This window comes from Acomys russatus, chromosome 26 (genome assembly GCF_903995435.1).
Source record: "Acomys russatus chromosome 26, mAcoRus1.1, whole genome shotgun sequence".
Classification (NCBI taxonomy): domain Eukaryota; kingdom Metazoa; phylum Chordata; class Mammalia; order Rodentia; family Muridae; genus Acomys; species Acomys russatus.
Window position 1 is genome coordinate 11,811,597 of NC_067162.1, and position 70,309 is coordinate 11,881,905.

General features: G+C 48.1%; 2 protein-coding genes and 1 pseudogene across 5 annotated transcripts in view; 2 read left to right on the forward strand and 1 right to left on the reverse strand.

Moving 5' to 3' along the window:
- Positions 1 to 3,324: 3,324 nt before the first annotated feature.
- Positions 3,325 to 5,062, forward strand: LOC127209657 (EH domain-containing protein 1-like; annotated as a pseudogene).
- An 8,551-nt stretch (positions 5,063 to 13,613) lies between these two features.
- On the forward strand, positions 13,614 to 49,951 carry Gpt2 (glutamic--pyruvic transaminase 2). 3 transcript variants are annotated; one of them, XM_051168701.1, is made up of 12 exons: positions 13,614 to 13,732; positions 13,972 to 14,215; positions 25,218 to 25,307; positions 27,413 to 27,521; positions 31,929 to 32,059; positions 34,625 to 34,868; positions 39,660 to 39,739; positions 41,476 to 41,612; positions 42,847 to 43,021; positions 44,974 to 45,129; positions 46,499 to 46,611; positions 49,752 to 49,951. In XM_051168701.1, the coding sequence occupies exons 2-12, from the start codon at positions 13,994 to 13,996 to the stop codon at positions 49,840 to 49,842; spliced, it is 1,548 nt and encodes a 515-aa protein (XP_051024658.1). In that variant the 5' UTR covers positions 13,614 to 13,732; positions 13,972 to 13,993; the 3' UTR covers positions 49,843 to 49,951. The 3 variants fall into 3 exon arrangements, with proteins under 3 accessions (XP_051024658.1, XP_051024659.1, XP_051024657.1); XM_051168702.1 differs by adding an exon at positions 47,857 to 47,923 and having other exon boundaries at positions 13,643 to 14,215; XM_051168700.1 differs by having other exon boundaries at positions 13,644 to 14,215.
- Positions 49,952 to 66,474: 16,523 nt separating this feature from the next.
- Positions 66,475 to 70,309, reverse strand: part of Dnaja2 (DnaJ heat shock protein family (Hsp40) member A2) — a 21,063-nt gene continuing 17,228 nt past the window's right edge. For both annotated transcript variants that reach the window (XM_051168578.1, XM_051168579.1), the window contains exons 7-9: positions 68,401 to 68,545; positions 68,150 to 68,277; positions 66,475 to 67,255 (exon numbers count right to left, since the gene is read on the reverse strand). In XM_051168578.1, coding sequence (XP_051024535.1) covers positions 67,064 to 67,255; positions 68,150 to 68,277; positions 68,401 to 68,545 — 465 coding nt within the window. In that variant the 3' untranslated portion in view covers positions 66,475 to 67,063. The remainder of the gene's footprint in view (positions 67,256 to 68,149; positions 68,278 to 68,400; positions 68,546 to 70,309) is intronic.

Here is a 70,309-nt window from a genome sequence, read left to right on the forward strand (position 1 = left end):
ATTTCACAGAGAGGGATTTTACACTCACTTCATGTCAGCAAGATGTCTCTTTCACTCTCATCTAGCCTGTGTCTGGAATACCAAGAGGAGTACTTTTCCTTTTCCATTTTTTTTTGGGCTTTTTTGTTTGTTTGTTTGTTTGTTGTTTGGTTTGATTTGGTTGGTTTGGTTTGGTTTTTTGAGACAAGGTTTCTCTGTATAGCCTTGACTGTCCTGGACTCACTTTGTAGACCAGGCTGGACTCGAACTCATAGAGATCCACTTGTCTCTCCTTTTCCAGTTTTTTACCTTAGTCTTGTGCACAGGAGTTGTCTGGTCACTATGGCACTGAGGGACTATGAGTTAGATTCCCTGACATGCAGATGGCTAGGGAGAGGAGGGGTCATGACTAAGTAATAAAGATGGTGAACTTCCAAGATGGCCGGCTTCTTCTTCATCATCCTCCTGGCCTGGGACAAAAGGTTAAAACAAAGGCCTTGTGGGATTTTGCTCATCCCAGTATGGCCCATGCTTGTTGACAGACTGGCCCAGGCAGTCCAAGGCCTTATCTAGGCATTTTTACACATTACACAAGCTAGCCAATTGGCCATCCTGTCTTTCTTGGAACTCACCAACCCCAAAGACCCTTCAAAGACTTAAGAAAAACCCATAAACAAACAACCTAGCCCTTAAAGAGAAACTGGGCTTCAGTTCCCGAATCCCCACTTTGCTTTGCAGAGGTTCTGCCCACTCCCCATTCCTCATTGTGGATGTAATGTAATCAGCTGCCTCACTCTTCTGCCACCATGATTCCCCTATCATGATGGACTGTGCTCTCAAACTCGACAAATCAAGCCCTTCCCGCCCCCCCCTGCCCCCCCCCCCCCCCCCCCCCCCCCGCTTAGGTTGTCTTTGCCATGCGTTTTCAAATAACTAATATGGATAGTGAGTCTGGCTAGGCTTTGTGCTTTCCTGAAACAGACATGTTAATCGATGGCCACAATTCCACTGTAATCCTTTCTCCAACAATGGTACACTCAAGGAGCCTGAGGAAAAAAATGTCAGAATCAAGGAGATTCAGGAATGCTTCCCAGCTTTCAAAGTGTTGCCTCACTTTAGAAAAACAAGAACCCGCAGGGTATGGCGGCACATGCCTGTAATCCAAGCACTCAGGGAGGCAGAAGCAAGTGGATCTCTGTGAGTTCAAGGCCAGCCTGGCCTACAGAGTGAGTCCAGGACAGCCAAGGCTACACAGAGAAACCCTGTCTTAGAGAAAAAGAAAAAAAAAAAAAAAAAAACAAAAAAAAAAAAAAAAAAAAAAAAAAAAAAAAAAAAAAAAAGAAAGAAAGAAAGAAAAAACAAGACCCAAGATGGGAAGGAAAAGGGTAGACCTGATAGCTCAAAAGATAATAGTACTTGCTTTTGAGCATAATGATCTGATTTCAATTTTCAGTACCCTATGGTGGGAGGAGACAAGTCCCAGAGGTTGTCTTCTGACCTCAGCATGTATACAGTAAACACACACACACACACACACACAGACAGCACCAGCAAATAAAAGTAAAGAAACATGTAAAAAAAAAAAAAAAAACCTCTTAAAAAAAAAAAAGATGTCCTTCAGAGCATGTTGAAAGACAAGGAAATGTTACAAAACCTGGCATATCAGTAGAGGGTGTACTGGATGGCCTCAGTCTCAGGATAATGACTCTTCAGAACAGGGAGTAACTGTACAGATATTAAGATATTCAGGTAAGCAAATGCATTTAAAGAGAAGGGAACAGAAGGGAGATAATTCAAAAAGATCTCTTTAAAAGGAGCTTGGAGAAAGCCTCTGTTTTTTTTAGTTATAACAAGTTCTGCAGAAATGAAGATACTCGACAGACATTTGTGTCTCTCAGTTTGACTGTGGACCATAATGAAATGTGACTTTCCCCAGCAATCTAACCAGGGAGAGGGAAAATGTGACAGCCAGCAAGAAAAATCCCACGAAAGGGATTTCACATAGTTCTAACAGCACACCAGTCTCCCCGACAGGATGAAACTCAAGCCTGGGCAACCATGCGTCAGTGGGCAGAGCCAGACCAACACCAGGACTGCTTAGATATGCATATCCTTGGCTCTTTGTTTAAACTTTAAAATCAGCTGGTGTGGTGGTGCGTGCCTGTAATCCCAGCACTCAGGGAGGCAGAGGCATGAGGCAGACTGATCTCTGTGAGTTCGAGGCCAGCCTGGTCTACAAAGTGAGTCCAGGACAGTCAAGGCTACACAGAGAAACCCTGTTGCAAAAAACCCAACCAAAACAACAACAACAACAAAAAAGCCAACCTTTAAAATCATGTCAGGACCCCAACGACAGATTTAAGGGGCTTGCTGGTCTTCCAATTGTGACTGAGTGGAAAGAATCTCCTTTTCCTGCTTCTCGCTATCAGTTAGCCTATTTGAGTTGGCTTGTTGAGGCCAGGTGGCCAAACTTGGCTTGTGGCTCAGGCTATGACCTTCAAATTTGTTAACAGTGCTTGATTATACACCAAGTCCTCAGTAACTGTGTGATTGCCTGTGTTGCTTACAACAAAGCCCAACTCTAGCCAGGGGGACCACGCTTTAGGAATCCAGGCAGATTCCTAACGACATGCAAAAGAGGACTAGGGGATGGATGGCTGAGTTAGGAAACTGTTTTGCCATGCAAGCAGGAGAACCCAACTTTGCTCTCTCCAGAATCCATATTAAAAGAGCCAGGGGGAATGGAGAAATGTCTCAGTGGTTAAGAATACAGGTGGCTAATCCAGGTGACCCAAGGTTCAGTTCCCAGCACCCACAGGACAGCTCACAAGCATCAGTAAGTAACTCTGGTACCAGGGACCCAGGAGCCTCTTCTGGCCTCTGAAGGCACCAAGCAGGCAATGGTGCACAGACACACTTGGAGGTAAAAGACCCAAACACACACAATAAATATATTGGTTAAAAAAAAAAAAAAAAGCTGGGTGTGGTAGCATGCATTTGTAATGTCAACACTGAGAAGGTGGAGACAGGAGGAACTCTGGGGCTTGCTGGCCAACTAGCCTAACCTAATCTTCAAGTCACAGATTGCTGTTAAGTAATATTTAAAATTAAAACAAGATAGGCAAGTCTTAAGAGACAACACCCAAGGTTGACTTCTTGCTTACATGCGTGCTTGCATGTGCACTCGCATACGCACGTGCGCGCACACATGCCACCTCCCACAGAACACACAAAAGGAAAAGGAGGAGGAAAAGGAGGAGGAGGAGGAACAGGAGGAGGAGAAGGAGGAGGAGGAGGAGGAAGAGGAGGAGGAGGAGGAGGAAGAGTTGGGCATGCCCTTGTCCCTCTCAGTCGCTGCTCCCTCCCACAGCAGCCAGCTGGGTCTCTGGCAGCATGTTCATTGAGCTGAGTGAGCAAAGATGGCCATCCCAAGAAGCTGGAGCTCTTCCAGACAGCAGGTAAGGGGCTGCAGCCGATGTCCACGCAGAAGCTGTTGGCCCTGGAGGAACCCTAACGCTGCCATAAGCCCATGGTACTCCTGGTGGGCCAGTACAGCACCGGCAAGGCCTCCTTCATGTGCCACCTGATCGAGCAGACTTCCTGGGGATGCACACTGGGCTGGAGCCCATTACTGACTCCTTCATCGCGGTCATGCAGCGCCACACATAGGGCTTGGGCAACGCTCTCATTGAGGACCCACGACACCCCTTCCGCAAGCTCAATGCCTTCGGCAACACCTTCCTCAACAGATTCATGTGTGCACAGTTGCCCAACCAGGTCCTGGACAGCATCAGCAGCATTGACGCTCCCAGGGTCCTGTCCAGAGAGAAGCAGCACATCAGCCGAGGTTATTATGACTTTGCGGCTGTCTTCGAGTGGTTTGCTGAGCATGTGGACCACATCACCCTGCTCTTCCACACCCACAGGCTGGGCATCTCAGATGAGTTCTCAGAAGTCAAGGCCCTCAGAAATCACCAGGGCAAGATCCGTGAGGTGCTGAACGAAGCTGACCAAATTGAAATGCAGCCCCTGAAGCGAGCGTGTAGCGCTCTCGTGAGGTCTCTGGGGAAGGTCATCAACACCCCCCAACCCCCGCTGAGGTAGTCCGTGTCTACATTGACTCCTCTTGGTCACACCGACATCTCATCCCTAACAACTGGAAGCTCTTCAAGGCAGAGGAGGAAGACTTCTTCCAAGATATCCAGTCTCTACCTGGAAATGCCGCCCTTAGGAAGCTCAGTGACCTGATCAAGCAGGCCCGTGCTTAAGCCATCAGCTCCCTCAAGAAGGAGACGCCCACAGTCTCTAGGAAAGAGAGCAAGAAGAGCTGGTGAGCAACTGGGGAGAGATCTACCAGAAACTTGAGTGGGAGCACCAGATCTCCGCCAGTGACCATCCAAGCCTGCGCAGGATGCAGGAACTCCTGCAGATCCACCACGTCAGCAAGTTCCAGGCCTTGAAACCCAAGCTGCTGGATGCAGTGGGTGACATGCTGGTCAATGACGTAGCCCGGCTGATGGGAATGGTGCGCCAGGAGGAGTCCCCGATGCCCTCACAGGCCGTGACGGATGGTGCTTTTTTTGATGGCACCATGAATGGATCCATTGGGCATGGCTACGGCGAGGGGGCTGGTGAGGGGGCTGGCGAGGGCATTGATGGTGTTGAGTGGGTGGTTGGCAAGGACAAGCCCACTTATGATAAGATCTTCTACACACTGTCTCCTGCCAATGGCGATAACGCAAAGAAGGAGACGGCGAAGTCCAAGCTGCCCAACACAGTGCTGGAGAAGATCTGGAAGCCGCCTGATGTGGACAAAGATGGCCTATTGGATGAGGAGGCGTTTGCCCTGGCCAATCACCTTACCAAGGGCCACGAGCTGCCCGCTGACCTTCCTACTCATCCCACTGTCCAAACAGAGGCAAGAGTAACAGCCATACCTGATATGCGCCCCCCCCCACAACCCCCAGGGCTGCTGGCACTTTCTACCTGCCAGCTCCTTGTCTGCCCAGGTGGGCCAGGGCCTGGAGGAGCAGAGACTGAGGGAGGGAAAGGATCACCCTTTTTCAAGGTCCATAAAGACTGAAGGATGTTTCCTCGGCTCTTGAAGAGGAAAACCACCATCTTTCTTTTAAAATTGTTCCAGAGTTCAGAGGGGAGTCGTGGGTGATACTTGGATGTGAGCAGTGGGTTTTTGTGCACAAGAACCCATATATATTGTTGTTTTATTACCTTTTTTTTTTGAACCATGATATTTTTAATATATAATGTTAGGGGGAAAGAAAAGATTTGGTCATGGTGACATCTGCCTTCAGTCCCAGCACTTGGGAGACAGAGGCAGGCCTCTGTGAGTTTGAGGCCAGCCTGGCCTACAAAGTGAGTCCAGGTCAACCAGGTCTGTTACCCAGAGCAACTGTGTCTCGAAAGTTTAAAAAAAAAAAAGAAAGAAAAAAATATTTGTGTTACCTTCATATGATAAAAAACGTGCCTAACAACACACCAGGACACAGGCACAGAGAATTCAGCATTTCAGTTTTGAAATGACAGCCAGGAACACAATCGTCTTTTGTGTCTTAGGCCTAATTACCATGTTTGAGGCCTGGGCTTTAAAATGTCCCATTCAGAAAGACAATTCAACACTTCATTATAGCAAACGTTCAGTCGCAGCCCACGGTTTCCATCCAGCTGTGCGTTGTATTAGTGAAACAGCTGTGCAGAGCGGCCAACCGTTTATTAATCAGCGCATCGTATCATAGAACACAGACTGGGAAAAAAACTGCCAACTTAGAGCCCTGAGCTCTAGAGCGGTGTTTGTGAATCAAACGCCATCTTGGATGGCTCATTAAAGTGCCGCCCCCTTCATCAGCTGTCCTTGAAACTCTTAAACCAACTTCAAACCAAACCAAACTTGACCCTGCCATTGGGAGGACTTGGAAGCTGCTGACTGGGTTTGGGAGAACAGAAGAGATGATGGAACAGGCCGTTTTCCAGTCAGTCTAGGCCAGGCTCTTCCGGAATCTGCTTGGCTCCCCGAAGCCCTGCCTCCCTTGCTGGAGCTGGTCTTTGTTTTAAGCAACACGTCTTTATCCAAGCATTCACGCATGTCCCGGGGACTTGCTGTGTAATCATTACCCTATCAGCACTGTTACCAAATTGGAGGGTCACGATAATGTCAAGGACTTATCTAGACCTTGTCCCATGCCAGTTGATGTTCCAAGCACATTAAATCAATTTTGTGTCACAAGGTTCTCGGGAGGGGGAGGCTGATAGCTCCCCATCTACACAGAGAAATTTGATAATTTGTCAAGGTCACCCGCTCTTAATGGGGAAGGCCAGTGTTGGAACCAAGTGCTCTTCGCCATGGTCCACGCTCTCCCCATGTGAGAGGCTGCCTCTCGAGAAAGGATGCCATTGTCCCTCTCAAAGCATCCCCGGATAAATGTGCCTGGTTATCCTACCTACCTTTTTATCCAGGAGTTCCTGAAGGAGCTTCATTTCTCCAGGGCTACCTGCAGCAATGTAGCCCAGGCTAGACCTGGGCCAGTCAGCGCACCAGCTGTACCCTGCCTGACCCCTGTAGCTGTCTCAGGCTGGAATTCTAACCCATTGAGTTAGGAAGGAGCCATTTCTTAGGCTTCCAAGAAGAAGAAACCCTGTGTTCTTTCCTCCAGGTTTTCAGCCTTTGAGAAGCACCCGCTTTACTTAGCCCTTTGTTGCTGAGGTAGTACTATCTGGGGGATTAAAAAAAAAATAAACACAGAGAAAGCAGAATGGAGAACATAAGTTCTGTACTAGGCCCTACGTCACTCAGCTTCAGGGGTGAAGGGACCCTGCCCAAAGCAATTCCTTCTTTTGATTTGATTTATTATTATTAATTTATTTTATTTTATTTTTTGTGTTTGTTTGTTTTTTGACATGGGTAACACTGTGTAGCCCTAGCTAGCCTGAAACTCACTTCGTAGGCCAAGCTGGCTTTGAACCCAAAGAGACCCACCTGTCCCTGTGTCATCTTCACTGGGAGCCAGGGATGTGTTGCCACTGCCACGACCCTCATCCTGCTAAATGAGATAGAGTGATGTCCCAGCAGTTAAGAGCATGGGCTGCAGCCGGGCGGTGGTGGCGCACGCCTTTAATCCCAGCACTTGGGAGGCAGAGGCAGGTAAATCTCTGTGAGTTCAAGGTCAACCTGGTCTACAAAGCGAGTCCAAAACAGTCAAGGTTACACAGAGAAACCCTGTCTCGAAGGGGGGGGGAGCATGGGCTGCTCTTTTAGATGATTTAGGTTTTATTCCCAGCACTCATTCGGTGGTTCATAACTACCTATAACTCCAGCTCCAGAGGACCCAATGACTTTTAGGAGTATCAGGCACATATGTGTGCACATACATACAGTTTACTTACCTGTAGTCATAAAATTAAAAATAAATAAAATTTATTTATTCATTTAACAATTTAACATCATTGACTTTCTCAATTTTTTCCCCAGAGCCAAGTCTACTGGATAAGCCCACAAAGTCAAGGTTTTGTATGGGGGATGTACCTCCACACAGTTTGAGTCTGTTAGCCAACATACAGTGGGCTCTTTTTTTTTTCCCTCCTGGTTTTGGTTTTTTTGAGACAAGGATTCTCTGTGTAGCTCTAACTGTCCTGGAATTCACTCCGTAGACCAAGCTGGCCTTAAACTCACAAAGATCCACTGCCTTCTGCCTCTTGAGTGCTGGGTTTAAAGGTGTGCACCACCATGCCTGGCCTGCACTTGGATTTTTTTTTTTTTTTTTGGTTTTGTTCTGAGTTTGCTTTGGTCTCTTACTGTATCAGTGATCAAACCCAGGGTCTCATTTATATTAGGCACGTGACCTACCACTGAGCTGACAAGCCCAACTCTGTTTTCCTTTTATTTTCAGAAAGGATCTCTTCTGGATGCTCAGACTGACCTGAATCCTGGTAGCCTCCCCTGTACCTGGGATTATAAGCATGTGCCACCCCACCTGGCCAATGCATACTTTTTAATTCTCTGTGTGTGCCAGGAATGGGGATCCAAAATCTCAACCATTTCAAGTTTTACACTTTCATCCAGATGGAGGACAGCAAAAGCATAGAAAAACCCTTCCAAACTTCATTTTCACCACCATAGCTCTCTCCTGTCTGTCAATGCTGTGGCAGCAGGGCAATAGTTAGGGACCAGAATCAGTCCAGGCATCAAAACAGCCAAGCTAATGGGGAGATGATTTAGAAGCATGCAAGAGCACGTACTGTTCTGGCCGAGGATGCAGATTGGTACCTGGCACCCGTACCGAGCATTTCACAGTTATCTGTAACTGCAGCTCCTGGGGATCTGAGCCCACTCAGCATCCATGCGAGGCAGGTGTCGCTTGGTGACCTGTGAAGAAACAGGCTCACTGTACTGGAAGTCAGTCTGGTTGGAGTGGCTAGGTTGCTTCTGGCACTCTTAGAACAGCGAGTAGCTCAGAAATCAGATGGGCATTCGAGAACGTCCTCACAGAGGCTAGCTGGGCTACAGCTGGGCACGTCAGAGGCACGAGGTTAATACAGCTACACAGATGATAATATTTGTTAATTAATTAATTTATTCTTGGGCGTAGCCCCCCTCCACTGATGGTAAGTTACAGACTTCTTTGATCTATGTCTTCCTACTGAGGCTCATCCAGTTTGGTTCTGCGTTCTATTATCGTGAACCTTAGTGCGTACAGAATTCCAGTTAAAGGGAATTTGGGTGGTGGAAGCTAGTGGTCTGCTAAGTTAAATAGACTAGGAAAGAGTTTTATCTGTTCATCACAGGATGCTAGGTCTGACACAAAGGTGAGCAAGGGATGGCTACTTAGGGGGTTAAATTTGACCCAAGATAAATTATAATAAGGCCCTGGACTCGCAACATTCCCACCTCTCCACATAGCTGCAGTTCAAATCCACCCACTTTCACAGACTCCGTTTCTTCTCGTTCACTCCCCATAATAGCCGCGCTAATTTATATTCCCAGGAAAGGATGGTGTATTAAAGTTCCCCTAGCCGGGCGTGGTGGCGCACGCCTTTAATCCCAGCACTTGGGAGGCAGAGGCAGGCGGATCGCTGTGAGTTCGAGGCCAGCCTGGTCTACAAAGTGAGTCCAGGACAGCCAGGGCTACACAGAGAAACCCTGTCTGAAAAAAAAAAAAAAACCCAAAAAACAAACAAGCAAACAACAATAGTGCTGCCCTCTCCTCACCTGTTCTCATGTGCATGTATCTGTGCAGGTGTATGGGTACACGTGCATGCACATGTGTTTGGAAAGCCAGGAGTCTTCTTGTCTTCTTTGGTCACTCTTGACCTAATTCATTAACAAGAGGTCTCTCAGTTGATCCAAAAGCTTGGTGGTAATACGGTTAGCCCCCTTTTCAAATCACAATTTTTTTTTTGTCCCTCAGTTTCTTGGATATATCTGGATATTAGTTTCTTATCAGATTTGAACTCTTCATGTTGCTTATTGTGAGGAGGGAGAGATTTACTTATTTCTAAATTACTGCCATACATATGCATGCTCATGATGTGTGTGGGGGGCTTGTGTGCCTCAGGGGACATGTTGGGGCCAGAGGAGAACGTTAAATAGAGTCACTTCTCTCCTTCCATCTTAGCATGGGCTGCCAGACTTGCATGGCAGGCACCTTTGCCTCCTGAGCTACCTTATTGCTCTTTTCTTCTTTGTTTGTTTGTTTGTGGCAAGATTCCAAATAGCCCAGGCCGGCCTCAAACTTACTGTGTTGCTGACCCTCCTCCCCTTTTTGAAACAGGATCTCATTAAGTCGCTCTGGCTGACTTGGGCTCACTGTGTCAGTCTGGAGACAAGGCTGGCCTCTGTCTCACAAACATCTGCAGACTCAAGCCTGAACTTTTCTTCTTGGTTTGCTTTCTTTATTTCTTGGGGGGTGGGATGGGTGGGTAGGGGTTTGAGAGGTTTAAAAATATACTTCCTAGGCAGGCAGTGGTGGTTTGTACTTGGGAGTGCCTCCTAGCACTTGGGAGGCAGAGGCAGGTGGATCTCTGTGAGTTCAAGGCCAGCCTGGTCTAAAAAGTGAGTTCAGGACAACCAGGGTAACACAGAGAAATCCTGATTTTAAAAAAATGCTTCCTGCTTCATAAAGCTTTGCCCCAAAGATCGCACTATCTGTACTGCTGGTTTTTTTTTTTTTACCATTCTCCAAAGCTCACAGGCCACGTGATCTGGTTCGCTCACTCAGGCATCTTTGCTCTCACAGAAATGCCATCCCTTCCTCCCCAGCAGTTAGCGCATGTTTGGGTGTGTGATGAGCACAGTGGCATCTGTTTTGTCACCAAACTGTTCTACGCAGGGACAGTCTGTTTATCCTATTGATGTCAGCGATCCTAACACATCATAGAGCTCCAGTAAGACCTTGCTGAATTAAAGGATGAAGAAAAGCGCCAGGTCTTGTAACTCTATAACCAATCGCGTGGGGGGACCGCATTGGTTGCACACTGGGACCGTTCCTCTTGCCTACAGGAAGGGCACTCATGATCTTGACAGTCAAGTCTTATCTTCGATATTTAGGATCTTGTTCCTACTAGCCCCCAGCTGGTGTGGAGAGCAAAACAGAAGCAAAGTTCATGGAACTGCCACCCCCCTGTTACAAGTGCCGTGAAGAAACTTCTTGGAGCTTAGTGGGTGCTGATCAACAGTTCCAATTTCCAAATTCAGAGAGTTACACAAGACTGATCGCTGAGTCCCAACAAATCACAGGGACAGAGGTGCATAGGAAATGGGGGGGGGGGCAGGACTACTGTATCTGTTTTTTTTTTTTTTACTTAGATTTATTTATTATGTATACAGTATGATCAGATCTAATTATAGATGGCTGTCAGCCACCATGTAGTTGCTGGGAATTGAACTCAGGACCTCTGGAGAAGAGCAGTCAGTGCTCCTAACTGCTGAGCCATCTCTCCAGCCCCTGTACCTGGGTTTTGAGTTTCTATTCCATGCTCTTCTGGGTGACTGAACAAGATGACTAACCTGAGGCTCCATGAAGTAGAAACAATACCGCTTGCCCTTTTGCGTTTTGCACACAGTTGAGGGTGCTTCCCAAGCGGTGTTTTGTTTGTCGGTTGGTCAGTGCCCTCCCCACAACACCCCAGAAGTGAACTCTGGCCCTCAAGAATGGTTGACAGGCCACCTACCACTGACTCATACCCCCCAGGCATGGGAGCTTTGTTATGCAATCTCAGTGACACTGGACATGGTAGGGACATGAACTACGTGTGTTTTGCAATGAGGATGTGGGAGCCAGTGTAATTGCGTAGTATTCTGGGTCTTCCTTTCTTTCTTTTTCTCAGTTGTACAAATGGCCTTGTGTTTACTTCTAAAAAGCCTCCTCCCAGATCTCTTATTTCTACTGATTAGGGTAGAGTTAGCTGGGATGACAGACAGCATACTGACTCAAAGGACAGTGAGGGGGTGAACCGATAGTTAAGGGTGCTTTAGCGCTAGAGGGGTGCCTTTGTGCGGCTTACTGGGCAGGGTGAGTGAACCGAGCATTGAGAAGCAATGGAGTACTCAGAGGTCCTATGCCACTGGGACGATCTTTGACCTGGAGACTAAATGCTGGACATGGAGACAAAAGCTGGGAAGGAGACCTTGTTCATAGACGTGCTAGTTGATTAAAGCCCAAACATGGGGCCGGAGAGATGTTCAGTGGTTAGGGGACACTGATTTCGCCTGTAGAGGACTCAGGTTTGGTTCCCCGCGCTGATGTGGCCACTCACAAGTGTCTCTAACTCCAATTTCAGGGGGATCTGACGCCCTCTTCTGGCCTCCATGGGCACTGCACCCACATGGAGCACAGACAACACACACAACACGTAAGATAAAAAGGGAAGCCCAGACAAACTCTTTTCTTTCTTGTCTTCCGTGTGGCCTGGCTCACCGCTGTGCTCTCAGCTTCTCCCCTTAATAAACTACTTATTTACTTATAACAGAAGAAATATGACGACGAAGGAGGAAGAGGAGCAGCAGCAGCAGCCTCCTATACCGCCCAAATAACTTCTTTGCAGGGACTTGAGGAGACAGGCCAGTTTACTAAGGTAGGAACACTCAGAGCTATCTTTGGATTCTGTTCTCCCCAGCACAGTCCTTTCTTTCTTTCTTTTTAGATTTATTCATTTATTATTTATACAGTAAGTTGCTGCACGTGTGCCAGCAGGCCAGAAGAGGGCGCCAGATCCCATTATAGATGGCTGTGAGTCACCTGGTGGTTGCTGGGAATTGAACTCAGGATCTTTGCAAGGGCAGCCAGTGCTCTTAACCTCTGAGCCATCTCTCCAGCCCCCACATTCCTCTTTCGTGAGTAAGCAATGTGTTTAACGTAAGCGTACGGTAGTCCCATGAGGGGAGATTAACAGGAGTGATCCATGTTCTAGCAAACTCCTCCACAACTTTCTCCGAGCTTGCACGTGGTTAAGTACTGTTACCCTCATTTCACACATGGGGACAGCGGCACGCTTAAAGTCAGATGACTCAGAAATGGCTGTGTACAATTATCCTCAGACCCCGATGTCCTGCTAATGTCTCCCCTACACTGTGTTTATCCAGTGTCTCCTCTCCCCAACTTTTACAAGTTTGTTGGAGCTGTGCAAGTCCTGAGCTGTTCTGCCTGAAAACTCTCAGAATTACAAAATTCGCAAGGCAGCGAAGGAATAGAGAGGCCATTTGATCCAATTTATTTTGCAATAAAGGAGTCTGAGGCACAGAGAAGGACTCTGTGACGTCTTCTTTGTCGATGTTTGTGGCTGAGCCTGGGTAGCTTCCGTTCCTACTTCTGCACCAATCACACACCCAACCTAGCCTTGTCCCAAGCTTGCTCGGCACGTGCAAAGTGCACGTGTGGATGCTTTTGGCCAAAGTACTTGACACCATGTCCTGTACATTCATGGTTCACAAATATTTACTAAGTGTCTATGTGTTAGAAACCTTGTGGAAACAACAGAGGGTTGGGGGAGGGGAATTTACTCTGGTCCTTCTCAGCCTGCGAGAAGTAACTAAACGAGGTAATTTTAGATGCTGGGAAGGCAGAAAGAAAATAAAATGGGAATAATAGAGGTGAGGTGGGAAATCAGAGTGGTATCACAAAACCTTAGCACTCGGTGTGTGGGCCTTTCCGGGAAAACACCTACAGCTTTTTGCTGACAAGAACACTGACTGAGAAAGAAGACAGGGTGGCACATCAAGTCGCAGTGGCCCTACTCCCTAACCAGGTGCCCTGAGCGGCCAATAGAACCATATGGCCTGGATGATGAAACTCAAGGCAACGAGTGCATCACCACGCGCGCGGTCCACGTCCCTATAGGTGTCGCCGCGAGACGAGGGTGAAGGAAGGCGGGGTCTGCGTCTAATGAGAAGCAGCAAGCAGCAAATGACTAAATTCCAAAAGCCTCAGGGAAGGACAGCAGCTGCCATAAAGTCGGTATTCTCTGTCCCATAAGAGCCCGCCCAAATGACCGCTCCCCGCCCCTTGCCCAACCCAGTCGCGTCTGCGCCAGGCCCCAGAGGACTTGTAGTTTATCCGGCTGTCACAGCAGCGTTGGTACAGCCACGACAACTACAAGACCCAGAAGCCAGCGCGCAGGTCCGAGGCGGAGTCGGCGGCAGTGGGTGTGCGAATGCAGGGAGCCAGGCGGTGCGGGTGCCAGGCACCAGGATGCGGTGGCCGGCCACCGGGCTTGGGAATAGCCCAAGCGCACCTTAACCAGCGCGGTACGGGCGGCCCAGCGGCGACAGGGACATTGCATACGCACATTAGGCGCAGCCCGGGCAACCCAGCGGTGCAGCGTCTTGGTGCTGCAGTGGCGCGGTGCGGGGTCCCGGTAACCAGGGGGTGGGAATCCAGCCCCGGAGCTAGGCTGGCGCTGCTGGCCGAGAGCCTTGGGCTCTTGGGGGACTGGTGCCCACCCGGGGCTGTACGCGATGTCTTGTTCTCGTTCTTTCTGGGCCAGGGTTAGCCTCGGCAGGTTGGCGATGCAGCGGGCGGCGGTGCTTGTGCGGCGGGGCCCCTGGGGCCGTAGCCACAGCAGCGCTGCAGCCGAAGCCTCGGCGGCGCTCAAGGTGCGACCGGAGCGCAGCCCTCGAGACCGCATCCTCACCCTGGAGTCCATGAACCCCCAAGTGAAGGCGGTGGAGTACGCTGTGCGTGGACCCATCGTGCTCAAGGCGGGCGAGATCGAGATGGAGCTGCAGCGGGTGAGCGCGGGGCCTGCGGGGCGCTCGGCCAGGGGGCGCTCATGGCGGGAAGAACCGTGGCAAGCCACTCGGGGGTCCTCCATCCAGCATGACCTCCATCTTCGGTTTCCAGTTTCTTCATTGTGCCATTTTTGGCTAGAACGAGAGAACGCCCCCTCTCTCGCCGGTCACCCACCAGTGCCCCGCATCTGGCACAAAGTGAGGCCTTCGACGGTTCACTTGTTGAATTGTACCCAATTATTGAGCGGCCTATGCTGCCAGGCACTGCATGTTCAGTAAGTTCCTTGTGGATCCCTTGGAAGGAGGAAAACAAGCGAATATAGAAGTGAGAGAGTTTCAATGAATAAGTGCTTTGAAGAAAGTAAGATGAAGAGGCTGGGGGTGGTGAGGGGGGAAACCCTGTTAAGCAGGAGCGAAGGGAGGAAGAAAGGGCATGCGGCTGGTTTGTTCCCGAACCCCTGTTTCTGGCTGAGGCCTATTGGGTCTTTGCCAGCCACAGTTGCTTGACAAGGCTGGGACTCTGGAGAAGGGATGGGCAGAATTCCTTCTTTCGTACCTCGAGAACCTTTGACTGCTATCATCAGAAAGTTGGGTCCTTACTGCCGCGACCCTGGGACTTAGCTTGATGATGCAGGGATGTTGGCTTGAATTCATAGCTGTTGTAAAAATTACTGGGTGATTACTCCCTGGCCCAACAAAGGTGGCTTGGCTGTATGTAAGGCATGTCCTTGGATGAAACCAAGTTCTTTGTTCTGGGGACAAGGTCTGGCTTTGGACTCCACATCCTCCTGTCTCCACCCATGTATTGGGGTTTACAGGCACACACCACAACGCCCTGATAGGATGCTGGGTTTTAACCTGGCTGGGATTTGGAAGGCAGTGTCAAAAGGAAACACTTGTAAGATTAAAAAAGAAAACGTTAGCCAGGTGGCAGCGGCGGCAGCAGAGGCGGCTACGCTTTTAATTCTAGCACTCAAGAGGCCAAGGCAGGCAGATCTCTCTGAGTCTGAGGCCAGCTTGGTCTACAGAGTGAGTTCCAGGACAGCCAGGGCTACACAGTGAAACCCTGTCTCAGAAAAACTTAAAAAAAAAAGAAAAGAAAAGGAGGAAAAAGTTACCAGATTGTTCTGACCCAGAATGTGGGGTGGTTGGGAGGGTTTCTTGATTTAGTTCCCAGAGTCACCAGGTCCCGGTGTGTCCAAGGTACTGTGGTCACTCAGTATCCTTGAATATGTGAGAGGAACTCTTGGGGTCTCTCTCATCTTCCCAACGAGTTCTACTCAACACAGAGAGTTAGATAAGTCACAGTTCAGTGTCTGTTGCTAACTCTTTGCAGGGCTTTAAGGTTTATTTTTATTATTTTAGAATGTGTGTATGTGTGCACGTGAGTGTAGGTGCCCACGAAAGCCAGAAAAGTTGGTTCTTCAATGGGCATCAGTGGTCCACACCTTTAATCTCAGCACTCAGGAGGCAGAGGCAGGAGGATCTCTGAGATTGAGGCCAGCCTAAACTACAAGACAGCCAGGGCTACACAGAGAAAGTCTGCCTCCAAAAACAAAACAAAGGAAAGCAAGAGTTGGGTTGTCTTCTTCTTCTTCTTCTTCTGTTATTGTTTTTTGTTTTTTAGACAAGGTTTCTCTGTGTAGCGCTGGCTGTCCTGGACTTAGTCTGTAGACCACGCTGGCCTCAAACTCACAGAGATCTGCCTGCCTCTGCCTCCCGAGTGCTGGGATTAAAGGTGCAGTACCACTGCCTGGTCTGAGTTGGATCTTTTTTTTTTTTTTAGATTTATTTATTAATATATATACAGTTCTCTACCTGCAGGACAGAAGAGGGCATCAGATCACATTATAGATGGTTGTGAGCCACCATGTGGTTGCTGGGAATTGAACTCAGGACCTCTGGAAGAGCAGATGGTGCTCTTAACCACTGAGCCATCTCTCCAGCCCCTGATTTGGATCTTCTTAAAGCTGAAGTTATAGGTGCTTGTGGGTCACCCCGTGTGAGAACCGAAGTTCTCTACTCTTAACCGCTGCCCCATCTCTCATGCCCACAGCGCTGTTTAAAGGTTGGCCCAGAGCCAGCTGGCTGCATTTCAGTGCCTCCCTGACACGCGGGTGGGCTAGAGGCACAGAACATGTGTTTCTCTTCTCTGAACTTTGGTATCTGGGAGGCTGCAGCTGTCCCTCCTGGAGGCAACAGTCTCAGCTAGGATTACAGTGTTCCCTTTTTAAAAATCGTATCACAGCTGATCTTTCCTCTTCCGGAGCTGGGAGAGGTCCCAGGAATTATCTTTACCTTTGGTGAAATAGCAACTTCCGTGTTGGCTCCGTGGAGAGGAAGATGGTGAGGTCCAAGAGGACACTGACCTTAGTCTCAGGCTGCCATCTGGTTATTCCCGCTCAGTCTCCCCCAGCTCAGTAAGGTGTGATGAGATTTTTTTTTTTTCTCAGCAGGCAGGGAATATGTGGTTCAGAGAGGAGCCAGTGCTGTGATCAAAGGCAGGAGAGAAGTTCTGGGTTGAGGGGAGGGGTTGATGTAGTTAATAGAAGTCTGTGTGGCAGAGGAAGGTGGGTGGATTCGATGGAAGAGATGGATGATGCAGGACCTTACCCTGCAACTTGGCTAGCCATGGGGAGCTAGGAAGGGTTTCCAGCAGTGGTACAGTGGTGCATACGTCTTGGTCATTGGGCCAGAAGCATCCTGACTTCCAAAACACATGTCCCACTCTCCCAAGTTTGAGCCACAGAGATGAGCCGAGAAGTTCTCTCTGTCCACTTACGTTCTCTGGTGTTTGTTTTATGTTTCTTCCTTTCTTTTTTTATTTAAGATTTATTTCTTTAATATGTATACAGTGCTCTGTCTGCATGTACACCATCAGGCCAAAAGAGGGCATCAAATCACATTATAGATGGCTGTGAGCCACCATGTGGTTGCTGGGAATTTGAACGCAGGACCTCCAGAAGAGCAGTCAGTGCTCTTAACCTCTGAGCCATCTCTCCAGCCTATTTGTTTGTTTCTTTGTTTTTTGTTGTTGGTTGTTGTTTTTTTTGTTTTTTGTTTTTTTGTTTTTTTGGAGCTAGGGTTTCTCCATGTAGCCTTGCCTGTCCTGGACTCACTTTGTAGACCAGGCTGTCCTTGAACTCACAGTAATCCCCCTGCCTCTGCCTCCCAAGTGCTGGAATTAAAAGCGTGTGCCACCACCACACCTGGCTTGGACCAATATTCTAAGGAATTTGATCTGGTCCAGACATTTGTAAGGGGTATGAAGACTAGAGGCAAATTCATGTGTTCTCTGGGGATCAGTTTCCCTAGTCTGTAGAGAAGGCAAATAGCCTTGTCCCTAAGGGCCTGATCCACCTCTGTGTTAGGTCCCAGCATCTTATGTTGTTTATAGAATAGTTTCGGTGTGTGCTTTGCCAGTGTGGCAGGCTGGCCCGTGGCACTGGTGTTTGACTTCAGGGTGGCTGCCAGGACTTAGTCTCCTCATGCTCTCTGCTTCTCTGATAAGATAGCTGAAGAAAGACAGGGGGAGGCCACGGCATAAATAGCCAGGCCAAGGAGCCCGTTTCTCCCTCACCGCAGCTCTGCCAAGGGAGAGCCTGCTTTGAATTTCAGATCCTATTTTTCACTGGGAACAGCACTTTCTAATAAGCTGCAATTAAAGTGGTTTTGAAAAGATTTGACAGTTTCTCAACCCACTTCTCTCTCTCTCTCTCTCTCTCTCTCTCTCTCTCTCTCTCTCTCTCTCTCTCTCTCTCTCTCTCTCGCTTTTTAAAGGGCAGGGATCAGGACTTGGCACAGTAGAGGAAGGAATGACTTTACTTTTCCAATTGTAAAAGCAAACACCTGCCTGCCGGGTGTGGCGATGTGAGCCTGTTAAGTCTACCTGCTAGGGAATCTGAGACAGGCATTATTTGATGTCCAGGAATTCAGGGCAATAGAGGAAAACTCTGTCTTGAAAATTACAGAGATAAAGTGCTTGCTGTTTAAGCGTAACAGTCTGTGTTTGATTCACAGAACTCCCATAAAAAAAGCCAGGCACGGGGGGCTGGAGGGATGGCTCAGCAGTTAAGAGCACTGACTGCTCTTCCAGAGGTCCTGAGTTCAATTCCCAGCAACCACATGGTGGCTCATAGCCATCTGTAATGTGATCTGATGCAGACTGTATACATAATAAATAAATCTTAAAAAGAAAAAAGAAGCCTGGTCTACAAAGAGAGTCCAGGGCAGCCAGGGCTCTGTTACACAGAGAAACCTTGTCTCAAAAAAAAAAAAAGAAAAGAAAAAAGTCAGCCCTGGAGCCCAGTGGTGGTGGTGCATGCCTTTAATCCTAGCACTTGGGAGACAGAGGAAGGTGGATCTGTGTGTGTTTGAGGCCAGCCTGGTCTACAAAGCAAGTCCAGGACAGCCCTGTCTCAAAAAACCAAGGGGGTTAAAATGCCAGGCATGATGTTGTACACTTGTAATTCAGTGCTGGGGAGGCAGACGGTTCATAATCTGGTTTGTTTTTTGTTTTGGTTTGGTTTGGTTTTGGTTTTTCGAGACAGGGTTTCTCTGTGTAGCCCTGGTTTTCCTGGACTCACTTTGTAGACAAGGCTGGCCTCGAACTCACAGAGATCCGCCTGCCTCTGCCTCCGGAGTGCTGGGATCAAAGGCGTGCGCCACCACCTCCCGGCGGAAGTTTCAGAATCTGAAAAGACTGATTATTTTGCTGACATCATCAGTGTGTTGTGTGTAAGCATGGGATCCTAGCGCGTGACTATTGTTAGCCAGATAAAGTCCATAGTCCTAGATGTACTAAATACAAGTGGTCAAATCTCACTGGTCATTTAAGTATGGAAATTGCCAGGTGTGATGGCACACGCTTTTAATCCCAGCACTGAGGAGGCAGATACCTGTGGGTTTGAGGCCAGCCTGGTCTATCATAGTGAGTTCCAGGCCAGCCAAATAGCCAAGGCAATAGAGTAGGACCCTGTCTCAGAAGAAAAGGGAAGAGGGAATAAAAGGGAAATGGGATAGTAAAGAAGGAAATTGTAAGATTCCTTTGACGGCATGAGTCCCGCACCTGCCCACCCTCTCCTGGCCACAGACCTGCCCCCAGGCTTTTGGGGCTGTGGCCCTCAGGCAGGTCATCTTGTGTTGGCCTGGCTTCATTCTTCTTCAAAAACTAGTTTGCAGAGTTAGTGGCAATCCTTTAAACAGCTAGAAGCTAATTAAAATTGTTAAAGAGTCTTTGTTCTCAGACCAGTGTGGCAAGATCTGCAGTCCCAACTACTCAGGGACTTGAGGCTGGAAGTCCCCTTGAACCCAGGAGCCCCAGACCAATAAGGCAGCCCAGAGAGAGAGCCCTCTTTGTTCTCAAACTATTAAGAATTGCTTGAGGATAAGAAGTGCCAAAGTCTCTCTGTCTCTGTCTCTCTGTCTCTCTGTCTCTGTCTCTGTCTCTGTCTCTGTCTCTCTCTCTCTCTCTCTCTCTCTCTCTCTCTCTCTGGCTCTCTCTCCAATATAGGGTTTCTCTGTGTAGTTTTGGCTATTCTGGGCTCACTATGTAGACCAGGGTAGCCTCGAACTCACAATGATCTGCCAGCCTCTGCCCCCCTGAGTGCTGGGATTTAAGGTGCACCATCACGCCTGGCTCTCTCTAGTGTGGGGCTTCCTCGGTCAGCTGCAGCTTTGCTGTAATAAATGATCCAGAATAGAAGGAATTCAGCTTTACAAATTTTTTTTAAAGATGTATTTATTTTAAATTTTTATTATTTTATGCATATATATGTTTTGTCTGTCTGTCTGTATACCACATGTATGCCTGGTTGTCAGATCTCCCGGAACTGCAGTTACAGACAGTTGTGAGTGCTGGGAACCAAACCTGGGTCTTTGGTAAGAGCAGCTAGTGCTTTGTCGATGAGTCATCTTTCCAGCCCTGTTCCTTATCAATCTTGACTTTTCTCGTTGTCTGCCTGAATGAAAAATAAAAAAGAAAGAAAGAGAAAAGGAAGAATGTTACTGCTCCTAGGTGTGGTAGAGATTTTGTTGTAAATCCGAGGGAAAGCACAGCCGGAGGCAGGGACATCTGGGAGCGCGGTAGTGAACAGGACCTTCACCTGTGAGGAGAGAGGATAGCGGAAAGAGCAAAGGGCCCCCATAACCAAAACAGCTGGATTTTATATAGGGAAGGGCAGTTCAGCCTCTGGGCTTGAAGAGTTTAGGGTACGGCTGGGGTATGCCAGCCATACTCTGTAGTAAGTAGGGACTGAGGGATGCTGGGAGAACCTAGCAAATAGGTTTGCTTTGACATGTTAAATAGACACCTCAGCCACAGGTCCTGGGTTTGAGACCTGACACTGAAGAGTTCAGGGGCAAAGCCGGGCGTGGTGGCGCACGCCTTTAATCCCAGCACTCGGGAGGCAGAGGCAGGTGGATCGCTGTGAGTTCGAGGCCAGCCTGGTCTACAGAGTGAGTCCAGGACAGCCAAGACTACACAGAGAAACCCTGTCTCATTACAAAAAAAAAAAAAAAAAAGAAGAGCTCAGGGGCTTACACTGTGCTGTCTTGGCTTCTGTGAAGTGTACTTGTTTTCAGGAAACTGTGGGAGCTCGTTGGATTTTTGTTTCCATAGCCTCTTTGAGGACAGCCTGCTCTAGTCTGATTAATTGTCCGTTTGAATCAGGAATTGAGGGGCCTTTCATTAAAAAAAAATTTTCTGGGGCCTGGGAAGGCCTCTCTTGCATCCTGTGTGCCCAATCCCTTTTCTGTACCCACTTTTGGGAAAGATTTATATCTGTATCTCTGTGTTTGTGTGTTCATGTGTATGTGAGTGGAGGTGCTCACAGAGACCAGAGTTGTAGAGCTGGACTTTCAGGCGGGTGTGAGCAGCTGTGCCTGTATGGGACCTGAGCCCCCATCCTCTGCCAGGACAGTGTAACACACTCTTAGCTGCTGAGCCATCTCTGTAGCTCCTGCGGTACGTCCTATATTTGCTCTGGTTTGTGTTTAGGCCACACCTACCTTCTCTCACTCGCCTTATTTGCTGGATTGGGAGTCTTTGCTGTACTCTGGCCTTTCTGAGCGTAAGTCTCACGAAGTGCCTGGGCCATCCCTTAAACAAGGAGACTGACGTGTTCTTCTCCCCGCCTCCTCTCCAGCTTTATTGGGGTGCGTTTAACTGACAGATGGCAAAGAGTGTATATTTAGGGCTGGGCATGGTGGCACGCGACTTTAATCCCAGCACTCGGGAGGCGGACGCAGGCAGCTCTCTGTGAGTTCGAGGCCAGCCTGGTCTACAGAGTGAATCCAGGACAGCCAAGGCTTCTCAGAGAAACCCTGTCTTGAAAAACAAACAAACAAACAAACAAAAGAGTGTATATTTAAGGCATACATTGTGGGAGCTGGAGAGGTGGCTCAGTGGCTAAGAGCGCTTGCTGCTCTTACAGAGGATCAAGATTTGATTCCCAGAACCTACATTGGAAAGTTCACCACCACCTGTAACTTGATCTCCAGGGCCTCATTTAGCCTCTGAGAAAGCCTGTACACCTGCCTACCAAGCCCTGGGATTAAAGGCATCTGCTACCACACCCGACTCTAGCATTCTTTTTTTCTTTGTAAAAACTATATTTATTTATTATTATGTATATAGTGTTCTGCCTGCATGTACACCTGCAGGCCAGAAGAGGGCATCAGATCACATTTGTACAGGTGCGCACTTGGGTAGGCTGCCTGTAGAAGCCATAGCACCACATTGCTATCACTCCATAGATACTGGACACCTTAGATTTTGAGACAGGGGTTCCCATTGGCCTGGAATTCATTGACTTAACTAGGCTGGTGAACCCCAGGAATTTACTTGTCTTCATCTCCCCAGCACCGAGATTACAAACATGCACCATTATATTTGGTTTTTGTTTGTTTGTTTTAATGTGATTCTGTGGCTCGAACTCAGGTCACTGTACCTGCGAAGCAAGCACTTTACCGGCAGAGCATCTCTTTTGTTTTGCCTGTTTGGCTTGCCTGTCAGTCTGGTGACCTTTAATGGTGTTGGACTGTGGACTGGAAAGACAATGATACATCTTTTACTTTTTTGGGGGGCAAGGGGCTGGTTTCGAGACAGGGTTTCTCTGTGTAGCCTTGACTGTCCAGGACTCACTTTGTAGATCAGGCTGGCCTCGAACTCACAGAGATCCGCCTGCCTCTGCCTCCCAGGTGCTCGGCTTACTCTTTCCTCTGAAGAAATGTTTTACCACTGTTGTCCCCGGCATAAGTCAAAGTGGTAGGAAGAGAGCACCTCCCCACCCACCTACCCTGGGCCCTTTCTCAGTGCGTAGGATGCAGCTGTGGCTGGACACACGCAAGTGCATTGGACAGGTAAAGTATAGAATGCTGTGAGAGGCAACCTGCTAGTGCCTCTGTCAAGGCAGTGCACCCTGAGTGCACATACCAGGACTGGATAAGCACTCTGGGCTAGAACCTTTCTGCAGAACCTTGGTGTGTTTCCCAACCTGTGTAGACCTTGTCTGCCCAGAATACCCTTCTGAGTGGTTGCTCTTGGCTGTGGAGAGCAGTTCTTGTCTATTCAAGGGAGTCAGTTTCCTGTACCAAGCACATCCATCATGCAGAGTGGCCATGGTCTGTAGACACAAAGACCAAAGAAAGGGGTGCTCAGTCTTCCCAGACTTTGTGTCAGCCAGCCTTGAACTGGTTGAGTAGTGCCAGGGGGAGGGCACAGTGAAGGGACATCCAGGGCTAGATTCCAGGCATTATATCTTTCTGTATTAGACTGGCCCAGGGCCCAGGCCTGTAATTGTGTGTTAAGTCTTGGCCTTCATAGCTGTGACAGATTTACTTCCTACTGAAGACCGGGCTCTGGTCATACCACAGAAGTCCCTTATGTCCAGGCTTGAGAGCTACAGTGATTTAAAGGCTGATGTAGGACTACTCAGCAGGAATTCAGGGTGCTAGGGGGCGCTGGCCTGCCTATTGTACATTGTGACTTCCGGTAGGTAGGTGCCTCAAATCCCCCACTAGCCTTCTTGGCTGATACCTGTGGGATAAGCCTGGTAGGCACATACTCTTCTTGCCTGCTCTCGCCCCGACCCAGCCTGGTATAGTAAGTGGCCTAGAGGTGTTTAACTGCCAGGAATAATGTTCCATTCTGGTCATCTCTGAGTAGCTCAAAAGATGGGACACAAGGCACTTGCAGGGTCCCCTATCTCCAAGACACACCTTTCAGAGATTCGGGCTGCGTTTGTGAAGCTCTTTCTAGGTTTCTTTTCTTGACCTACTATACCTTGTAATTTAGGGGTGTAAATGAGGCTCAGGGGGGAAATTATATGGCAGCTGGTTTTTTTTCCTCCCTTTTTTATTTGAGAGGTAGATTGCTGATTGTAGAAATGCAGAGTGGGAGGGGCCAAAGAGATGACTCAGTAAGAGTTCTTGTTATGTGCACATGAACCTGAGCTCAAATCCCCAGCAAAAAGTCAGCCATGGTCTCACCTGTACCTGAAACCCCAGTGCTGGTGGGAGCAAGACAGAAGGATCGCCAGCGCCGGCTGTCTATCTGCCTAGCCAAAAGCCAGTCAAAAGCAAGCTCCAGGCCCGGTGAGACATCCTGTCTCAGAGAAACAAGGGAGAGAGCTGTGGCCTCCATGTTTGCCCATGCTCAAGCACACACCTGAGTGTGGTGCACACACACACACTTGTACACACGCACACACTTAAGGGTGGGTGGTGCACCCACACAGACCCACAAGCACACACCTGAGCATGGTGCGTGCACACACACACACTTGTATGCACGTGCACATACACTCAGAACAAACTTCACCAGTGTGGAAAAACATAAAGTTGTATCTTTAAATTTGTTTTGTTTTTCGAGACAGGGTTTCTCTGTGTAGCCATGGCTGTCCTGGACTCACTTTGTCGACCAGGCTGGCCTCGAACTCACATTGATCCTCCTGCCTCTGCCTCCCGAGTGCTGGGATGAAAGGCATGCGCCACCACGCCTGGCTTGTATCTTTAAATTTTGTGTCTGGGAAAGCACAGCTTGAAATGGGGAGGCAGCCTGGCCTTCGCACTGTTCTCCGTTCTTCCCAGACAGTGACACTCAGGACCTCCTTCCTGGACTAGCGATGCAAGGTGGCGTTTATTCCTGATTATCCTTTCAGTCACCCAGGGGCGGTCCTTGAACCCGTCTGGTCTGTGCCTCCAGTAGCTGAGTCCAGATTTATCGGGGGGTGGGGGGGGGGTGCTGTGTAGAACCGCATGTTTCTGCATTTCTGAGATCCTTTTGTGGCAGCTAACGTGTCTTTCCCTCACCTCCCTAGGGACATCCCAATGTCTCTGTTAGTCCCTCTGTGACCCCTAGTTTGTGCTCACCTCATTTGCTCCTGTATCCTTGCTGCTAAAAAAAGAAGAAAAGAAAACCAGCCGGGGTTGCAAGAGGATAAGGCCAGGAGTGGATTCCCAGGGAGGAGCGTCTTCTGGAGGGGGCCTGAGCTGAGTGTCTTCAGCCCTTTGCTTATGGCTTCAAAGAGGAGAAACTGTGCTTGAAAGGGGACAGGGCATCTCCCTCCCTGACACTGGGCACACCTCGCTGCCGGCCTCCTGTTTGTCTACTGCTGATTTGGTCCCCGTGCCTTTTTTGAGACATCCCTGTGAAATGACGGGCCACAGAGCTGTCTCTGAATGCTCCAGCCCCCTAATAGCTCTTCCGGGTTGTCCAGGAAGTGGGAGGTTATTGAGCAGAGTGGTTGCTGACCATCCTGGGGCCTGGCTTCGAGTTCAAATCCTAATACTAGTGTATCAGTCTGTGCCCCTGAGCAAGTGTGTTGTGATGAGGGAATGGGACCACGTGTGTCCCCGGCTCTGCTAGGGCACTGTGCTTGACATTTGGTGAGGCTCAGAATAGGACTGCTTATTAATATCCTGTGGCAGTACTATAGCCTGGCCTCGGGGAATGCAGGGTCTGCGAGTCCTTAAATAACCACCTGCCGCCTTCTCTCTTCAGGGTATCAAAAAGCCATTCACTGAGGTAATCCGAGCCAACATTGGGGATGCCCATGCTATGGGCCAGCAGCCAATCACCTTCCTCCGTCAGGTAAGCCAGCCCTCAGCCCTCTGAGGGCCCTGAACTAGAACCTGGGAGGGACCAGTACAGCAATCACTAGCATCCCTCAGGGATGTGTCACAGAAGTAGCAGCCCTTTTAGGTGCCTGAGTGTCCGCTGTTTTCCTCTCTCAGCAATTCCTCTTCCAATATTATTAGAAATACCTTGACCCATTTTGAGTCTACGGATTGGACGCTTCCAAGAAGGCTCTTCTTCAGTACTAGGTCTGGGGTCCTAACAGAGGAGGTTCAGCAAGGGCATGTATGTGGGACAGAGAGGTACGAGCCCAGTGTGGTGGGAGGGGTACGCCAAGGTGAAAATACAGCCCAAAGGGAGCCCCTGGGTTTGAGGCTCTGAGCAGCTGACGTCATCGGGGCACCTTGGAGGGAAGCTGGAGATGCAGCTATCGCGGTCACTGCCGTCTGCACTCAGTTGCCGCCAGTCTAACTCAGCTCCCTCATAAGGGCTCTAGGTGAAGGCAGGTTTCCCGGTTTATGTCTGAACATTAATGACAAAGTGTCGCATGGGCTAACAATAATGTGGAGTCATCAGACCAGAGAAAAGGAAAACATGGTAGGAAAATGCCATTTAGATCACCTTGGCCAGAGCTAGGAGACCGAGCCATGCAAAGCTCTTTCCTGGAAGGGACCTTTTGGGGCCTGTTTTGGACCAAAACATAACAGTCCTGGTTGTATTTAAGGACAGCGTTTGTTCCCTTTTCCCTATCTGTGTCACCACCTTCAGAAGTGGCACAAAGGGGATTTTTGTCACCTAGTCCTTTGGGGCAGAGGGCTGTGGGGTGGCTAGAGGGCCCAAGCCACAGCCCTTGTATCACAGAGGAGTTTGCAGCAGACCCTGGTCTCAGGAGTGCCCTGCAACCACTGTTGCTGAGCCTCTGAAGACTGGAGATGAGTGGATTAGGGCAGCAAACAGTAGCTCTGCCGGAGAAGTCGAGGCAGGAGGATGGCCAAGGCCCTTGATTGTCAGTAGAGGTTCCAGCTGTGGGTCTGGTCTCGGGTTGTGAGTAGTCTCCCAACTTCAAACTCATCCCCAAAGCCAACCCAGCCCTGGGCCATGGCTGCCCTAACTTGCCCTGCGTGGTGTCAGCCACTTGTAGCTGTCACCTGTCTCCTCTGATCTTCATAATGCTCTTGGGAGAGAGGGAGGCTAGGTTCTTGCTCATTATACGGAGGAAGAAAAGCCAAGAAGGTGGTTAATCACCTGACTGGTATGAGAGCTGTGACCTGTTCTTCCCTTTAGTGAGCCTGGCTTGGCTCCTCAGCTGCCAGCGCCAGACAGGTGCGCTGGGTGTTACGGGCACCTGGCCACACAAAACCTCAGCTAATCTTCTCAGTCTGTATGTTTAGGGTGATTTTACGTTAGAGGGAGGCAAAGCCGTTCCGGCTTTCAGATCTGCAGATTAGGCCAGGGGAAGAGCGGGGTGAAGAGGGCTTCAGGCTGTGTGCCTTCAGGGGGTCTTAAAGCATTGCCCCTACCATGCTGAGGTTTGGCCCCCTGCCCTTGCCCAGGAAATGCTCTAGTTCCAATGATTCTGGATGTTTGGGGCCAGTGTTCTTCATGGGTGAGTGGAGACCAGGGCTGTGTGGAACCCTCTTATGCTCTGCCATGGCTCCTCATTTGGTATCTCACTCTTGGGCCAAGCCTTGGTCATGATGCCCCTCGGCCATCAGAACCTCTCCTGCAGGGCTGGAGAGATGGCTCAGAGGTTAAGGGCACTGACTGCTCTTCCAGAGGTCCTGAATTCAACTCCCAGCAGCCACATGGGTGGCTCACGACCATCTATAATGAAATCTAATGAGCACTGTATACATAATAAATAAATCTTAAAAAAAATAAAATAAAACAAAAAGAATCTCTCCTGCTGTGGAGAGATTTGTTTATGTCTGGGCCATCAGGATCTCTCCTGCTGTGGAGAGATTTGTTTATGTCTGGGAACATAGTTCTCTTTGCTGCCCTGAGCTCCTACAGGCCCAGTCTTCATTGGAGAAGCCGCAGCATGGGGTTTGCGGTTGTCTTCTCACTACCTTGTGCTTGGGATGCCATATTGTAAGCTCACCCGTGCCCTCTGTCATTAGGTGATGGCACTCTGCACCTACCCAAACCTGCTGAACAGCCCCAGCTTCCCTGAAGACGCTAAGAAACGAGCCCGGCGGATCCTGCAGGCTTGCGGTGGAAACAGCTTGGGTGAGGCCCGACTTGCAACGTCTTCAAGGATGTGAAGTGAATGTGGGTTCTAGGACGGGGCTGGGCCCATCAGCCAAGCAAAGGGCCGTGAGGTGACTGTGCTGTGCTGTGCGGAGGGTAGCGGATGCTCAGAGCGTGCGCCTTCACCGTCTGACGTACTAAGGCAGTGGTATCTGTGCCATCTTTTGGTGGGTTCAGGTACTTAGACGCAGCTACCACCTCCGTTCTTCTTGATTTGGGTTTATTCAGGCTGGCAAAGGGTTACTTGAGCGACCAGCTTTTAGCATTAGGAGGCTAAAGAGAGGGTCAGTTCCTAGCTTTGCTCAAATTTATTGTCTCGCCGGTGGCATTGTCTGAGAAATGGCTGCTCTTTGAAATGAAGACAGGAAGCTTGCAAGTTTCCCCTCTGGCTCGCTTTATGTGGCTTTCTTAGTGTAATTGCTCCTGTTACCCACTCCGTGTCACCGTCTCTGTGCCTCTTTGTGGAGAGCCCAGGCCCAGCGGCCTGCCTGTTGATAGAGCACCGGGTACCGACGGGCTCCGTGGAAGGAGGTCCTGGGATGTCACCCCTGTGGCTGTGAAGACACTATTCTTTCTCCCCACACTGCTTAGCACCCAACTCTTGGCCTCTAGCCCTCTGTTCTTGTCTCATTTTCTTTCCTGTCTCTCTCTCCCTCTTTTCCTCCCAGTGCCTGCACAGCATATCCCAAGCAAAAACCCACTTGTTCCTAAAGCTTTCTTAGGATGCGTGCCCTAATATTCTGAGACAGAGAGCCAAGGGTGAGAGAGAGATTCTTCTGAGTTGCTCAGTCAGGCAACAGCCTAGGTCTCTGCCTCTCTCAATACTCCCCTCTCTGTCTCTTATATAGGCTCCCTGCTTACCTGCTGGCATGGTGACTCTTTTTTGTTTTTGTTGTTGTTGTTGCTTTGTTTTGTTTTTCAAGACTGTAGTCTTGGCTGTTCTGGACTCGCTTTGTAGACCAGGCTGGCCTCGAAGTCACAGAGATCCAGCCTACCTCTGCCTCCCGGAGTGCTGGGATTAAAGGTGTGTGCCGCCTCACCTTGACTGGCTTCTGTCAGCACTCTGATCTGGGCACTGTGGGATGTCTCTTAAGAAGGGGCCAGTGCTCCCTGCCTCCCTGTTGGGCAACCTGAGCTCTGAGCCATAGGCTGGCAGAGAGCAGCATGTATGTATTAGAGGGGCATTTCATTTCCTGTACCCTCTGCCCAGCACAAAGACCCAGTGGCCCCAAGATCTCCAGAAGTTCCACTGGAGAGGCATGTGTGTGCCGGTGTCTGTGTGTGTGTGTGTGTGTGTTTGCTTTACGTGTATCTACTGTGAAGGAGAGGGAGTGGACCTTCATCCCACCCACGGAACCTCATCTATCGCCTTTAGTCCCTCTTTGTCAGCTAGAGCTAGGGGGCAGGGCGGGAGGCTGTGTCTGTGGAAATGCTTGCTTGGGGTGCCATGGCAGGAGACCCTCAGGGTTTCGTAGCCTGCGCTAGGCTCTGCCCCCCAGGAACTCATGAACACAGACAAGGGAAATGCATCCTGAGCCTTCCTTCTTATCTCTCAACTAGGAAGTGTTTTGTCTGCACCTCCTGCACGTGTAAGAAAGGCTGACGTGCTGCTAGAGGCTCCTGATAGATGTAGAGATACATACGGCCCTGCCCCCTGTAAGGACCAGTTAGCGCGATCCCTCTTGTACCAGGGGTGCTGAGGCGGCACTGTCAGCTGAGCCTTAGACCGTCCAAGCTGTTTCCCGCCAGAGGAGGAAAAGGAAGTAGTAGGAAGTGTCCGTGTTCCCCAGGAGCACGCTGACCCGAGGGCAAATTACTGAATATGCATGTGAAGTTTTTTGTGGGTTTTTTAAATTTTATTTTAAACATTTTTATTTTATGTATATGGCCATTTTGCCTGCATGTATGTCTGCACCGCTTGTATGCCTTGTGTCTGTGGAGGTAAGAGAGCATTGGTGCCCTGGAACTGGAGTTACAGACAGTTATGAGCCACTGCGTGGGTGCTGGGAGTCGAACCCAGGTCCTCTGGAAGAGCAGTCAGTGTTCTTAACCTCTGAGCCATCTCTCCAGTCTATTTTTAAATTAAAAAAAAATTTTTTTTTTATAGCCGGGTGTGGTGGTGGTACACGCCTCTAATCCTAGCACCCAGGAGGCAGAGGCAGGCAGATTGTCGTGAGTTTGAGGCCAGGCTGGTCTACAGAGTGAGCCCAGAATAGCCAGGGCTACACAGAGAAACCCTGTGTCTCAAAAAAACAAAACAAAATTAAATATATGTGTTTATGCCTACTTTGTATGCGCCCCAGGTGTGTGTAATGCCCAAGGGGACAGACGGGGCTATTGAATCCCCCTGGAACAGGAGTTACAGGTGGTTGTGAGCCACCATATGGATGCCGAGGATCGAGTCTGCGTCCTCTACAGGGGCAGCTGGTCCTGCTGAGCTGGCTTTCTAGGCCCTGTGCCTGAAATCTTAAGGTTCACCCATGTTTTTCTCATGACCTTTAAAATCGTTTTCTACTTGACTGGGCATGGTGACACACCCTTTAATTCCAGCAGTCAGGAGGCAGAGGCAGGCTGAGTTTGAGACCAACCAAAGTTAAGCAGAGACCCTGTCTAAAAAAAAATGTCTTTTACTAGCTTTTTTTTTAAAAAAGTATTTATTTATTTACATGAGTGCCTGCATGGCAGAAGAGGCCATCAGATCTCATTATGGATGGTTGCTGGCAACTGAACTCAGGACCTCTGGAAAAGAAGCCAGAGCTCTTAACCTCCAGCCCTCTTACTAGCTTTTTTTTTTTTTTTTTTTTTTTTTTGTCTATCTGGCAAGCAATTCAGTCCTTAAGTTGTGTCCTGGATATTACATATCTAGATATCTAGGAGTCAGGGGGGCTGTGTGAGTTGTCTCACCCCACTGCGGGCACATAGCACGGACTAGGTGCTGTCCTCCACACTGAGGGACACATGTGATTGAGGTGAGTGGACTCCCACTTTGGAGAGAAACAAACAGGAACAGTAGTCAGGAGCAGCGAGGCGCGGTGGCGCACGCCTTTGACCCCAGTACTCGGCCAGGCAGAGGCAGGCAGATCTCTGTGAGTTCAAGGCCAGTTTGGTCTAAGCCAGTCCAAGATAGCCAAGACTCCACAGAGAAACCCCTGTCTCAAAAATCAAAAAACAAACAAACAAGCTGGAGAGATGGCTCAGCCGTTAAAGGCTTTTGCAGAGGACTAGAGTTCAGTTGCTAGCCCCCATATCAAGTTGCTCACAACGGCCCTTTTTAAACTCTTGCTCCTGGGGTGGGGGTTAGGAGTCTAATTCTTCTGGCTTCTGCAAGCACCTGTACTCACCTGCACACACAGACACACACACATAGATACTTACACACATATGGACGGAACTCTTAAAAAAAATAATTCCTGTGAATTTTATATGTATGTGTCATTCCCAGCTTTCTTGACCGAAATCTATAGGATTGCATCAAGGGAGAGTTTAAGAGGACAGATTGGAGCTTGGTGTGACGATGCATACCTTTAATCTCAGCACTCTGGAGGCAGAAACAGGCAGATCTCTGTGAGTTTGATGCCAGCCTGGCCTACTGAGTGAATTCCAGGACAGCCAGGCCTATCTATAGAGACCTTGCCTCAAAAAAAAAAAAAAAAAAAAAAAAAAACAGGAAGGAAAAAAGAGAACAGGTTGGCAGTTAAGCTGAGGAGGACGATAAGCAAAAGAGACCTTGCAGACGCACAACAGATAGACGCCACAAACCTTGAGGTCCAGGACCAGACGTGAACCTGCTTAAGGGGCAAGGGGAGGGCTGGGTTATTCAAGGTGGCTAGGGAATTTGACAGTGGTGGTGGGCCGGTTTGTAAACTGGAAAGTCGATGGACACCCACTCAGAGAAGTGACTTCTAAGCAGAGGTGTAATGGGGAGGGGCCCGTGGCGGCTGGACGCTCTAGGGTCAGCCTCCAGGATCTGCACTGGTGCTGCTTAGAGCTCTGAGCTGGTTTGGAGTACTAGCGTCGACCCATTCTTTCAAGTTCTATAGAACCATGCGCAAGCAACCGACTAAAGACAGAACGCCCAGATCTAATGGGTACTGTTGCCGTAAATGTGTCTGTATCCCAGGTACGGGCACTACTTGACACGTTAGAAGGCAGGGCTTAACGCATTGCACACGCTCGGTAAACACTGGGTGGGTGGATGAGTGGACGAGCCCAAATAAGTAGGTGAGCAGCGTGCAATCGTTCCAGAGCCCAGGGCAGGGGAAGAGGCCCTACCTTAGTGTCCGCAGCCATCTTTACCCTCGGTTAATTACATGGCTGTTACACTCACTATGGTGGACCAGGCATCTTGTCTTGCCTCTAATCACTAGCTTGCTTGTTGTTTCACAGGGTCTTACAGTGCCAGCCAGGGCGTTAACTGTATCCGTGAAGATGTGGCAGCCTTTATCACCAGGAGAGATGGCGTGCCTGCAGACCCAGACAACATTTACCTGACCACTGGAGCTAGCGACGGTATTTCTGTATGTGCAAAGGTGGCCCGGTTTTTTTGGTTTGGGGTTTTTGGTTTTTGGTTTTAGTTTTTTGGTTTTTCAAGACAGGGTCTCTCTATGTAGCCCTGGCTGTCTTGTAGACTAGGCCGGCCTCAAACACATAGAGATCTAACCCCTGCCTCTGCCTCCTGAGTGCTGGGATAAAAGGCGTGCGCCACCACACTGGCAGCCGTGGTCTATTCTTATCCCAGTGTTCACTCGTGTGAAGAACGAGCTGGGCAAGTTAGGGCCAGGTGTTTGAAGTGACTAGCCAGGCAAGGGACAGGCTTGGTAGGCAGAGTGGGCCACCCTCTGGTATCCCTGTCCCCTGACAGTTTCCATGACCTTGGCTACAACAGCAGCTTCAGTGTCCCTCCAGAGGACCCACCTGCAGGTCCAGCCGGTGGGGAACTGTAGGATAGCTGAGGATGCCCACTGGCCTCTCTGTGGCTCAGCACATACTGGTGTCCCCTCCTCGGCCAGGCATTTGCTAGGTGCTGGGGGCACCCTAGGAAACCAGGTTCGCCACTTGGACTCTGCCCTTATGCCAGTGTTATGACAGGCTAGCATTAACACCACATAGAGTAAAAGTCACCTCATGAGCTTTCAGTTTCTGTCCTATAGTGAAAAAAAGCAGCTGTAATAGCAGCAGGCCCTCTAGAAGACGCTCCTGAGAAAGACTGAAAGAGGCAGGAATGGGGAGGGGAAGGTGCCAGAAATGGTGTCTTCTAAGCTGAAGATCAGCGGATGCAAAGATCTTGATCTGGAAAGCAGCCTAGTGTTGTGGAAATGAGTTCGGGATGTGCTGGAGCTCACACAGTGAGGGATAGTTACCAAAAATGGGGCCAGGCGGGCAGGCGATGGCTAAGTTCCATAGGGCCCCCAGGAGCCATGCTGAGGGGTTAGATCACCCTAAAAAGCATAGAGAACACTGGGACTCAAGTTAAAGGGAAGGCGTCCACATGATTCAATCAATATTCAATTCAACTTTGGCCAAGTAACACTAAGTAAAGAAGCCCTTAGGAGATGGAGGAGCTCAGGCTGAGAGTCAGTCAGTGGTGGCGCAGCTGGCTCAGGCTGGGAGTCAGTCAGCGGTGGCGCAGCTGGCTCAGGCTGGAAGTCAGTCAGCGGTGGCGCAGGAACTAGAATTGTTGGTCACGTGGCTGAAGAGTCGGTGATGGCATGAGGGTAGGTGGACTAGAATCCGTGGCTGCATGCCTGAAGAGTCCGTGGTTATGTGGCCGAAGTCTGAAATTCCAGGCTTGGGCAGGGGGCATGGCCTCCTGGTTTGTTTGTTTGTTTTTTTCTTGGCTTATTTCTTGTTTACTCTTCGGTGCTGAGGATCAGACCTCGCCCTCAGCACGCTAGGCAAGTGCTGTACAGCTTACCTAGCTGCTCACACCCTGGCCCTCCATTCGCTTTTGGCGTGTTTCTCTCAGGCTCTAGCCCTGTGCTAAGTGCCGTTAATTCATGTTTTTTGCTGCTTAAGCAGGGGCTGCTATTATCCTCTTCACCTTATGGCGCTCTTTGTCTGCTGATGCCACAGGATCTTGTTTTGAAGTTGAGCGTTCGTTTCCCAAAGCCTTGCGAATATATGATGCATTCGTTTCCTACTCGAGCCCATGAGGAAATAGGCCCAGAGACAGAAGTGAACACCACGCTTTCCGGTCTGATGGGTTTCTTGCAATAGGAATTGAACCTGAGATAGACCCTATTCCCACATGTAAAATGGGAGATCTCCCTGCAGAAGATGTTCCGCTTACTGACTCAGTGAACTGTTGCCACTTTCACCAACACCTCCCTGGATTCCCATGACTTGTTTTCCTAAGGAATCTATTAATATGTACCCCGCTTAGCTTGACAGTAGGTGAAAGTGTCACCTGGTAGCTGGTAGAGCCATTTCAACAATCTCCTATTTGGAAGTCTGTCCAGCCGTGTGTGGAAAGCTGGTTATTGATCCATTAGAATTTAAATGACGCTACTTGGGTGAGGCCTCAGCCACCCAAGCTAGGGTTATGCACGTGTCGCTGCATACCTGCCAAGTGTGCAGTCTTACTGCATTGCCGTGCATTCTGTCAAGAACATTAAGGCAGTCTATGTCTGACTTACTCTTATTGCCTGCAGCCCGCCTCATGCTCCTGCTAATGAGACAGAGTCAGGGAAGTGAAGCAGCCTTCATAGGGGTGCGCTGGAAGCAGGCAGTGGGGGCCGCTGGTGGAAAGCCGGGGCGGGAGCTCAATCAGGCTGGTATGCTCTCTTGAAGGACAAGCAGCAGCCGGAACCTTGTAGGTCTATGATTCTCAACCTCTTTGACCCCTTTGTGGGTGGGGGAGGGCGGAGCAGTGTCAAATGGTCCTTTCATAGTGGTCGCCTAAACCCACTGGAAAAGCATGGATATTCACATTACGATTCCTAACAGTAGCAATGAAAATAATTTTATGGTGTGGGCGGCGCGGGCGGTCACCACAGCGCGAGGAACTGTATGAAAGGGGCGCAGCAGCGGTAGGAAGGTTGAGAGGCAGGCGCTCTTGTAGACGTCACGGCTTTCTGTTGCAGACAATCCTGAAGCTCCTGGTCTCCGGGGGTGGCAAGTCGCGGACCGGCGTGATGATCCCCATCCCGCAGTATCCGCTGTACTCCGCGGTCATCTCCGAGCTCGACGCCGTCCAGGTGAACTACTATCTAGACGAGGACAACTGCTGGGCTTTGAACGTGGACGAGCTCCGGCGGGCAGTGCGGCAAGCCAAAGACCACTGTGACCCGAAGGTCCTCTGCATCATCAACCCCGGAAACCCCACAGGTCTGCACCTGACCCTCTCACCACTTTCCCAGGGGCTTGGAGCGGCTGCTGTGCCGGACACACTTGCCTGCTTTAAAAAAAAAAAATTAAGCAACGCGAGGTCCTCTCTGTCCCGGTTTCCCAATTCACTCCAGATTTGCCAAGAGCTGTGAAGCTCGCCTCAGGCCATCTCAGATGGGGAAGCAGGCGGGCGGGTTTTTTTAATTTTTTAATTTTTTGAGCAAGGTTGTATTACTGACAGGACCTGTTCTTTTTCATGTTGTACCTCCATTTGTAAAGACTTGTTTCCTTGGGGCTAGTCACTCAAACTACTGCCCCTCAGCGCGCGCGCGCACAAACACACACACATACACACACACACACACACACACACACACGGCCCCCCCCCCGGCCCGCCCCCCTTTTGCGTTTACTCTCTCTTGATTCTCTCAGCTGGTATCAGAATGCTGGGGTGCGGAGGTTGGCTGTTCCTTTGAGAAGAAAATGCCAAATTTCTTTTTTTATTTAAAAAAAAAAAGCCTGTTTCTAGAAGTTGAAAAGCACCCAAATTTTGTATATATTTCTTTAAAACGAGGGGGAAAAAAAAAAGGATACAGTCCTGCCTGTCCTGACCCCTGAGCTGCTAGTTCATGCGTCTCCAGGGTTCTTTGGATGGGAGAACAAGAACTGTTCTCTCCTTTGTTGAGCTAAAGTTGGATTGGGGCCAAAATACGTTAGAATTGATTGTGGAATCTGCTTCTCTGAAACGTGAAATAGTGCCTGAATCAGCTGAAAACAACCTCTTTAATTCCTGAAGGCAGCCAGAGGTGCAACCAGTGCAAACACTGGGTTGTGTGCTTCAGTGCCTTGGGGGTGGGGGGGGAATGAAGCTCCTACCCATGATGCAGTTCAGAGCAATAACACAGATCTGTGTTCTCAACTGGGCTGCAGATCAGCATCACAAAGCAAGCCCCGGGAACCTCTCGGGCCAGTCTGCGCCCACAGCAGTGTTTGTCCTTAACAGCTGGTGAAAACAACTTCTTTAGGATGCTGGTTCCTAAACTTTTAGCTTGTTAGAGTTCGGAATGTGGGCTCCGCTCACCCATATTTTAATGACTGGGCGAGGGCTGGGGAATGGGCAGATCTGTTCAGATGGCACTTGTGTTGGTCCCAGGGCCACACTGGGAACAGCAAGTCTTGCAGCATTTGTATGCTGAGTCGGCTGTTGAGTCAGGACTTTTTTGTTTGTGTCTCTGGAGACTGTGTTCCTATCTGGTCTAGCACTTGCTATGTCATCCAGGCTGACCTCAGCCTTACAGCAGTCCTCCTGCAGGCTCTGAGTGCAGGGCTTACAGGCCTATGCCACTGGCCTGTCTTTTGATTCTGGATTTTCTACTCAGGTATTTATGTAAATCTTTTTACCTAGCTGCCTGGAAGAACATACCTCCACCAAAGCTTTTCCTGTTCTGAGTAAAGAGATCCTATGAATGTATTATTATTATTATTATTATTATTATTATTATTATTATTATTATTATTATTGTTGTTGTTGTTATTATTATTATTATTATTATTATTCTCTCTCTCTCTCTCTCTCTCTCTCTCTCTCTCTCTCTCTCTCTCTCTCTTTCTCTCTCTCTCTCTCTCTTTGAGACAGGATCTCACTGTGTAGCTCTGGCTGTCCTGGAACTCACTATGTCGACCAGGCTGGCCTTGAACTAGAGATCTGCCTCTGCCTCCCGAGTGCGGGAAGGAAGGGCATGTGCCACCATGTCTGGCCTTATAATTACTTGTTATGAAGAGTAACTTATGAGTGGCCACCACCTGCCCTTGCTTTCTGGGGGTCTCAGTGTGTGGAACTCAGGCAGCTGCTAGAAGAAGGGTGGTAGGAAATGGAAGCTTTCCAACCTCACACCTAAGCAGCTTGGTTAAAAGATGTCAAAATGGCTTTGAGATGTTAAGCCAGGGTGCTTTGGTTCAAAACAGAAACCCAGCTCAAAACTGAAAGGCCATATGGTGGAACTGTGAAGTCTGGGCATAAAGCAGTAATGTAAATCAATTTTTTTTTTTTTTTAAAGATTTATTTATTTGGCGGGACATGGTGGCGCATGCCTTTAATCCCAGCACTAAGGAGGCAAAGGCAAGCAGATCACTGTGAGTTCGAGGCTAGTCTGGTCTACAAAGCGAGTCTAGGACAGCCAAGGTTACACAGAGAAACTTTGTATCCAAAAAAAAAAAGGATTTATTTATTAAGTATACAGTGCTTTGCCTACATGTACACCTGTACACCAGAAGAGGACACCAGATCTCATTTTAGATGGCTATGAGCCACCATGTGGTTGCTGGGAATCGACCTCATGACTTTTGGAAGAACAAGCAGTGCTCTTAACCTCTGAGCCATCTCTCCAGGCCCCCGGACTCGCTTTGTAGACCAGGCTGGCTTCGAACTCACAGCAATGCACCTGCCTCTGCCTCCCGAGTGCTGAGAATAAAGGCATGTGCCGCCATGTCTGGTGTGAATCAGCACTTTTGTGGAAAGGACCTCCGTTCACTTCCCAGCTCCACTGGCCTCTGATTCCTTCCTTCTTTCAGTTGGCCCTTGGAGGCCTTCAGCAACTCCAACCATTGCTCATCAGAGGAAATCTTAGAATCCATCTTCTGTGACTTCACTGATAATCCTGGGTACTTATTGGCCCATCTCAGAGCCAGTCAGATCATGAGGAGTGTGATAAGAGAGCTTCTTTGTTTATTCACTTACAAGCCCTTGTTAGGCTGGCCTCGAACTTGCAACCTTTCTGCTTCAGCATACCAGGTGCTTGGATTAGAGGTGTGTGTCACTATACCTGGCAGATAGGTCAGGGCCTTTTCTCTTAGCTCCTGCTGGCGTGTCCTCACAGGACAGCTGTGGTATGTTACAGGAGAGGATGTGTAATCACAGACGGTCCTGTCAGGGTATGGGGAATTCCTTAGGCCCGTCTTCTGGTGTGGTGCACTTAGGGACCTCTCTCCAGCTTTGGCGGCCTGTATCAAAGCTGTGTCATAAGTCTCCCTAAAGTGGGTATAGCCTGACCCCTGTAAAGCGTATATAGCTTTCTCTTATTCTCTTCAACTGGTCATGTTTGTCTCTTCTGTGTCTTCATGGCTCTGTCATAAGTAATGGCTGAGTCCCAGGCCCTGGGTAAACAGAAGCTTGTCTTTATTTTCAGGTGTGCGTCCTGTGATCAGTGGGATTCTGGTAGCTGTTCTATCACATTTCCTCACCAGTAGGATGTAGTTAGGAGATCACAAGATGCTGCAAAGGGTTTGCAGGCAGGGTCTATGCACAAACTGGCCCTGTCTGTGGGAACCCTGCTCATTCCTTGCAGACACCAGGACCTGCCACTCTGCCAGAGTCCCAGAGCCCCGAGCTTGTTGCTCCTCCTTCTCTTCCTCCTCTTCCTCCTCCTCCTTCTAATATTTATTTAATGTATATGACTGCTTTATACCTGGAGGCCAGAAGAGGGCACCAGATCTCATTCTAGATGGTTGTGAGCCACCATGTGGTTGCTGGGAATTGAACTCAGGTCCCCTGGAAGAGCAAGCAGATGGTGCTCTTAACCTCTGAGCCATCACTCCAGTCCCCGAGCTTGCTTCTTATGAAGCCTGGTTGGCACTTGGTAGCCAAAGAATTTCCAGTCCCTTACTTAATAAGTGTTAGAAGGCGAAAATCCTGGCTGAGTCATTTTAAGATGCAGCTCTGTATTTTTACAGACATTTTTCATATCATTCTAGAGATAGGTATATAGACATTTTTTTCCTTTTAGCCAAAAGGTAACACTCTGCATGCTTTGCTGTGTTGTGATGTACACGCAGGAATAATTACATGTGTGTGTGTTTATGTCTGTGCATATATGCACGCATGCATAACATACATAGATGCTATACACACAGTAAAGAAATAAACAAACCAGACTAAACACACCAGAAATCCCTGGTGTCACACTCAAAGCGGGGAGAAAATACAGGGGGACATTTTCACTCCCGCCTGCTTCCCCTTTGCCGTCTGCTCCAGGGCTGTGCCTATGGGCGGCTGACTTACCATCTTGCTGTTTGCACCGATTCTCTGACATGGGTGGTGGGTGTCTTCCCTACTGTTGTTGAGGCAGGTCCTGAAGGAAGCCGAGGAGAACTGCAGTGTGCTCTCCCAGGCTCCCTAGCGGTGCCCTTCTCTCTGCCAGCCCAGCTGACTGGAGGTCCCAGCCTGGCTCAGGCAGTCAGCATTCTGCAAGTACCGATCCGAGGACCTGCAGGGCCCTCAGCGTAGACGATGAGCCTGCTGCTTGCTTGTGGGCGTGTGCATCTGCCTTTCTGGGAAGACACCCACAGTTTTTCTTCAGTAACTCCAGTTCAGTTACCATATCAACCAGTGCAATTTTCTGCATCGCTTGCTGCCGGTGCATAATGGGAAACGGATGAAATGGGTCCCTTCAGCTCTATTTCCCTGCTCGCTATGACGCTTCCGTGGACTTTCTGTCCTCCAGGAAAGACAAGCATCTTGCACACGTGTGCACGCCCCAGTTGGAAGAATAATAAAAAAGTTAGGGGTGAAATAGGGTTCCTTCCCCATGCCGGACTTCATTGAAGTAGACAGGAGTGGAGCCTGCAGGCATGGCTGGGGCTTTGTCTCCCCGCCAAGCAGAGCAAGTAGGAGGGCGTTCTCCTGGGATCTTCAGGGAACACAGGACACCCAAGTGGTTTGGGTGGAAGTATTACTTGGGGACAACTTACATAGCATCACAACCTACATTTTGGTTTTTTTTGGGGATTTTGTAGGCCAGGTACAAAGCAGAAAGTGCATAGAAGATGTGATTCACTTTGCCTGGGAAGAGAAGCTTTTTCTCCTGGCTGACGAGGTAAGAGCAGTCCCAGAGATGGGCGGGGCAGGCTCAGAGAGGGAGGGGCGAGCCCTCTCTTATAGGGGAGGATCCAGCTCTGATTGGTCTGTAGCCAGAGAGAGACAGGATGTCCCAGGCAGAGGGCTTCTGGGTAAGCATAGGTGAGGGTGTTCATCTTTAACTTTCGAGTTTGGGATGTAAATGATCTCTATGTTGGTTTGGACTCCAGTTGTGTACACACACACACACACACACACACAGACTCTCCATATATATGGAGAGAGAAACAGAGGGAGACTGAGGTTTTGCCGTGTAACCCAGGCTACCCTAGAACTCAGTGTATAGCCCAAGATGGCTTTACAGACACAGCAACCCTCCCACTTCAGTCTCCAGTGTTGAGAATGCGGGTGTCAGCCACCACACCCAGTTAAATTTCAGATTTTTAACAGAGATTGCTTTAAACTTGGAGAATGGTGATGAATATATATATGGTGCCTGGACCCAAATCCGTGTCTTTCAGATCTTTCTCCCATCTCTGTGTGTTGGCCTCGTACACAGACTAGAGAGCAGCTTTCCATCCTTGTGGTTCCTGCAAGTTTACACCCGAGTGCTTCAACTTAACCAACCACTGTAGCCTAGGGTTGCCATATGCAAACTGACCAGGTCTGGGCCAGGTGCGGGATCTCTGCGCTGCCCTTCCCAAACTCCCACCTGGAAAGCCGGGGAGGGCTGTGCCTGAGGGAAGAGGCCACAGCTGTGGCAGAATGGCTGCAGGTGCTCCCCAGGTGCAGTCCTGTGCCTCCTGGTGGTTCTCTTCCCTCTTACTTACTGTCCAGCTGTCTCTGAGCGTGTGAGCATCTCAGGGCTGTAACTGCAACTTCTTGCACCCCAGGCATGAGGCTTTGTCTGCTTCGGAAGAAAGAAACCGAGACCCCATCACATTCCACTGTCCCATTACCTCCATTTCTGCATGTTTTCGGTTAGCTGTAGGTCTCTAGAATACTACTTTCTTTTCTCCTTAAGCACCCTGCTCCATCACCTCATTTAAATTGCCATAATCAACATGTTTTTAACATGGCACTCTGATAGTGTAGCAACCACCCAACTGGTCCAGGAGGAGGGCAGAGTTCAGCTGGTGGAGGTCTGGCTTTCCCACTGGTCCACACAGCCAGCTTCCCTCATTTTGGACCAGGCAGGATGGTACTTCAGGCTGTGAGTGCTAGATCTGGAGATGGGGGCAGAACAAAGTGCTCCTGGGTTCTGCTCTGGCAGAAAGGACACCCACCAGAGTTCACCCCTAAAGCAGAGAGTGAGGGCAGAAGCTGCTGACACTGCGGCTGCTACAGTGCTTTAGGAGAAAGATGTGTTTGGGAGGATGGGAGCCCCTGGTGTCACCTGGTGTGTTAGGCTGGCTAGAGGGTGGGAGTGTGTGTGGGGGGGTGGTAAACGTAGAAGTCTGAGAAGTGCCTGTTTTAAGCTGAGCATCCAGTCTGAGGCATTTCCCCTTGCTTGTTCTAGAAGGTTCCTTCAGGCACATTCCGGCTATCTGTATAAATAGCATTGGAAGCAGGGCTGCCTGATTTGTTCAAGGCTGGACTTTGGGACCTACACTACGGGCTAACTTTGTGACTACAGGTTAACTCTGTGCCTACGCACCCCTCTTGGGTGTAGACCCCTGACTACTCTCAGACACAGCCTTAATTTGTTCAGGCCTTCTCGAAGGCCTCATCCCACCTCTCATGTTCCCACTGCAGGTATACCAGGACAACGTATACTCTCCGGACTGTAGGTTCCACTCCTTTAAGAAAGTGCTTTACCAGATGGGGCGCGAGTACTCCAGCAACGTGGAGCTCGCCTCCTTCCACTCCACTTCCAAGGGCTACATGGGCGAGTATGTCAGCCTCTACTTCTCTTCTGCCGCTGGTGGGTCTGCTCCCTCCCTTCTGCCTGCTCCTCCGCTTGGCCCTTACCCTTTGCTGTAAAAAGCTGGAAGAACCAGGCTGCGGAGGAGGCTCATTGTGGCCCGTGCTACAAAGAAACCAGACAGTGGATGAGTAACAGGAAGGAAAATGGGTTCCTGGAGCAGCTCTGAGTCTGGAACCTTCTGCTCTAACCTTGACTGACCTCTGAGGGTCAATCAGGACAGGAATTGGGTGGACGAGCACCAAGGCTGCCTTAGCACTAGGGGGTTAAAAGACCAAAGGGCTAGTTTGGGGCTCACATTTGTATTTTCTGAGCACTTACCCTGAGTTCGCAGCACTGAGGACCCTGCCATCACGTAGCCACTATGTTATCGAGGAATGAAGAGCCAGTCAAAGGGGACAGGTGTGTGGCAGGTGGAGAACTGAGGTCAGAGAAGAGGTAGAAACGCCAGAAGGTGGGACTGGAGTTGGAGGAAGGGATATATTTGGGAGAAGAATGCTCCAAGCAGAAGGAATGGCATTACGAAGACTGAAGAAATATTTTGGCTAGGTCAAGGGAGCTGTCTCCTGAGGTGGTTCTTGCCTTAATTTGATGTAGATTAGTATATGAGTTAGGTGTCAGGGTAAGCAGCTATAACAAAATGGCTCTAAAATATATCTCTCAGTGGGTAAAGTGACAGCCTTACAAGGGTGAGGAGCTCAGTTCGATCCCCACACGGTTGTGAAAGGCTGGGTGTGGTGGCACGGATCTGCAATCCCAGTGCAACTCAAAAATCAAGTTAGCCAGCACTCAGTAGGCAGAGACAGGCAGGTCTCTGGAAGTCTGAGGTCAGCCGGATCTACATAGAGACTTCCAAGCTGGCTATAGTGAGCTATGCAGTGAGACATGTCTCAAAAAGGGAGAAGGGATGAAAACATATCTGGTTTTGGCAAATGGTTCAAAGGGGTACCAGGAAGGCAAGGCTGTCTCTAGGGCGGGGGGGGGGGGGACTGTCTCCACCTCTGAGGAAATGGGGGGGCACTGGGGGGCAGCACTTGCTCTTCCTTGTAGGAAAGTGACTTTGTAGTATCAGCTGTTTACCTGCCACTGGCAAGAACTCAGCCGCAGCTGCCTGCTGTGGCCTTACGGAGTGTGGCATCCACACTGCATTTGTAAGGCCTTCCTGTAACTGGAGGGTGTGTCCCCTCTCCTCAACTCTCCAGGTGTGGCTACAGAGGGGGCTACATGGAGGTGATCAATCTGCACCCCGAGATCAAAGGCCAGCTGGTGAAGCTGCTGTCCGTTCGCCTGTGCCCGCCAGTGTCTGGGCAGGCCGCCATGGACATCCTTGTGAATCCCCCGGTTCCAGGAGAGGAGTCCTTTGAGCAGTTCAGCAGGGTGAGTCTGCTCCACCTGTCTGCTGGTGTGTGTGTGTGTGTGTGTGTGTGTGTGTGTGTGTGTGTGTGTGTGTGTGTGTGTGTGTGTGTGTGTGTGTGTGTGTGTGGTGGTGGTGGTGGGGCGTTTCACGGTGAATTGGCGGCCACCGCCCCAGATGGCCATGCATCGGGTGATGTGTCTGTGTGTGACCGTCCTCGTCCACGAAGTCTCTCGGTTCAGGTGCCTGAACCGAACGCGTGAGTCAAGTCTCGGGATGCAGCAGAGAATGGGGAAGTGGGAGGGACTTCCTGTGTGAGTGAGTGGACTGCCTCTCCTCACCTGTGAGCATCATGGGTGGCCGGATCCCAGAAGGCCAGCCCCGGGGCTGAGAGACTGTTGTTACTAACCTGAAAGAAGAGGGAGTAGCTAGGCGCCACCACAGCAGCAGCAGCAGCAGCAGCGTCGGTTTAAAAGACAACAAAAGCATTTTAGATCGCAGAATCTAAAAGGCAGTTCCCGGACGGTATTGGTTCATCTCTCTCTTTTTGTTGGAGTGGGGGGAGGAGGCATGTGACAGGAAATATGCCTGTTTTTTGAGCACAGGGTTTCATCATAGCTCAAACTTTTTTTTTTTAATTTAAGATTTATTTATTTATTATGTATACAGTGCTCTGCCTGCATATACACTCACAGGCCAGAAGAGGGCATCAGATCACACCATAGATGGTTGTGAGCCACCATGTGGTTGCTGGGAATTGAACTCAGGACCTCTGGAAGAGCAGCCAGTGGTCTTAACTGCTGAGCCATCTCTCCAGCCCCTCAAACTGTTTTTTAACTCAAGATCCTTGTCCTTCAACCTCCTAAAGGCTAGCATTACAGGCCGTACCTGCCACACTCTCTCCTCTGACCTTCCTTCCCCCCCCCCCCCCCCCCCTTTTTTTTTTGTAGTAAAATAGAAACAGCGTTTGCTCTTTTGAACTATATAGTTTTATCCTGCTGTAATGAACACCTTTAATACCACCACTCAGGAGGCAGAGGCAGGAGGCTCTCTGTGAGTTTAAAGCCAGCCTGGTCTACAGAGTGAGTCCCACAGCAGCCAGAGCTACACAGACAGACCCTGTATAGACAGACAGATAGACAAGGCAGTTCTGTTTCATTAATGAAAGACTTTTAAATTGTTGTGCAACCATCTCCCATCCATCTCAAGAACTTTCCCATCATCCCCGGTTGAAACTCGGAAACACATACCTGCCCCTCCTCCCATTTCCCCAGTTCCCGGCAGCAAGCACTCTTACTCAGTCTCCATGGGTTCCGCTAAGATGTACACGCATAGGTGGAATTATTCAATGTTCGTTCTTCTGTGACTGGCTTATTCCACTTGGCGCAGTGTCCTCCTCTGGGTTATCCCTGTAGGGGCCTGCCCGGAACAGCAGAAGTCTTGGGGACTGAAGACTTGGTCCTGCGTCATTGCCTAGATGCACCAGCTCTTGTTTCTCCGCCCATCTTCAGGCCCACCTTGTTATCCGTCTTGTACAACAGTACTTGCAGGAATTCTGGTCGATTCTCTTCCAGCTTTGGATGCTTGCCCAGCTCTGAGACAGTTACTGACTCTGTCTGGGCCTGTGTGCATGAACACCACACTGACACAGAATTGCAAAGGGATAGCCCATACATAACACAATGGAGCTGGTCTCGGGGGGGGGGGGGGGGGGGAACCCCAGCGGACTCTCAGAAGTGTTTTTATTTCACCCAGGGCCAAGGCCATGCAGAGTGATGGACTAAAAAAAAAAAAAAAAAGTCTGCAGAAAGACCTGTCCATGTGTCCATGTCTACCCCTTTTCCCTGATCCATTTAAAGTGCTTGTCACATGCAGCTCGTCTTCTGTCAATCTATTTTACGACCTGTGTGTTGAAGAACAGCCTTTCCTAGTCTTGTCTAGGATCACTGATACCTGCGCTTTCTGTCGCCATCAGGAAAAAGAATTCGTCCTTGGGAATCTGGCCAAAAAAGCGAAGCTGACAGAAGATCTGTTTAACCAAGTCCCAGAGATTCAGTGCAACCCCTTGCAAGGGGCCATGTATGCCTTTCCTCGGATTCTCATCCCTGCCAAGGCTGTGGAGGCAGCTCAGGTCAGAGTGGAGGGGCTGGCTGTCTTCCTGGATTCACTTGAGCTATCTGGGTCATGAATGGCTTTTTTTTTTTTTTTTGCTTTGGCAAGTTGGTGCTAACCTTATGGGTTCTGATCTCTGTTGACCTTCTGGACACATGCAGTTTACCGTGTGACAACTTCTTAAGAGTCCTGGCTGTAGCAGAGTATGGTGGGATAGAGCAAGCAAGAGGCCAGCCCCAAGAGAGACCTCCACGGTGCTGCTCACAGGGCAGTGACACAGCTCAGCCATTAAGACACTTGCTACTTGCAGAAGATCTGGGTCTGGCTTCCAGGACCTACATGGTGGCTCACAGCCATCCATAACTCCTGTACTAGGGTAGCCAACACCTCTTCTGATTTCCGAGGACACCAGGCACTGCACATAGTACACAGGCATACGTGTGGGCAAAGCACTCATACCCATTAAATAAATAAATCTTTAAAAAATATATTAAAACAACGAGACACGCTGGCTCTTCGGGGCAGGACCCAAGTGGGATGCGATGCTGGAGCCGGAGAAGCGATGAGGCACGAGCCACTTGAGGTTGAGGCAGACGCTCAAGGCTACTTGCTCACATCTGGGCGGGGGGTCAGGAAGCAGAGGAAGGAGACACCAGTATGGGTTCTTTTTATATCCTAGCCCATGAGCAAATTCGCCTCATTTGGGGCAAGTCCCGAGTTATCTCCTCTGCAGATGCCTTCAAGCCACGTGCCTGAAAGTGTGCCTCCCTAATGCCCCAGGCTTTTCCTAACCCAATCAGCTTGGCTTCCTTAGCTATTAGTGGTGTCACTGGTAGCTCCAGCTCCAGGGCTTTGTCCCCTAAAAGCCCCTACTGGGTGTAGATCCCAGGGCCTTCTTTTCACATCATTCCTGTGACTTGGCACAGAGGCAGCTGCAGCCAGTGCCTGTTGAGCAGTTACAGGAGCCCATAAGTGAAGACCAGGAGTGTCACAGCCTGTCTGACAGTAGGTTCAGATGTCTGGGTCCCTGAACCGGCTTCCTGGCTGTAACCAGGAGGAATCCTGCCTTAATTTGCAGGCAAGAAAGACAGAAGGAAGGACTCTGCCACAGAAAAGAGGGCCTGGTACTCTGCATTCTGGTTCTATCTAGCTTTGATTGTCCCCCCTCCCCACTCTCAATGGAGTCTTACTTTATGGCCCAGGTGGGACCCCACTATATTGTCTCAGGCTGGCCCTGAGTTCAAGTCACTTCTCTTGCTTAAGCGTCTCAAGTGCTAGGATTACGAGTGTGAACCCAGACAAGCCCCGGCTTTGCTTTTGGCTTTTTGATGTGTGCTGTCCCGATGTAAAGCCAGCCATGAATCTCAGGTTCTGTCTTCCTCCCACAGTCCCACAAAATGGCTCCGGACATGTTCTACTGCATGAAGCTCCTAGAGGAGACAGGCATATGCGTCGTGCCTGGCAGTGGCTTTGGGCAGCGAGAAGGCACCTACCACTTCAGGTAGGACACTCTCTGTGGGGGGCAGGCGGGTGCTGCTGCGCCCTGGCCTGGCCTGGGAGGCTTGGGTTCCAGTTTTGGAGACTGAGCCTCCATCCTTGAGTGGATCCCACCATGGCTGGCTCAGGTGCTCTGTCAGAAAGTGAGGAAAACTGGGGGCACTTCACAGCTGTCTCTCTAAGTATTCCTAGACCGGCTTGCCTCTCAGCTGCCATCTGTCACCTGTCCATGTGTCTGGATGCACGGGACAAAGCCGGTGCCTTAGCTAGATCTCTGTTGCTATCATAAACACCACAATGAAAAGCAATTTGAGGAGGAAAGTATTTGGCTCATCAGGGAAGCCAAGACAGGAACCTGGAGGCAGGACCCAAAACAGACCCCAGAGGGACACTGCTTCCAGGCTTGCTGTCCATGGCTTGCTTAGCCTTTCTTTCTTTCTTTCTTTCTTTCTTTCTTTCTTTCTTTCTTTCTTTCTTTCTTTCTTTTTTAATATTTTATTTAATTTATGTGTGCTGGTGTGAGGGTGTTAGATCTTGGAGTCACAGACAGTTGTGAGCTGCCGTGTGGCTGCTGGGAGTTGAACCTGGGTCCTTTGGAAGAGCAGGCAGTGAGTGCTCTTAACCCCTGAGCCATCTCTCTAGCCCTCAGCCTGCTTTCTTATATAGTCCAGGACATCTGCCCAGGGATAGCACTACCCAGGGTGGCCCCAGGCCCTTTGACATCGATCATTAATCAAGAAAAAGCCCTGACAGGCTTGCCTCTAGGTCAGTTGAATGGATGGAGATATTTTCTCTAGTGCCATTTTACCCCCCACCCCCCACCCCCCAGATAGCTCTAGCTTGTGTCAAGTTGACAGAAAAACCAACCAGGGTAGCCTGGCACATAATGGGTGTTGTGTAGCTCCTACTTTATGGGCCCTGATACTACCCTGGGCCCTAAAACCTGTTAAGATGCTTTACTGCCGTAGATGAGGTCCCCATCCCGGGAGGCTATTCACAGCCATGCCTCGCCCAGCCCTGTACAGATGAGCGCACACCGTCCCCAGAGTTGCTCTGTAGGTGTCCTCACCGTTCAGAACACGATCATTTCTTCACAGCTCCCGTGGCTCCTGTGTCTCTTGTCGCAGATGCTAAAAAAAGAAATGTCATGGGTTGTTGGCACCTACAGCCAAGTCTTCACTCAGTCAAAGATATGGGTGGTTTCCTAACAGGGATTAACTGCCTACATGGCCCTTTTCTCCTGGGCCAGGTTCTCTGCTGCAATTCATTCATGATCCATCCAAAATGGAGACCTGGGATTGCGGCAGAGTTCAGCGGTAGATCGTATGTTGAGTGTGAGGTCCTGGGCTCCATGCCCACCATACCAGTAAGAGTTGTTGAGTTGGGAAGCCTGTCATCAGGGCTGGAGGGAGAGGTTCATTTTGTGGCAACTAGAAATGTCTTTGAAGTAAAAGCTATGACTTGCATATTGGCTTACTGTCAGAAACTGAATACTGGCACACACACATAAGTGCCTGTGTGCGCACGCACCTCCCTCCCCCCACCCCTGCCCCCAACAGAAAGAAATGTTCGGTTTCTAAAAGGAAGAGTAAGAGTCATGCTCTAGGACCACAGTGTAGCAAGCATTGGAGCCCTAGCACTGCAAAAGTGGGGGTGGGGTGGGGGTGGGGGTCATGGCCTACAAAAGGGTGTGGGGTACAGGGGTCGTGTTCTACAGAGTTCTGTAGTACTAGTCAAAATGTGCTGCCGGAGCCAGCTGTGGTAGCGCGTGCCTGTAATGCAAGCACTTTAAGAAGTTGAGGCAGCTACAAGAAGACCATTAAGGCTGGCAGATCTGGACCCCCGGGGGGGGGGGGTCAGCTCAAACTACTGTACCAACCAAGGTCAATGCATGCAGTAAACCTAGACCCCCTATCCAGATCTAGCCAATGGACAGCACATTCTCCACAGTTCTGTGGAGAGCAGGGACTGACTCGGACATGAACTCTGGTGCCCCTTGTTTGACCGTTTTCCCTTGGTGGGGAGACCTGGTGGCACTCAGAGGAAGAGCAGGCAGGCTACCACGATGAGACCTGATAGGCTGTGATCACATAGTGGGGCACGAGGTCCCCTTCTGTCACAGACCTAGGGGAGGGGAATAGGATGAAAGAGGGAGGGAGTGGGGAACGGGAAGATATAAGTGAGGGGATAACAATTGAGATGTAATCTGAATAAATCACTTAAATAAAATAAAAAATTAAATTAAAAAAGAAGTTGAGGCAGAAGGATCACTGTGACCTCAAGGCCAGCCTGAGCAGCAAGAGTGAGTTCCAGAACAGCCAGTGCCATATGAAACCCTGTTTTAAAAAAGAAGAAGAAAAAGGGGGGGTGGGGGGAGGCAGAGGTAGGCAGATTTCTGGGAGTTCAAAGCCAGTCTGGTCTACATAGGAAGTTCTAGGACAGCTGGGGTTACATAAAGAGACCCTGTCTTAAATTTACCAGCAAACACCAAAACCAAACAAATAAACAACAACAACAAAAAACTAAATTTACAAGGAAACAACAACAATAAAACTGTGGTTCTGGCCTTCTACAGTGATGAAAAATACATTTTGGTGACTCAAAATCCAGTTTATTGCTTTAGCAGAGAGGTTTTACTGTAGTAAAAATGCCTGTGTATAAACCACTATGGTGGCATGTGTCTGCATGCCCAGCTTCCCGGAGGCTGAGGCGAGGGTATTGCTCAAGGGCAGTGCTTCATGACTTGCCTGGGTAACATTGAGAATGGAGCTGGGCGTGGTGGCACACGCCTTTAATCCCAGCACTCGGGAGGCAGAGGCAGGTGGATTGCTGTGAGTTCAAGGCCAGCCTGGTCTACAAAGTGAGTCTAGGGCAGCCAAGGCTACACAGAGAAACCTTGTCTCAAAAAACTAAAAAAAACCAAAAACATTGAGAATGGAAGGAGCGACCGGGGGGGGGGGGGGGGGGGGGGGGGGGGGGGGGGGGGCAGAGCGGGAAGAGACAGTAATTTCACAAGTGTTAGGTGCTCTCCTGGGCCCTGAGCTGTCAAAGCAGATGAGGTGGGGCCATCTCTCCGCACAGGAGTGTTATTGGGTTCATCCCGTGAACAGCCAGCAAGGCTGACGCCAGTCTTTTTCCTGACAGAATGACGATTCTTCCTCCAGTGGAGAAACTGAAGACAGTGCTCCACAAGGTGAAAGATTTTCACCTCAAGTTCCTGGAGAAGTACACATGAGGATGCCTCAGGCGCCAGACCCTCCTTGGGTCTGGGCCCCGGTACCACCCAGGCCTTCCTCATGGACTCTGCCTCGGACCTCACACATCATCATCATCATCATCTTCATCTTCCCAGGAGACTTCTTTCTCTGTGCCTTGATGTTGAGAGTTCTCTTGTGAGCAAACAGTGATTTCGCAATGTCCTCGCAGGCCCTGTTTTTTGTTTTTTGTTTTTTAATGCAACCAGAGCAGAGTCAACTTTTTAGGCAGATGTGGCTGGAATTCTCCAAATCACCTGTCACTGTTGTGTTTGGGAAGTTCCTTTGGATTCTGAGCAGCCTGGGTACATAGATATTTCAGCTCTGGAGAAAACGAGCAGGTGTTAGGGGAACATGTGACGTAACGTGACAAGGACCGGAACTCCAGAAAGCAACAGTAAGATCTGTGAAATAAAAACCTCGGCCGTGTGAACACACAAGTGCTTTGAACAGCAAACCTGCAAGTCCAGCGAGGACTCACAGAAAGCTGGAGTCATTCTGGGCTTGAGACAGACAGCTCATCGCAGACAAGAATATTGAAGCCAGTTGTAGGACAGGGGTCACATCGGATAACCAGGTTAGGTTGTACTGAACACAGTGTTGGCAGGGGCGTGGCCTAGGTCCGAGGTGTAAAGGCAGGCTGCAGGTTGAACTGGGTCTTCTGGGCAGCATAGCACTGTGATGACTCAGCATGCTCAGCTTCGCGCAAGATTTTGCTGAGACCTCGGTATGAAAGGTCTTCCTAGACTTCCGGGTCCTTGGGTTAAAGCCCTGAACCGTCTTGAGCCTGTGGGTGGATCCACCACACTGGTTACCTAGAAACAGTTTTCTCCCGACGGTTTTGGCTGAGCCTTTGTACCCACAGCCCTCTGCTGGTGGCAGCAGAGATAAGCAGAGGCCGAGAAATGCCCTAAATTAGGAGGTGATCTTTTTAAAGATCTGACAGTTAAGCTCCTGCAGGTTTTTTCTTTCTTTCTTTCTTTTTAATTGTTTCAAACTAAATTTGGTTCATTTTGTAACGTTAATTGATCGCTGTGCCTGGTATACGCTGACTGTCGTTGAAGGAGCGCATACGTGCAACCTGAATCAGTGTTTTCTCGTCCTATCAGTTTCCTGCCTCCCTCCTGATCTGTGGGCCGTGACCTACATCATCAGCCGCCCTCTGTGTTAGAGTAGCAGTTACCAGGGTAGTCCTTGAATTAGCACACCTGGGTGGGGCCATACGCACACCAGGGAAGCAGGTGCTACTGGGAGCGCACCAGGCCAGGTTTTCCTCCTCAACACCCTTTTACTGTCTACTTTATTCAATGAGAAGTGAGGGAAGCCATGGCCGGCTCAGGAGCCTGGGTACCCAGTGAGTCAGGGACGTATGAGGAGCCAGAGAGAGAAATGTGGAGGTAGCTGGTTGCCAGCCTCTTGAGCTGTGTGATTCCATGCTTCAGGGAGATGCGATTTAAAAAGAGAACTTCAAGCTGTTAGCACTCACAAGCATTACATTATTGTGAAGGGAGTAGCCACATTCGTAACAGGATGGAACGTTCTGGACCTTTTCCTTTAAACGTTGAAAAGGTAGCGTGTATGCTTGCTAGGCATATAACCCAGATGTACTCCAGAGTTCTGAGATTCCTTGATGAGAGATTAACAAGAAGCTAGTATATTTTTTATATTTTTGTAACAATTGCTTTTTTCATGGGGGAGTGGGTGGGAAGGCTAGTATTTATAGTCCTAACAAGCCTAATAATTTTTATAAGTGTCTTCAGATTATAAATAATCCTCCAAATTTTGCAATGTTTACATGTTTTTCTTTTTTCTTTTTAAAGATGACAATTATGCTTGGTTTGCTTTTTAAATAAAAGTTTAGCTGTTCTAAGAGATTAACTTCCAGTAGGAATGCTGGCTATGATAGTTTGGATTTTCTATGGATTTGATTCCTATGCTTTTTCCATTCTGGCATCGCACAAGAAAGTTTTCAGAGGCTACACCTGTGAGGTTTCTATCCCCACACCGACCCCCAGCAGCAGCCGGCCTGTGGGTGGTGCTGTGAAAGCCTGGACCAGGCTGGACCTGGACAGTCACATCTCAGAGACAGTGTTTCCGTTTGGATGTAGCAGCAGGCACGGGTCGGCCTGTTCTTAGCTGTTTTTCATCCTTGGTTCTTTAGGCCTCTTCAACAGAGGCCCTTGATCATAGCTGTGCTGGGAAGATCTGAACAATAAAACATGTGCCCAGAATGCTGACTGAGCAGCTTTGTCAATGGACTGAGCATGGTGGCATGCACTTTAACCCCGGCACTGGGACGCAGAGGTGGACTGGTCTCTATGGATCTGAGTCCTGTCTGATCTGCATAGGAAGACCCTGTCTCCAAACAAAATTAAAAACAGTAACTACAAAAACCATGAATGGTTGAGTGGATATCACTGATTCTATCTCTCTACCCATTTATCTATCCATCCATCCATCCATCCGTCCATCCATGTGTGGGGTGTGTGTGTGGGGTGTGTGTGTATGTGTGGGGTGTGTGGGTGGGGTGTGTGTGTGTTCCTGAACAGTAAATCTGCCCAGACATCACAAACTCCAGCCAACAGCTTCTGCTTCTTAGGGTTTGGCCCTTAAAGACAGGGAGTTGCTGAGTTGGAGAAGCTTCCTGGGTGTTTGTGTTTTCGTTTTGACACAGTGTCTTGCTGTCTGGCTGCCTAGCACAGTAGCCCATGTTGTGTACCCCGGGGCAGACTTTAAACTCACCCACTGTGTAGGCTAAGAATGGCCTCGAACTCCTGCTACTCCTGCCTTCACTTTCTAAGTGCAGGGACTACAGGCCTGTGCCACCATTCCCTGCTGTAAGATGTTAAAACAAACGTGGACTTTGGCTTTCGGCTGGCAATGAAATAAGAGGAGAGAGGGTCTTCCTACGGCTGGAGGGGTGGGGACAGGGCGGGTTGTATTGGGTTTTATCCAGATTTCCCATTACACGTCCACCGCTGAAATACGGCTTCCAAATGGAACACTCTTCAAAGCTAAGCCTTCTCTATCTTCATTAAAATTTAGAAAGTACACAAAGAAAAAATAATTACGACTTTTACTAGGAGTCATTGGGAACCCACTCAGCATAGTTTAAGCAAAGACGTTGACCACCCTGTGTAATTGTAGGGACACTGGCCTCTTTTTCAATGTTTACCCTAGTAAATGCAGAGGCTGCCTTGCCCCATTGCACGTATAAAAATTTTGTGGTCCCACACTCCTTTCCTGAGCCAGTTTTCTATGGCTTGTGATAATGGATGCTTTGCGGGACCTGGGCACAGAGGTGGAATCGGGTCTTAGGGTCACCACCCTCACTGAATAACATCGAATTGGAAGCCGCTCCCCATGGAAAAGGGGTTGGGATGGTGCTATGCCAACAAACCGCATTTGCCACAGGCTACTTTAGTATAGGAATAAAGGAGTGCATGTTCAAGAGGGTGTGTGTGTGTGTGTGTGTGTGTGTGTGTGTGTGTGTGTGTGTGTGTGTGTGTGTGTGTGTGTGTGTGTGTGTGTGTGTGTACACAGCAGCCCACAAAGGCTTGCTCAGCTTGCTTTCTTATTGAACCCAGGACCACCAGCCCAGGGATGGCACCACTTACTATGGGCTGGGCCTTCCCCATATCTAATTTGGCTCTTGCTATTTATTTATTTTGTTTTTTCGAGACAGGGTTTCTCTGTGTAGCCTTGGCTGTTCAGGACTCGCTTTGTAGACCAGGCTGTTCTCAAACTCATAGCAATCCACCTGCCTCTGCCTCCCGAGTGCTGGGTATGGTTTGGTTCTTAAATGTCCCCCAAATGTCATGCGTTCAAGCCTTGGCCACCAGCCTGTGGCACTACTGAGAGATGGTTGAACTTTCAGGAGGTGGGGTCTAGTGGAGGCGCTCCCCAGTTCCTCTTCTTGGTGACATGTGCCTGCTGCATCAGCAGAGGCCCTGACTCAGACAACAAGCCTTGAAATGTGAACCGTTTCAGGCTCTTGAGACTATTTACCAGACTATCATGAATAGTGCGGTCCTCTATCTTCACTGGATCCTGCTCCCCTCTGAAACCTCTCGAAGCAGGCCCTGCCGTCCTCATCTCTCTCAGAGTTACTCTCCAGGCTCCCGTAGGTATGAGTGCTTGCTGTGCTCAAAGGCTTTTCGAGCTCAGACGTTTCAAACTCCTCCACGTTCCTCCGGCAAACCCGCTCCAAAGAGCTAAGAACCACACGGCTGAGCTCACCGCAGCAGCAGCCCCACTTCTCAACAGGCTTTTGCACTATTTTCCCATCTGCCTTGATAAAGCACCTGAAAAGGCGGCTTAAGGGGACCAAGGGTTTATCTGGGCTCACAGTTTGAGGTATACTCAGCCCATGGTAGCAGGGAGTCTCTGCAGCAAGATCTCGAGGCTACTGCGCACGGCGGATGAATGCTTGGGTTGAGCACGCTTTCCCGTGTTTATTCATCATGGGACCCCCCACCCCCCACCCCGCGGCCATGGAATGGTACTTTCCATACTTAGGCTGGATTCCCCCTCCCCCCACCCGAGATAATAGAGTTAAACACGGATATAACCACATACCTGTTTCCATAGTGAGTCTAAATCCTACCAACTGTCAATCAGGGTCAACCACAGCACTGAGGAACGGGGGAGGGGGAAAGGGGAGGGAGGAAACAAGGGAGGGGGGAGGGGGCGGGTAACGAGCTTTCACTCAGGATTCTTCTGCCTCTCCTTCCTTGATGCTGGGATTACACCAGAACCAGCTCCAGACCCTTGGCTGTCCAAGGACTCAAGGTAATGTGCATTGATTACTTGGCCTTCAGATGGGTTCCACACTGTTGTTAACGTTTGTTTGCTTGGTTGTTTTTCGAGACAGGGTTTCTCTGTGTAGCCTTGGCTGTCCTAGACTCACCTTGTAGACCAGGCTGGCTTTGAACTCACAGTGATCCGCCTGCCTCTGCCCCCCAGTCGCTGGTATTACAGGTGTGAGCCGCCACACCCGACCACACTGTTGTTACGTGCGGTGTGGTTTTAGTCACTGGCCTTACAAGATGTCTTAGGATAAGTATGTAGGAATTAATGCTAACAAAATATTAATCACTGGCTAGGCATAATTGAAGGAGAGATAAACCTGGGTACTAGGATCCCAAGTGTGGGATCGGAACGGTCTCGTGAGAGAACAGGTGAGGTTAATCCACTAGAAGACCAACCACCTCGTGCAGGAGCTTGATTGTTGCCAGCTGAAAAGATCTCGTGAACAGACTCTGTTCACGTGAGCCCAGAACTGGAGGCGGGGCTTCACCATGCCCAGCTCTTGATGCCACTTCTGTGCTATTTGTGGGACTGGTTATGTGTGGTGTAGTTCTTGGACTTGGCCTGGTTTGTACCGTAACCGTGGCTCCTGCGGCCCCGTTACATGTTTGAGGTGCCAAATGTGTCAGCATGAGAGCCTTGCTGATAAAAAAAAAAAAAAAAAAAAAAAGGTTACAAACGAATTGCTAGTGTCCAGCACTGCAGGATTACTCCATTTTAAACATATCTGAGAGCAAGGCATGACAACACAAGAGACTGGTCCAAGGATGAAGTGACGTAATCAGTCGGATCCAGGTGTTTAGAGATCAGCCTGGGCATCAGAGCAAAAACCAAAAAGACAGCTGGTGCATGGTGGCGCACACCTTTAATCCCAGCACGTGGGAGGCAGAGGCAGGTGGAGTTCAAGGCCAGCCTGGTCTATAAAGCAAGTCCAGGACAACCAAGGCTACACAGAGAAACCCTGTCTCGAACAAACAAACAAACAAACAAAACAAAACAAAAAGCAAACAAAGACAAGCTTGGTGGCACATGCTTTGCCTGTAATCTATACTCCAGCACCAGGAAAACAAAGCCAGTGTTGGCCACCTCTAGAGTTCCAGGTCAACCACAGAAAAGAAAAAGATAAAAGAAACATGGATTTTTTTTTCCTGTCTCCCAATCCTATATTAAAAGGCTATATTAAGCCGGGCGTGGTGGCGCACGCCTTTAATCCCAGCACTCGGGAGGCAGAGGCAGGTGGATCGCTGTGAGATCGAGGCCAGCCTGGTCTACAAAGCAAGTCCAGCACAGCCAAGGCTACACAGAGACACCCTGTCTCAAAAAACAAAAACAAAAAACAAAAAGGCTATATTATTCTTCTAGAATTTGTTTTCTGGTCATTATTTTACATCCTCCATATCTAAGATTTAGTTCAAAAAGAGCACAAAGCACTTGTCAGTATTTATTTAGATTCTACTTTGTGCCAATGTTCCGTGCACTAGGAGTTTTTGTGTGCCTGGGCCTGCAGAGCAAACCCAGTGCCTTACATATACAAGGCAAGTAAGTGCTCTGCCACTGAGTTCCATGGCTAATCCTAGAGCCTTAGCAGTCTGGTTCACAACAGTCTACAACTCCAGTTACAAAGAGACCAACTCTTGCTTCTGTCACCAGCACGGCATAGAACACAGGCAGATAAGATATCCCCACACATAAGACAGTACTTTAAAGACATAAGGAAGAGCTAGTTTTCTTTCCTGCCTTATAAGATGTAAGACAGCATGTGAAAAAGCCGGGAAGCTATACACTGGGGGCTGGAAACGTGGAGCCACAGCTGCATGCAGTGTTGTTAAAAAGAGTAACTCGCAGCTGGACAGCAGTGGTGCACGCCTTTAATCCCAGCCCTTGGGAGGTCGAGGCAGGTAGATCTCTCTGAGTTTGAGTCCAGCCTGGTCTACAAAGCCAGTCAAGGACAGCCGGGGCTACACAGAGAAACCCTGTCTTGGGGAAAAAAAAAAAGAGAGAGAGAGAGCAACTCTACAGCTAATAGGATAGACACGCCCACTCAGCAAGCTGCAAAGGCAGGCGGAGCAGCAGTGGTGTTCTGGCCTCTTTAAATCTGGGCCAGCTGCCGGAGGGTGCTGCCTGCTCTGGAGGAAGGGCTTCTTCCCTCCACCCTTTCCAGAATCATCCACACAGACACGCCTGCCACAGAACACGTTTCTTGTCAAAATCCCATCATGTGGACAATCCGGGTTCACCATCACCGTAGGGAAGTTTGCTGTTTTGGTTAGATGGAACAGGCAGATAGGTACTCTCCGTCTGCTAGGAGTTCTGGAGAGGAGTGCTCGGCTGTCAACTTCAAACTTGAAAAGAAACTTGTCCTTGTTACTGTCACCAAACCAGTTGGTGATAACAATGGTAGTGGCCGTGATTAAGTCTTGCGAAATATTATCCTACCTAAAGATGTGCCAAGATAGGTAACTGCTGAGTTGTGGCCAAAACCACAGTGGTCAGTGTGAGGAGACCCCCACCCTGGCATTATTGAACAACCTGTGCCCCAAGTCAGGTCTGTCCACGTGTCCTCAATAAGCCAAACTCAGAGTGGAAAGCAGAGAAAGACTTATTTGGTGTAGCCACACTGAGTAAGGAAGGAAGGAAGAGATTTAGCAAACCCCTCAAGTCCATCTTCAGGGTCCTCAAGTAGAATCAAAGTTTAAATAGAGGACCAAGGGTATGCGCATCTAAGCAGTTCCAGGCAAAGGTGTGGTCCCGCCCACCACTGACCTGTGTTGTCTGGGCTTCAGTCCCATCCTGTCACAGGAACAGATAAAGGTTGTAGAAAATGTGTGAAATTGCTTTCCTGAGAACAAGCTCCACCTGGAACAAGTTCCTTCCCCCAGCATGAAATTCCTGTTTCTTTGGGGATCCATTGTTTGTCAGATAGATTGAGATTGAGACACTCAATCTAGATAAGAGTATCTCTGGAGCTGGAGAGATGGCTCAGAGCGTTAAGAGCACTGGCTGCCCTTCCAAAGGTCCTGAGTTCAATTCCCAGCAACCACATGGTGGCTCACAACCATCTGTAATGATCTGATGCCCTCTGCTGGCCTGAGGGTGTACACACAAGCAGAGCACTGTGCCATTTCTACCAGACCATCACAGAATCGAGAGTAGTTTCTCTGGAGCAGCTGAGATGTGGCTTGCCACCAGTGCATGGACCTCATTCCTCTAATCAAATTCCCTTTTGTAGGAAGCACCAGGATTTTATCACCACCTTCACAAATCCCTAGATACATTGATTTGTACTTCACAAAGGCACTGCAGAAGCCAAGACAGGACTGCAAGATTAATCAAGAAGCCAGGGACTCAAGCTTTTATCCAACCCCAATCTGTTCCTCAGTTCTGGGACGACCTGTGTTCCATTTAGCTCCAATAAAGGTTCTTACCTTTACAAATTGGTCTACATTTCTCACTGAGAATCTAACTAAGTAACCGATACTTTATTGTGTATTAGATTTCCTTTGGTGTACTTTTGGTTATCTGTTTTGTTTTCAACAAAATTCTTACCTGTTGAGACATGAGCTGCTTAGCCTGCAGGACAGAGAGAGTGGAGAGCTAGGGAGCAGCTTAGGCACAAGGCCCATCCTCCTGAGCTGGAGCAATCTATGGGCTTAACTAAAGTGCAAACATATAGAAAAAACTTAACTGAAGAGAGTAGCGGAAAGTGCCGGCCCAAGTATACGCTTCAAAAGAATTTGCTGAAATGGGCAAGAAGCCGAGCCCAGGGCCAGGAGTCCTAGCACATGAAAGGCTGAGGCAGGACTGCCCCGAATTCTTCAAGGACAACCTAGGGTACAATAGCAAGACCTTGTCTCAAAACAAATATTCCTCAAAAGCGTCTAACTCTTCCCCCAAACAAGGGAAGTTACAACTATCAGAGCCAACAGGTGCCCATGCAGATAACTACACAGTATTCTGAAAGATGAAAAAGGGTAGTAAGTAAAATACTTCTTTAGATGCATAAGTAGCCAACTAAACACATGAAAGGATGCATGAACTTTTATTAGTAATCAGGGAAATACAAGTTAAAACTGCTTTATATCCACTGGGATGGCTGTAACCGATATGTTACCTTGTAGTGGATATAAACATGTTTTTGTTTTGAACCCAAGTATACGATAGGGAACGAATTTGTGAGAGATCAGGTGATGTTTATCCACTAAAAGATGAGCCACCTCATGCAGGGGCTTGGTTTTTGCCAGATGAAACACATCTTAGTACAGATTTTGAGAATACACACACACGAGCCCAAAATAGGAGGCAGGAATTTTTGGGTCTTGCTGTTGTTTGGCTGTTCGTTACTCCACTTTGAGATGCTCCAGAGAAAGCTCCGGGGCTCCAGGTTCTGACTGCTGTTCCAGGTTCCAGTGGCAACTTTGGTTGAATTGCTGGCCTGCTGAAACCTGCTCCCAGGAACTGAGTGTAAAAAGGTCTACTTCTCCCGTTCCTGTCTCCATTGACCTCTTTTCTCTCCTATGTAGGGTAGGTGGGTTGGAAGGGAGGTATATGCATTAAAGAACCTTAAATAAAGTAGGTTTGGAAAAGGTTGAAGCCTACAGGTGGCGTCCAATGTGCTTTGGGCATAATGGGTAACTTAACTTCTAATGCTGTGGAGGAAGATACGGGTTTTGAAGATATAGAGATGATGTTTCAGGGTGTCAGCAAAATCTCAGCTGCAGTTGTAAAGTTCTCTCCTGATTTATATACCCAGAGAGAATTTTTTGTTTCTTCTTTGTCTTTTTTCTGTATTACATTTTTTAAAAGATTGGAAGAAAGACTGAATATTAAAAAACCAGAAGGGTCAGTAAATTCTATCCTTCTGGAAAGGATTGCAGAGCTGGCTGTACAGCTAGAGAATTTGTGGGTAGAGACTGAAGCATTTGGAAAGCAAAGAGCGCCACTGGTAAAGAGGAAACACCTGGTAACTAGGAGCCAGTGTTTCCCGCAATTGCTGCCCCAACCTGCTCCACGTGCCAGGTGCCCAGAGCACCAGCGTGGGGAAGGGGTAGGAGAAAAACAGGAAGCTGGAGGGGCTGTAAAGGTTCTAGAGGAACAGGGAAGCAGACAGGCCAAAGGCCTTTGGAGACAAGTGCTCAGATAGAGGAATTCTCTAGGGCTGCACAGACACCATCAGCTTTTCCAGTCTTTGTGCAACATCTCCCTGCTAGTGATGATGGTGAGGCGTGCGGTAGCTACGCTAGATTTAAAGCATTTTAAAAAGTCAATTAATTGTATGGTATAGAATGCATTCATTTTCTGTTAAACAGATGTTAAGTAACCGGGCTAAGCAACATAGACTTGTTCCCCAAGTTTGGAAGGGATTGATGTCAGCTGTGTTAGGAAGCTGCTCAACAGTCACAGTCAATGGTTATCACGGTGGAGAAATGAAGCCATAAGAACAGAACAACCGGCTGGGCGTGGTGGCGCACGCCTTTAATCCCAGCACTCAGGAGGCAGAGGCAGGCGGATCACTGTGAGTTCAAGGCCAGCCTGGTCTACAAAGTGAGTCTAGGACAGCCAAGGCTACACAGAGAGACCCTGTCTCGAAAAACCAAAAACCAAAACCAAAAAAAAAAAAAAAAAAAAAGAGAACAACAAAATATAAGAAGAGGGATAAATGTTGTTAAAGATCAATTGTTTGGTGAAGGGCGTTATGCTGACTTAAGATGTAGTAATTGAACAATGTCGTGTTGCAGCCATAAGAGCTTGGGACGTGGCTGAGGATCCTGGTAAAACAACCACTTCATTTACTAAGGTATTTCAAGGCCCTGGAGAAGCCTTCCCAGAATTCTTACAGAGATTGGGTTCAGCTCTAAATAGAGCCACAGCAGATCCCGAGGCCAGACAGGCATTGACACTGATCATGGCATATGAGAATGCAAATGCTGAATAATGTAAGAGAGCAATTAGATCATTAAAAGCAAGAGGAGGAGCCCATTAGATGAGTGGGTAAGAGAGGCAGTTAACATTAGCTCTCAGGAGCATCAAAATATCATAGGACAAGCTATAGTTAAAGGTCTCAGATACAAAAACACCCAGTGCTTTAATGGCGGTAAATTGGGCCATTTACAAAGAAACTGTAAGGTTAAAAGTTCCAGACCTCAAAATAACAGGTGCACTCACTTTGGAGTAAATGGTATGAAGAGCACAAGGAGCTTCTGGCCGTGGTGGTGATGATGCGCCAAGACTTCCAGGGCATTGTAGCCGCTGTGGGAAGGGAAAACATTGGTCTAGGGATTGTCAATCCAAGAAAGACATACGAGGTAACTGCTTGCCATTGGGAAATGAAAGGAGGGGCCTGTTAGCTGGAGGCCCCACAGCAAACAGTATGAGCTGTCTTTCTTTGGTCAGGCAGGAGGTAACAAACTTGCGGAAAAACAAAGACTAGGTATTGAAGATTCAACGCATCCTACTGAAAGCAGTGCAGCTTTGGATCTGGCCTTAGATAAACCTCTTCCACTATCCCCACAGGTTGGATGTTACAAAATAACCACTGGTGTTTATGGTCCTTTCCCTTCAGGGACAGCAGGAATAATCTTGGGAAGAAGTGGTTTAACTTCTCAAGGCTTCATTGTGCATCCCGGTATTATAGATGGGGATTGGAAGGAAGAAATTAAAATCATGGCATATGTAAAGAAGGAGATGCAAATTAATGCAGGGGCTAGAATTGCTCAGCTGTTACTGTTGCCTTACATCAAGGGCAAAGCCACTCCAGTGGAAAGAACAGGTATATTTTGAAGTATTGGAAGACATGTGTTCGGGCAAACAGTGGTTTAATGATCAGAGACCTAAATTATTGGTACAAATGAATGGTATTGAAATAGAAGGTTTGGTGGATAGAAGAGCAGATGTCATGATCCTTTCTCAAAAGTATTAGAAGCCAGATTGGCCACTTCGTAAGGTTTATACATAATTTATAGGAATTGGTAAATTATCTCAAAATAGGACAAAGTGTACGATGGATTAAGTGTGTGGGACCAGAAGGACAAACAGGGATGCTGAGACCCTATGAGGCTGACATACCCGTAAATTTATGGGGAAGGGATCTTTTACCACAATGGGGTACTCAAATTACTATTCCTGCAATCACAGAGACAGACAGTGATGAAATTAGGGGTGAAATGGTAGATGCTTCTGGGGAAGGTATTGACATGTGAAATCCAGAACAATCACAAGCTGTGCCCATTGTCCAAACACAGAACTGCACAGGTTTCCAAATTTATAAAAAGAGACGGGGACATGGTTGTGCTTATGTATCTACAGGGCGTGAAAAAAATATGGTTACCAAAAAACTTATAAAGGTTAGATCTGACCAGGGAAGACCTCCTACTACCTGAAATAGGAATGATCTGAAGGGCTGCCTGGTCCTTATGACATGCCACTCTGTCGTACAGCATGGATATTACAGCTCAAACAGACATATAAAGTTGATGTCTTATACCTGCTTAAAAATAGGCCAGACATTTATTTATAGATAATTTGTACAGCTTGCATATTCCATATATGTGTAGAAATGTACCTACACTAATATTTTTTAAAGTTTGCTCATTTTCAGAGCAAAAAACCAAATAATGATGAAGACAAAGCAAGTAGCCCAGGTGATTCAACCTCAAAGACTGCCTTAGCTACGGCTTCCTCAAGAATTTGCATGGGCATCAACTGTAAAAGGACTAGCCCAAAAGACTGATCCCCAAAAGACTGGAAAAAAAAAAAAAAAAAAACAGATACAGCTAGCTTTTCCAGCCCCTGGTCAATATCTTCTTTTTCTAAGGGTACCCAAAAGATGTTTTTACCCCCAGACAGCAAAAACTAAATTTGAGAACACGATGCCCCAATTCCCAATAGGTGAGGTGGGTGTCTTTGGTGGGTTACCAATGTTATTGTCTAGGGAGGTTGGTTATAAGTTAGTAAAGGTTACATTTAGGGGTTTATTTTTCTCCCCTCTATCCTTCTTTCTCTCTTCTCTTTCTGTCCTATCTAGTGTTAGGGGGAGGGCGGGAAAAGGCAATGATAAAAGGAGAGGGTATAGAACTATAGGATAAAAGGTAGATTATTAAATCTATTGGCTTCAAGTATTTTACATTGCTATTGTAGATCAATAGAAATGTAAGATTATTTTGTTCAATTTTTGATTTATGTATTGTACATATTGTATATTGGTAGATTTTGCTCAACATTTGCTTAATGTATTGTACACATCCAACTCATTTAAAAATGTGAGGTAAAGTTCTAGTCTTATGAGAACTATTACAAACTGTTCAGGACAATTGTAGATACAAGTTACTAGTTTGTCACCTATAAATTTTATTTGTACTCTTGTTAGATACTAGTTTAGTTAATTAGAGAAGAAGCTTAATTTAGTCCTGTATATGTTTTCGAGGTTAAGCAGAGAGTGCATAGCTAGCAACAAGCAATGCTTGTCTATCTAGATATACTGAGATAGGTAAGTTAATCGATTGATAGATAGCTCGAATAGGTAGATATGATTATGCACTATAGTAAATAGATGGTCTTCAAACACCTCAGAGATCTACAGAATATGGCATTTAATAACAAAGGGCTTTTCTGACAGAGACACAGCCGCTCCTGGCAGTACCTCCAATCTACTTCAATAAAGATGATGGGCATCAAAGAAACAAGAGTGGCAGACTAGCCACTGGACCGCAGAACTGTTCTCATCTCTCCTGCTGACAGCAGACTGACTGTCCGAACTGTGATCAAGCATGGCACCGAGAAATTGCCTGTCCAGCTTTGCAGACTAGCTGGGCCAGTTCTTCAAAATTCCTGCTTCACAGAAGTCTGTTAGATATTTTGGGCTGGCAGGCTGAAGACTGGATGTCCTGATAGAGAAAAACCCGTGACTGTCCAGGCAATCTCTGTCTATACTTTGGTAAGTTGCTTGCCTGCACTTCCTTCATATTAGATATTTCCTTCTTACGTCTCTGACGGGGTTGAAGACTAGATAGGCATAGTATTACTATAAGCATTAGTTTAAGAGCTAAAAACATGGTTAGAGGTTGATAAATGCAAATTATAATACAGTGATGTAGGAAAACTTTGGACACTATCATAAGACTCAGTAGGATAGGACAGTCAGTGGAATAATTTCTCCAAGACTGTCAACTACAAATGGACTGGTCCTTGTTAATTTAACTTTTACTGGAAAATTATAATTATTTTTATTGTATAGTTTATTATTTTTAATAGAAAGGGGGATACGTGGTAGATATAAACATATTTTTGATCCCAAGTGTGGAATGGAGAACAGACTGGTGAGAGAACAGGTTATGTTTATCCACTAGAAGATGGACCACCTCGTGCGGGGGCTTGGTTTTTGCCAGATGAAACACCTTAGTGCAGCCTCTGAGAAGAGCTAATACATATATGAGCCCCAAGTCGGAGGCGGGGATTTTTGGGTCTTGATATTGTTTGGTTATTCAACACTCCACTTTGAGATGCTTCTAGAGAGACCACTTTAGCGGCAACTTTAGTTGAATTGCTGATCTGAAATCCTGCTGACTACACCAGGGGAATTGCTCCCAGGAACTCAGTGCAATAAAATGGGAACTCCTGTTCCCATTAACCTCTTTTCTCTCCTATCTAGGGTAGGTGGGTTGGAAGGGACGTATAAGCATTAAAGAATCTCAGATATAGCAGGTTTGGAAAAGGTCGAAGCCTACATTATGTGCTGCCAAGGATGTAGGTCATATGGAAACTGTCTCTGCACTGCTGGATGGAGGGTAAGAAGGTACTGCCATTTTGTTAGTTGCTTAGATGGTTAATTACCATGACCCAATTCCACTCCTGGGTATGTACTTAAATGAATTTACTCCGCACACAATTTGCCTGTGTTCATAGCTAGTTAGAATAGCATATTCCCAATGTCCACTAGGAAGCGAATAAGACTTGTAGCATACACATATACTGAATACTTGGTTTAAAAAGGCAATTCTAAGTCGGGCGGTGGAGTGCATGCCTTTAATCTCAGTACTTGGGAGGCAGAGGCAGGTGGATTGCTGTGAGTTCAAGGCCAGCCTGGTCAACAAAGTGAGTCCAGGACAGTCAAGGCTGTCTCGAAAAACCAAAAAAAAAAACCCCAAAACAAAACAACAACAAAAACAAACAAACAAACAAAAAAAAAACAACCAACAAAAAACTATTAAGATGGGCAAGAATAAAAACACATTTCACAGCCGGGCGTGGTGGCAGAGGCGGGTGGATCGCTGTGAGTTCAAGGCCAGCCTGGTCAACAAAGTGAGTCCAGGACAGCCAAGGCTACACAGAGAGACCCTGTCTTGAAAAACCAAAAAACAAAAACAAAAACAAAACAAAAAACAAAAACAAAAACAAACCAACCACACTTCACTCCAATATCTAAACAGAGGGGCTGCATAAAGTGTTGGAGAATGAAACAAGACTAATTCGGGTTTCTGGGTTTTGGAGTGGTGAAAAAGTCTAGAATCAAGAGGCCAGTGATTGCTACTGGAACCTTAATACATGGAAATCATGAAATGGAAACTTTCTTAGATAAACTTTATGCTGTGAAGTGATTCAGTTAGAAGCACTTACAGGTCAGAAGTTCCCTGTTTGCAAATTTTCTTTGCTGTATTCATTCAAAAAACCTGAGTTGCTGGGGAATACTCATGGAAAAGCAGCTGTCATCGTAGAAACGGGCCTGAGTTCAGCCCCCAGCACCGTGCGCGCGCATGCACGCACGCACGCACACACGCACGCACGCACGCACACACACTTAGAAGAACTACTGAGCAACTGCTTTATAATCCTTTATTGGAAAGGCTACAAAGGTATTATTACCACCGCATCACTTAGGCTTAAAGCGTTCTGGGAAAATAGCCTCAAATACAAAACTGTTACGCTGTTGAACCTTGCCCAGGCTTGTTCTAAGATATTTTTGTACAATGGAGGTAGAGTAGATAGGGCAGTAACTTAACCCTCACAGGTCTTGATTAGTTTTGGGACTTTCCCCCCCCCCCCCCCATCCATGTTCTAATAGCTCTAGAAATGAATTCAAGTGCTATTAGGCTTAGAGATGATGTAATATACTGAAAAATCTGAATTTTTCCTTTGTTGTTCCTTTGACAAATGTAAAATGTGTGTACCTGGCATCACTTGGGCCTCAAAGAAACATGTTTTAAAAATACCCCAGGAGCGAAAGACTGATCATCAGAAGGCGCAAACATATCCTTTCATTCCATTAGGATAGCTGAAATCAAGGTGAGGTGCCGAGCCGGACGTGGACCACCAGAACCCTCCTGACTGTGGCTTCCGCCACTCTGCGAACCTTTGACAGCCTAAGAGTTATAGTGACAGTCAATGCTTCCCCACCCAAATTCAGATAGTCAACTTCCTGAGACAAGGCAACTTTTCATAAATTTCTTTAAAACAGCATTTTAACAGGTCTGTGTAAACATGGTTTTATTATTGATCTATTGCCTTATTTTCCAACAGTGGGGAGCAGGAGGGTAACAGAGGCCTGGGCTTATCCCGATGTTCAGGGTAACCTAAGAGTTAGATAAGCTGGATGGTCCTGATGCTGCAGAGCATCAACTAAAGAGAATAAAGCCGGTTTCAGCCAACTGTAGTGTTTCTAAACTATAAAACGGGCAGGTATCTGAAGCAAAAGCCTCAGGCCAATGGATTTTTAAAGGCTGTTTAAAATCCAGAACCAAAGATTCACACTTCAGTGTAAGGATACTTTTTTACAGTTCAAAATATGTTCTTCTTTCTAAAAATGTGACACAGAATAATTTACACCAACTGCTTTTTATTATCAAGTTTCAGAAACCTTTCACAAAATGGTTTTAAAAAAAAGCCAAAAAACTTTACAACCATGGCTAATGTAATTTTTTCCATTGTTCCCAGTCAGCTTCAAACCCACTGTGTGCAAAGCCCATTTTTCCATGCATCTAAATGATAGATACAGGCTATGAATTCTTTATTCTATTTGTAGCAGCTTATGCAGGTGCAGCCAAACACAAAGCTTCAGGACAAATTGTACAAACTTTACAATGCTGGATTTGAATTTAAAATATGAAACATAAAAGTCTACACAAAACTGATAAAAATCAAGCAGATACCAGGACTGAAACTTATAACCCACATGTGAAAGGGAGTCTTAGTTCAAGTGCTTTACTCTGCTACAGAACAGTCGAAATGAAGATGTAAAGCTCCGTGGTTAGTTTAAATTATACATTCTGTGGATACTATACCAATCTTAGAAGTTACACATACATCACAGATGTCCATCGTCCATCTGGACTCATCGGGTGTTCCAGGCAGCTGGCAAATCTGGCAAACGTGGAAGGAAAACCCACCCGTGCAGCTGCCTGTGGTTTACTGATGGGCACACTGCACTCCAGGTCCATGATGGCTGCTGCTTTCTTCATCAGAACTGTCGTTGTAGGCTTCCCGCCTCTGACTTCCTCCAGAGCCTCGAGTGCTATCAAATTCCTGAAGCTCCACTTCTTCTGTCTCTCCAATTATATTAGGAACTTCTGGTCTAGATGGCAGGAGATCTTCTAATTCCTTCATGAAGCAAAAACAGGAGATGTGTACACACACACACACTTTTCAGACAGGGTCTTCTCACTGTGTAGCTGACACTAACACAAAATAAGTACCCATGTTTAAACACTAGAAAACTCACTGCTGAAATGGTCCACTGTACTCTGAAACAGAATGCTGGCTGGGGGCTGGGCATGGTGGCGCACGCCTTTAATTCCAGCACGCGGGAGGCAGAGGCAGGTGGATCGCTGGGAGTTCGAGGCCAGCCTGGTTTACAAAGTGACTCCAGGACAGGCAAGGCTAACACAGACAGACCCTGTCTCAAAAAACCAAAACCAAAAAACAGAACAAAAACAAAAACCAACAGAACAGTATGATGCTGGCTGAAGGGTCTGTTCCCCAGAGACTTCAAAGACTCCCCCAGTCTTCTTTAGCCATATATATTCAGTCACCTTGCTGGCCCCATAAACCATCAGCCAACACCACCTCAGAGCAACCAGAAGAAACACCAATCATGCAAACACTTAAAAAAAAAAAAAAAAGCCAGCATGGAGATTCTGTCTCAAAGAGCTAGGAGCAGTTGATCACATCTATAATCCCAATATTCAAAAGACCGAGATGGGGGATTACCATGAGTTCTAGGCCAGCCTGGGGCGCAGGCAGAGACCCTATAATAAAAACAAAGGGGAGCAAGGAGGAAATGAGTGGAGGCCAAAGGGAGAGCCACTTAAGGAATGTTGAAAAAACAAACAAACAAAAAAACTAGCTTACAGATGGTGGGCGCACAGGCCTCTGGAGGCAGAGGCAGGCAAACTCTGTGAGTTTGAGGTCAGCCTGGTCTACAGAGCTCCAGGACAGCCAGGACTATACAGAGAAACCCTGTCTTGAAAAACAAAGAACAAAAGACGAACTCACAGAAAGCTTGTCTGGGTTGATCCAGTTGTTTTCAGGAAACTGCACATCAAACTTTATGTAAAGATCACCCTTTTCAAATGGATTGCGGTACTGTGGCATTCCTTCACCCCGAACAACACGAACACAGCCTATTATTTTAAAAAAGGAAATTAGGTAAGAATTTTGCCTAAGAAAGGTAATAATATTCCTGCTACCCACTGTAAATACAAATTGTAACAACACATGGACAACCTGGATCAGATGAAATTTACCTGGTTCAATTACTTTGCCAGGGGGGTATTTCACCACAATCTGACGAGCATCAAGATGCTTAAATGTGAACTGAAATCCACATAAAGCTTCAACAAGTCCTATCTTATATGTCATATGCAGGTCATTCCCATCTCTCTGGAACACCTATAGGCAAAGCACACACAAAACACATTTTACCCACACCATCCTGTAGAACATTCCTTAAGTCAATTTCACAATCTGAATTCTACCACTCAGTGCAAGAGCCAAAATGTCGCTCTCCCTGATTTCCAAGCTCCTGATTAGCAAAGCTGCTAGTCTCAGTGTGTGCCAGAGACTTCTGCTACACGGTCGGAATGAGGCAATAAGAGGCCAAGTTAGGCGTTAAGGAAAAAAACCCCAACCAATAAGGTGCAGCCAGAAAAGGAAGGGCTTCACTTCACACATGTCCAAAGAAGTTTTATCTCACTTAAAATTCAAACTTGGGCTGGAGAGAGAATCAGCTGTTAGCAGTACTTGCTGCTCTTGCAGGATTTGGTTCCCAGCACCCACACAATGATGGCTCACTGCTACCCATAATTCCAGTTCCAGAGGATCCAAGGCCCTCCTTCTACTCTCCAGTGGGCACCAGGCACACATGTGGTACACATACATACAAGCAGAAAAACCACACATAAGTATAAACTAAAAAACAAACAAACAAACAAAAAGCTGGGCCAGACGTGGTGGTATATTCCTTTAATGCCAGCACTTGGGAGATGGAGGCCAGCCTGATCTACAGAGTGAGTTCCAGAACAGCCAGGGCTGTAATAAAGAAAAACCTCTCTCAAAACAGACAAAGCCAGGCGTGGTGGTGTACACCTTTAATCCCAGCACTGGGAAGGCAGAGACAGGTGGATCACCGTGAGTTTGAGGCCAGCCTGGTCTACAGAGAGAGTCCAGGCCAGTCAAGGTTACACAGAGAAACTGTCTGGGGAAAAAACAAAAAAAGACAAACAACAGGAAAGAAACCAAAACAACAACAACAACAACAACAACAAAAACCAAACAAAAAAACCAAAACCAACCAACCAAAACCCAACAAAACCCCCAAAAACCTTAAAACATTCTAACTTGATTAATGAAAATTAAACAGTAAATGCTCAAGTTGCCTTATTCAATCTTACAGTATAAACTACATACTGCTGTGAATTAAAGTTTCCAGAAAGAAGGAAGCCGCCAGAGAGATTTAAGGGAACTAAGGGAGACAAAACCAACAGGGCCTGTCCAAAGCCTGATGATAATGATTTGTCTCTGGCTATCTTTAGTCCCCACATCAGCCACCTGCTTACCATGGTGTCAGACCTAACATCTTGCGCCTTAAGAGATAAGACCTTTGGGATGCAGTTTCTACCGACCCAAGGCTAAGAGGTATCAGCGTATAGCTGAGATTTCTGTCCTTTCTTTAAGGCCTACTTTCCACTGATGTTTAGAAAGTGCCTTGATTTGTGACTTTCTTTGTTCGGTTACTACTTCTAACTTCTATACTGGAACATGGATATTGCTGTAACCTGAATTCATGGACAGGCTATGGTCATTCATTTAGCTCCAGAATAAAGTCTCTTGTGCCCTTGGAGGTGAGAGCTGTGCTTTCCTATCAACATTACAAAGGTTGAGTAGTGCTAAGAGTGTCCTGAGCTTCAATTTCGGGGGGTGGGGGTGGGGAATGGATTCCAATTTCAAAATGTCCAACTTGTAATTTTTACTTAGAACTTGCCAAATCTATACTTAAAATTTTCAAACAAAATTTAAAAGTTGCAATAACAAAAAGTGCGCTAGAGCCAGAAGGATATCTGAGCTCAAGGATAGCCTGGCCCACATAGTGAGTTCCAGGACAGCCAGGGCAACATAGAGACACTGTCTCAAAAAAAAACCAAAGCAAACCAAACA

Excerpts from the sequence above, each read along its gene's own strand:
- Gpt2 (XM_051168700.1), top strand. The coding sequence starts at position 13,943 with ATGTCTTGTTCTCGTTCTTTCTGGGCCAGGGTTAGCCTCGGCAGGTTG. Across the intron at positions 39,740-41,475 it reads TTTTTCTCCTGGCTGACGAG|GTATACCAGGACAACGTATA; the intron begins GTAAGAGCAGTC and ends TTCCCACTGCAG. Across the intron at positions 46,612-49,751 it reads GAAGGCACCTACCACTTCAG|AATGACGATTCTTCCTCCAG; the intron begins GTAGGACACTCT and ends TTTTCCTGACAG.